A 64,527-nucleotide genomic window follows, 5' to 3' on the forward strand; every position below is an offset into this window, starting at 1 on the left:
TCTGATTTTTGTTGAAATTGTGACCCCGGGGCTTAGGGATTTTTTCAAAAAACAAATTTCCACTGGTTAGTTTTCGAGGGCTGATTTCTTGTCCTGTGATCAAAAGCCTTCTGTTTCCATCGCCAAAGCTTTCAGGGGAGCATTTGCAAGCGTTTGGCAACATTTTTTAGTGAATTGCCAAAAGTCAGAATTTGCTGAAATTGTGACCCCCGGGGCTTAGGGATTTTTTCAAAAAAAATCTTTTTCCGCCGTTTAAGTTGCTAAGGGCTGATTTCTTGTCCTTTGATAAAAAACCTCCTGTTTCGACTGCCAAACCTTTCAGGGGAGCATTTGCATGCGTTTGGCACCATTTTTGAGTGAATTGCCAAAAGTCAGATTTATGCTGAAATTGTGACCCCGGGGATTAGGGATTTTTTCAAAAAAAAAAATTCCACCGGTTAAGTTGTCGAGGGCTGATTCCTTGTCCTGTGATAAAAAGCCTTCTGTTTCCATCGCCAAAGCTTTCAGGGGAGCATTTGCAAGTGTTTGGCACCATTTTTGAATGAATTGCCAAAAGTCTGATTTTTGTTGAAATTGTGACCCCGGGGCTTAGGGATTTTTTCAAAAAACAAATTTCCACTGGTTAGTTTTCGAGGGCTGATTTCTTGTCCTGTGATCAAAAGCCTTCTGTTTCCATCGCCAAAGCTTTCAGGGGAGCATTTGCAAGCGTTTGGCAACATTTTTTAGTGAATTGCCAAAAGTCAGAATTTGCTGAAATTGTGACCCCCGGGGCTTAGGGATTTTTTCAAAAAAAATCTTTTTCCGCCGTTTAAGTTGCTAAGGGCTGATTTCTTCTCCTGTGATAAAAAACCTTCTGTTTCGCCTGCCAAACCTTTCAGGGGAGCATTTGCAAGTGTTTGGCACCATTTTTGAGTGAATTGCCAAAAGTCAAAATTTTGCTGAAATTGTGCCCCCAAGGCTTAGGGATTTTTTCAAAAAAATCTTTTTCTGCAAGTTAAGTTGTCGATGGCTGATTTCTTGTACTGTGATAAAAAACCTTCTCTTTCGACTGCCAAACCTTTTAGGGGAGCATTTGCAAGTGTTCGGCACCATTTCTGAGTGAATTGCCAAAAGTCAGATTTTTGCTGAAATTGTGACAACGGGGCTTAGGGATTTTTTCAAAAAAACCTTTTTCCGCCGGTTAAGTTGTCGAGGGCTGATTTCTTGTCCTGTTAAAAAAAGCCTTCTGTTTCCATCGCCAAAGCTTTCAGGGGAGCGTTTGCAAGCGTTTGGCACCATTTTTGAGTGAATTGCCAAAAGTCAGATTTTTGCTGAAATTGTGACCCTGGGGCTTAGGGATTTTTTCAGAAAAATCTTTTTCCGCCGGTTAAGTTGTCGAGGGCTGATTTCTTGTCCTGTGATAAAAAGCCTTCTGTTTCCATCGCAAAAGCTTTCAGGGAAGCATTTGCAAGCGTTTGGCACCAATTTTGAGTGAATTGCCAAAAGTGAGATTTTTGCTGAAATTGTGACCCTGGGGCTTAGGGATTTTTTCCCCCAAAAAATGTCCGCCGGTTAAGTTGCTGAGGGCTGATTTCTTGTCCTGTGATAAAAAGCCTTCTGTTTTGACTGCCAAACCTTTCAGGGGAGCATTTGCAAGCGTTTGGCACCATTTTTGAGAGAATATCCAAAAGTCAGATTTTTTCTGAAATTGTGACCCTGGGGCTTAGGGATTTTTTCAAAAAAATCTTTTTCCGCCGGTTAAGTTGTCGAGGGCTGATTTCTTGTCCTGTGATAAAAAGCCTTCTGTTTCCATCGCAAAAGCTTTCAGGGGAGCATTTGCAAGCGTTTGGCACCATTTTTGAGTGAATTTCCAAAAGTGAGATTTTTGCTGAAATTGTGACCCCGGGGCTTAGGGATTTTTTCCCCAAAAAAATGTCCGCCGGTTAAGTTGCTGAGGGCTGATTTCTTGTCCTGTGATAAAAAGCCTTCTGTTTCCATCGCAAAAGCTTTCAGGGGAGCATTTGCAAGCGTTTGGCACCAATTTTGAGAGAATTGCCAAAAGTGAGACTTTTGCTGAAATTGTGACCCCGGGGCTTAGGGATTTTTTCAAAAAAATCTTTTCCGCCGGTTAAGTTATCGAGGGCTGATTTCTTGTCCTGTGATAAAAAGCCTTCTGTTTCCGTCGCAAAAGCTTTCAGGGGAGCATTTGCAAGCGTTTGGCACCATTTTTGAGTGAATTGCCAAAAGTGAGATTTTTGCTGAAATTGTGACCCTGGGGCTTAGGGATTTTTCCCCCCAAAAAATGTCCGCCGGTTAAGTTGCTGAGGGCTGATTTCTTGTCCTGTGATAAAAAGCCTTCTGTTTTGACTGCCAAACCTCTCAGGGGAGCATTTGCAAGCGTTTGGCACCATTTTTGAGAGAATATCCAAAAGTCAGATTTTTGCTGAAATTGTGACCCTGGGGCTTAGGGATTTTTTCAAAAAAATCTTTTTCCGCCGGTTAAGTTGTTGAGGGCTGATTTCTTGTCCTGTGATAAAAAGCCTTCTGTTTCCATCGCCAAAGCTTTCAGGGGAGTATTTGCAAGCCGTTGTCACCATTTTTGAGTGAATTGCCAAAAGTGAGATTTTTGCTGAAATTGTGACCCCGGGGCTTAGGGATTTTTTCAAAAAAATCTTCTTCCGCTGGTTAAGTTGTCGAGGACTGATTTCTTGTCTTGTGATAAAAAGCCTTCTCTTTCCATTGCCAACGCTTTCAGGGGAGCATTTGCAAGCAGTTGGCACCATTATTCAGTGAATTTCCAAAAGTCAGATTTTTGCTGAAATTGTGACCCCGGGGCATAGCGATTTTTTCAAAAAAATCTTTTTCTGCCGGTTAAGTTGTCGAGGGCTGATTTCTTGTCCTGTGATAAAAAGCCTTCGGTTTCCATCGCCAAAGCTTTCAGGGGAGCATTTGCAAGCAGTTGGCACCATTTTTCAGTGAATTGCCAAAAGTCATATTTTTTCTGAAATTGTGACCCCGGGGCTTAGAGACTTTTTCAAAAAACAAATTTTCGCCGGTTAAGTTGTCGAGGGCTGATTTCTTGTCCTGTGTTAAAAAGCCTTCTGTTTCCACCGCAAAGCTTTCAGGGGAGCATTTGCAAGCGGTTGCCACCATTTTTGAGTGAATTGCCAAAAGTCACAATTTTGCTGAAATTGTGACCCCGGGGCTTAGAGATTTTTCCAAAAAAAATCTTTTTCCGCCGGTTAAGTTGCTGAGGGCTGATTTCTTGTCCTCTGATAAAAAAGCTTCTTTTTCGACTGCCAAACCTTTCAGGGGAGGATTTGCAACCGGTTGGCACCATTTTTGAGTGAATTGTCAAAAGTCAGATTTTTGCTGAAATTGTGACCCCGGGGCCTAGGGCTTTTTCCAAAAAAGAAAATTCCGCCGGTTAAGTTGCTGAGGGCTGATTTCTTGTCCTTTGATAAAAAACCTCCTGTTTCGACTGCCAAACCTTTCAGGGGAGCATTTGCATGCGTTTGGCACCATTTTTGAGTGAATTGCCAAAAGTCAGATTTATGCTGAAATTGTGACCCCGGGGATTAGGGATTTTTTTAAAAAAAAAAATTCCACCGGTTAAGTTGTCGAGGGCTGATTCCTTGTCCTGTGATAAAAAGCCTTCTGTTTCCATCGCCAAAGCTTTCAGGGGAGCATTTGCAAGTGTTTGGCACCATTTTTGAATGAATTGCCAAAAGTCTGATTTTTGTTGAAATTGTGACCCCGGGGCTTAGGGATTTTTTCAAAAAACAAATTTCCACTGGTTAGTTTTCGAGGGCTGATTTCTTGTCCTGTGATCAAAAGCCTTCTGTTTCCATCGCCAAAGCTTTCAGGGGAGCATTTGCAAGCGCTTGGCAACATTTTTTAGTGAATTGCCAAAAGTCAGAATTTGCTGAAATTGTGACCCCCGGGGCTTAGGGATTTTTTCAAAAAAAATCTTTTTCCGCCGTTTAAGTTGCTAAGGGCTGATTTCTTCTCCTGTGATAAAAAACCTTCTGTTTCGCCTGCCAAACCTTTCAGGGGAGCATTTGCAAGTGTTTGGCACCATTTTTGAGTGAATTGCCAAAAGTCAAAATTTTGCTGAAATTGTGCCCCCAAGGCTTAGGGATTTTTTCAAAAAAATCTTTTTCTGCCAGTTAAGTTGTCGAGGGCTGATTTCTTGTACTGTGATAAAAAACCTTCTCTTTCGACTGCCAAACCTTTTAGGGGAGCATTTGCAAGTGTTCGGCACCATTTCTGAGTGAATTGCCAAAAGTCAGATTTTTGCTGAAATTGTGACAACGGGGCTTAGGGATTTTTTCAAAAAAACCTTTTTCCGCCGGTTAAGTTGTCGAGGGCTGATTTCTTGTCCTGTTAAAAAAAGCCTTCTGTTTCCATCGCCAAAGCTTTCAGGGGAGCGTTTGCAAGCGTTTGGCACCATTTTTGAGTGAATTGCCAAAAGTCAAATTTTTGCTGAAATTGTGACCCTGGGGCTTAGGGATTTTTTCAGAAAAATCTTTTTCCGCCGGTTAAGTTGTCGAGGGCTGATTTCTTGTCCTGTGATAAAAAGCCTTCTGTTTCCATCGCAAAAGCTTTCAGGGAAGCATTTGCAAGCGTTTGGCACCAATTTTGAGTGAATTGCCAAAAGTGAGATTTTTGCTGAAATTGTGACCCTGGGGCTTAGGGATTTTTTCCCCAAAAAAATGTCCGCCGGTTAAGTTGCTGAGGGCTGATTTCTTGTCCTGTGATAAAAAGCCTTCTGTTTTGACTGCCAAACCTTTCAGGGGAGCATTTGCAAGCGTTTGGCACCATTTTTGAGAGAATATCCAAAAGTCAGATTTTTTCTGAAATTGTGACCCTGGGGCTTAGGGATTTTTTCAAAAAAATCTTTTTCCGCCGGTTAAGTTGTCGAGGGCTGATTTCTTGTCCTGTGATAAAAAGCCTTCTGTTTCCATCGCAAAAGCTTTCAGGGGAGCATTTGCAAGCGTTTGGCACCATTTTTGAGTGAATTTCCAAAAGTGAGATTTTTGCTGAAATTGTGACCCCGGGGCTTAGGGATTTTTTCCCCAAAAAAATGTCCGCCAGTTAAGTTGCTGAGGGCTGATTTCTTGTCCTGTGATAAAAAGCCTTCTGTTTCCATCGCAAAAGCTTTCAGGGGAGCATTTGCAAGCGTTTGGCACCAATTTTGAGAGAATTGCCAAAAGTGAGACTTTTGCTGAAATTGTGACCCCGGGGCTTAGGGATTTTTTCAAAAAAATCTTTTCCGCCGGTTAAGTTATCGAGGGCTGATTTCTTGTCCTGTGATAAAAAGCCTTCTGTTTCCGTCGCAAAAGCTTTCAGGGGAGCATTTGCAAGCGTTTGGCACCATTTTTGAGTGAATTGCCAAAAGTGAGATTTTTGCTGAAATTGTGACCCTGGGGCTTAGGGATTTTTTCCCCCAAAAAATGTCCGCCGGTTAAGTTGCTGAGGGCTGATTTCTTGTCCTGTGATAAAAAGCCTTCTGTTTTGACTGCCAAACCTTTCAGGGGAGCATTTGCAAGCGTTTGGCACCATTTTTGAGAGAATATCCAAAAGTCAGATTTTTGCTGAAATTGTGACCCTGGGGCTTAGGGATTTTTTCAAAAAAATCTTTTTCCGCCGGTTAAGTTGTTGAGGGCTGATTTCTTGTCCTGTGATAAAAAGCCTTCTGTTTCCATCGCCAAAGCTTTCAGGGGAGTATTTGCAAGCCGTTGTCACCATTTTTGAGTGAATTGCCAAAAGTGAGATTTTTGCTGAAATTGTGACCCCGGGGCTTAGGGATTTTTTCAAAAAAATATTTTTCCGCCGGTTAAGTTGTCGAGGGCTGATTTCTTGTCCTGTGATAAAAAGCCTTCTGTTTCCATCGCCAAAGCTTTCAGGGGAGCATTTGCAAGCGGTTGGCGCCATTTTTGAGTGAATTGCCAAATGTCAGATTTTTGCTGAAATTGTGACCCCGGGGCTTAGGGATTTTTTTCAAAAAAATATTTTTCCGCCGGTTAAGTTGTCGAGGGCTGATTTCTTGTTTTGTGATAAAAAGCCTTCTGTTTCCATCGCCAAAGCTTTCAGGGGAGCATTTGCAAACGTTTGGCACCATTTTTGAGTGAATTACCAAAAGTCAGAATTTTTTTGAAATTGTGACCCCGGGGCTTAGGGATTTTTTCAAAAAAATCTTCTTCCGCTGGTTAAGTTGTCGAGGACTGATTTCTTGTCTTGTGATAAAAAGCCTTCTGTTTCCATTGCCAAAGCTTTCAGGGGAGCATTTGCAAGCAGTTGGCACCATTATTCAGTGAATTTCCAAAAGTCAGATTTTTGCTGAAATTGTGACCCCGGGGCATAGCGATTTTTTCAAAAAAATCTTTTTCTGCCGGTTAAGTTGTCGAGGGCTGATTTCTTGTCCTGTGATAAAAAGCCTTCGGTTTCCATCGCCAAAGCTTTCAGGGGAGCATTTGCAAGCGGTTGGCACCATTTTTGAGTGAATTGCCAAAAGTCAGATTTTTGCTGAAATTGTGACCCCGGGGCTTAGAGATTTTTTCAAAAAACAAATTTACGCCGGTTAAGTTGTCGAGGGCTGATTTCTTGTCCTGTGATAAAAAGCCTTCTGTTTCCATCGCCAAAGCTTTCAGGGGAGCATTTGCAAGCAGTTGGCACCATTTTTCAGTGAATTGCCAAAAGTCATATTTTTTCTGAAATTGTGACCCCGGGGCTTAGAGACTTTTTCAAAAAACAAATTTTCGCCGGTTAAGTTGTCGAGGGCTGATTTCTTGTCCTGTGTTAAAAAGCCTTCTGTTTCCACCGCAAAGCTTTCAGGGGAGCATTTGCAAGCGGTTGCCACCATTTTTGAGTGAATTGCCAAAAGTCACAATTTTGCTGAAATTGTGACCCCGGGGCTTAGAGATTTTTTCAAAAAAAATCTTTTTCCGCCGGTTAAGTTGCTGAGGGCTGATTTCTTGTCCTCTGATAAAAAAGCTTCTTTTTCGACTGCCAAACCTTTCAGGGGAGGATTTGCAACCGGTTGGCACCATTTTTGAGTGAATTGTCAAAAGTCAGATTTTTGCTGAAATTGTGACCCCGGGGCCTAGGGCTTTTTCCAAAAAAGAAAATTCCGCCGGTTAAGTTGCTGAGGGCTGATTTCTTGTCCTTTAATAAAAAACCTCCTGTTTCGACTGCCAAACCTTTCAGGGGAGCATTTGCATGCGTTTGGCACCATTTTTGAGTGAATTGCCAAAAGTCAGATTTATGCTGAAATTGTGACCCCGGGGATTAGGGATTTTTTCAAAAAAAAAAATTCCACCGGTTAAGTTGTCGAGGGCTGATTCCTTGTCCTGTGATAAAAAGCCTTCTGTTTCCATCGCCAAAGCTTTCAGGGGAGCATTTGCAAGTGTTTGGCACCATTTTTGAATGAATTGCCAAAAGTCTGATTTTTGTTGAAATTGTGACCCCGGGGCTTAGGGATTTTTTCAAAAAACAAATTTCCACTGGTTAGTTTTCGAGGGCTGATTTCTTGTCCTGTGATCAAAAGCCTTCTGTTTCCATCGCCAAAGCTTTCAGGGGAGCATTTGCAAGCGTTTGGCAACATTTTTTAGTGAATTGCCAAAAGTCAGAATTTGCTGAAATTGTGACCCCCGGGGCTTAGGGATTTTTTCAAAAAAAATCTTTTTCCGCCGTTTAAGTTGCTAAGGGCTGATTTCTTCTCCTGTGATAAAAAACCTTCTGTTTTGACTGCCAAACCTTTCAGGGGAGCATTTGCAAGCGTTTGGCACCATTTTTGAGAGAATATCCAAAAGTCAGATTTTTTCTGAAATTGTGACAACGGGGCTTAGGGATTTTTTCAAAAAAATCTTTTTCCGCCGGTTAAGTTGTCGAGGGCTGATTTCTTGTCCTGTGATAAAAAGCCTTCTGTTTTGACTGCCAAACCTTTCAGGGGAGCATTTGCAAGCGTTTGGCACCATTTTTGAGAGAATATCCAAAAGTCAGATTTTTTCTGAAATTGTGACCCTGGGGCTTAGGGATTTTTTCAAAAAAATCTTTTTCCGCCGGTTAAGTTGTCGATGGCTGATTTCTTGTCCTGTGATAAAAAGCCTTCTGTTTCCATCGCAAAAGCTTTCAGGGGAGCATTTGCAAGCGTTTGGCACCATTTTTGAGTGAATTTCCAAAAGTGAGATTTTTGCTGAAATTGTGACCCCGGGGCTTAGGGATTTTTTCCCCAAAAAAATGTCCGCCGGTTAAGTTGCTGAGGGCTGATTTCTTGTCCTGTGATAAAAAGCCTTCTGTTTCCATCGCAAAAGCTTTCAGGGGAGCATTTGCAAGCGTTTGGCACCAATTTTGAGAGAATTGCCAAAAGTGAGACTTTTGCTGAAATTGTGACCCCGGGGCTTAGGGATTTTTTCAAAAAAAAAATTTCCGCCGGTTAAGTTATCGAGGGCTGATTTCTTGTCCTGTGATAAAAAGCCTTCTGTTTCCATCGCCAAAGCTTTCAGGGGAGCATTTGCAAGCGGTTGGCGCCATTTTTGAGTGAATTGCCAAATGTCAGATTTTTGCTGAAATTGTGACCCCGGGGCTTAGGGATTTTTTTCAAAAAAATATTTTTCCGCCGGTTAAGTTGTCGAGGGCTGATTTCTTGTCCTGTGATAAAAAGCCTTCTGTTTCCATTGTCAAACCTTTCAGGGGAGCATTTGCAAGCGGTTGGCACCATTTTTGAGTGAATTGCCAAAAGTCAGATTTTTGTTGAAATTCTGACCCCGGGGCTTAGGGATTTTTTCAAAAAACAAATTTCTACCGGTTAAGTTGTCGAGGGCTGATTTCTTGTTTTGTGATAAAAAGCCTTCTGTTTCCATCGCCAAAGCTTTCAGGGGAGCATTTGCAAACGTTTGGCACCATTTTTGAGTGAATTACCAAAAGTCAGAATTTTTTTGAAATTGTGACCCCGGGGCTTAGGGATTTTTTCAAAAAAATCTTCTTCCGCTGTTTAAGTTGTCGAGGACTGATTTCTTGTCTTGTGATAAAAAGCCTTCTGTTTCCATTGCCAAAGCTTTCAGGGGAGCATTTGCAAGCAGTTGGCACCATTATTCAGTGAATTTCCAAAAGTCAGATTTTTGCTGAAATTGTGACCCCGGGGCTTAGAGATTTTTTCAAAAAAATCTTTTTCTGCCGGTTAAGTTGTCGAGGGCTGATTTCTTGTCCTGTGATAAAAAGCCTTCGGTTTCCATCGCCAAAGCTTTCAGGGGAGCATTTGCAAGCGGTTGGCACCATTTTTGAGTGAATTGCCAAAAGTCAGATTTTTGCTGAAATTGTGACCCCGGGGCTTAGAGATTTTTTCAAAAAACAAATTTACGCCGGTTAAGTTGTCGAGGGCTGATTTCTTGTCCTGTGATAAAAAGCCTTCTGTTTCCATCGCCAAAGCTTTCAGGGGAGCATTTGCAAGCAGTTGGCACCATTTTTCAGTGAATTGCCAAAAGTCATATTTTTTCTGAAATTGTGACCCCGGGGCTTAGAGATTTTTTCAAAAAACAAATTTTCGCCGGTTAAGTTGTCGAGGGCTGATTTCTTGTCCTGTGTTAAAAAGCCTTCTGTTTCCACCGCAAAGCTTTCAGGGGAGCATTTGCAAGCGGTTGCCACCATTTTTGAGTGAATTGCCAAAAGTCACAATTTTGCTGAAATTGTGACCCCGGGGCTTAGAGATTTTTTCAAAAAAAATCTTTTTCCACCGGTTAAGTTGCTGAGGGCTGATTTCTTGTCCTCTGATAAAAAAGCTTCTTTTTCGACTGCCAAACCTTTCAGGGGAGGATTTGCAACCGGTTGGCACCATTTTTGAGTGAATTGTCAAAAGTCAGATTTTTGCTGAAATTGTGACCCCGGGGCCTAGGGCTTTTTCCAAAAAAGAAAATTCCGCCGGTTAAGTTGCTGAGGGCTGATTTCTTGTCCTTTGATAAAAAACCTCCTGTTTCGACTGCCAAACCTTTCAGGGGAGCATTTGCATGCGTTTGGCACCATTTTTGAGTGAATTGCCAAAAGTCAGATTTATGCTGAAATTGTGACCCCGGGGATTAGGGATTTTTTCAAAAAAAAAAAATTCCGCCGGTTAAGTTGTCGAGGGCTGATTCCTTGTCCTGTGATAAAAAGCCTTCTGTTTCCATCGCCAAAGCTTTCAGGGGAGCATTTGCAAGTGTTTGGCACCATTTTTGAATGAATTGCCAAAAGTCTGATTTTTGTTGAAATTGTGACCCCGGGGCTTAGGGATTTTTTCAAAAAACAAATTTCCACTGGTTAGTTTTCGAGGGCTGATTTCTTGTCCTGTGATCAAAAGCCTTCTGTTTCCATCGCCAAAGCTTTCAGGGGAGCATTTGCAAGCGTTTGGCAACATTTTTTAGTGAATTGCCAAAAGTCAGAATTTGCTGAAATTGTGACCCCCGGGGCTTAGGGATTTTTTCAAAAAAAATCTTTTTCCGCCGTTTAAGTTGCTAAGGGCTGATTTCTTCTCCTGTGATAAAAAACCTTCTGTTTCGCCTGCCAAACCTTTCAGGGGAGCATTTGCAAGTGTTTGGCACCATTTTTGAGTGAATTGCCAAAAGTCAAAATTTTGCTGAAATTGTGCCCCCAAGGCTTAGGGATTTTTTCAAAAAAATCTTTTTCTGCCAGTTAAGTTGTCGAGGGCTGATTTCTTGTACTGTGATAAAAAACCTTCTCTTTCGACTGCCAAACCTTTTAGGGGAGCATTTGCAAGTGTTCGGCACCATTTCTGAGTGAATTGCCAAAAGTCAGATTTTTGCTGAAATTGTGACAACGGGGCTTAGGGATTTTTTCAAAAAAACCTTTTTCCGCCGGTTAAGTTGTCGAGGGCTGATTTCTTGTCCTGTTAAAAAAAGCCTTCTGTTTCCATCGCCAAAGCTTTCAGGGGAGCGTTTGCAAGCGTTTGGCACCATTTTTGAGTGAATTGCCAAAAGTCAGATTTTTGCTGAAATTGTGACCCTGGGGCTTAGGGATTTTTTCAGAAAAATCTTTTTCCGCCGGTTAAGTTGTCGAGGGCTGATTTCTTCTCCTGTGATAAAAAGCCTTCTGTTTCCATCGCAAAAGCTTTCAGGGAAGCATTTGCAAGCGTTTGGCACCAATTTTGAGTGAATTGCCAAAAGTGAGATTTTTGCTGAAATTGTGACCCTGGGGCTTAGGGATTTTTTCCCCCAAAAAATGTCCGCCGGTTAAGTTGCTGAGGGCTGATTTCTTGTCCTGTGATAAAAAGCCTTCTGTTTCCATCGCAAAAGCTTTCAGGGGAGCATTTGCAAGCGTTTGGCACCAATTTTGAGAGAATTGCCAAAAGTGAGACTTTTGCTGAAATTGTGACCCCGGGGCTTAGGGATTTTTTCAAAAAAATCTTTTCCGCCGGTTAAGTTATCGAGGGCTGATTTCTTGTCCTGTGATAAAAAGCCTTCTGTTTCCGTCGCAAAAGCTTTCAGGGGAGCATTTGCAAGCGTTTGGCACCATTTTTGAGTGAATTGCCAAAAGTGAGATTTTTGCTGAAATTGTGACCCTGGGGCTTAGGGATTTTTTCCCCAAAAAAATGTCCGCCGGTTAAGTTGCTGAGGGCTGATTTCTTGTCCTGTGATAAAAAGCCTTCTGTTTTGACTGCCAAACCTTTCAGGGGAGCATTTGCAAGCGTTTGGCACCATTTTCGAGAGAATATCCAAAAGTCAGATTTTTTCTGAAATTGTGACCCTGGGGCTAAGGGATTTTTTCAAAAAAATCTTTTTCCGCCGGTTAAGTTGTCGAGGGCTGATTTCTTGTCCTGTGATAAAAAGCCTTCTGTTTCCATCACCAAAGCTTTTAGGGGAGCATTTTTAACCGGTTGGCACCATTTTTGTGTGAATTGTCAAAAGTCGGATATTTCCTGAAATTATGACCCCGAGGCCTTAGGGATTATTTCAAAAAAAACTTTTGCCACCGGTTAAGTTGTCGAGGGCTGATTTCTTGTCCTGTGATAAAAAGCCTTCTGATTCGACGGAAAAACTTTTCAGGGGAGCATTTGCAACCTTTCGCCCCCATTTTTGAGTGAATTCTCAAAAGTCAGATTTTTGCTGAAATTGTGACCAGGGGCCTTAGGGATTTTTTCCAAAAAAAAATTTCCACCGGTTAAGTTGCTGAGGGCTGATTTCTTGTCCTGTGATAAAAAGCCTTCTGTTTCCATCGCCAAAGCATTCAGGGGAGCATTTGCAAGCGGTTGGCACCGTGTTTGAGAGAATATCCAAAAGTCAGATTTTTTCTGAAATTGTGACCCCGGGGCTTAGGGATTTTTTCAAAAAAATCTTTTTCCGCCGGTTAAGTTGTCGAGGGCTGATTTCTTGTCCTGTGATAAAAAGCCTTCTGTTTTGACTGCCAAACCTTTCAGGGGAGCATTTGCAAGCGTTTGGCACCATTTTTGAGAGAATATCCAAAAGTCAGATTTTTTCTGAAATTGTGACCCTGGGGCTTAGGGATTTTTTCAAAAAAATCTTTTTCCGCCGATTAAGTTGTCGAGGGCTGATTTCTTGTCCTGTGATAAAGAGCCTTCTGTTTCCATCACAAAAGCTTTCAGGGGAGCATTTGCAAGCGTTTGGCACCATTTTTGAGTGAATTTCCAAAAGTGAGATTTTTGCTGAAATTGTGACCCCGGGGATTAGGGATTTTTTCCCCAAAGAAATGTCCGCCGGTTAAGTTGCTGAGGGCTGATTTCTTGTCCTGTGATAAAAAGCCTTCTGTTTCCATCGCAAAAGCTTTCAGGGGAGCATTTGCAAGCGTTTGGCACCAATTTTGAGAGAATTGCCAAAAGTGAGACTTTTGCTGTAATTGTGACCCCGGGGCTTAGGGATTTTTTCAAAAAAATCTTTTTCCGCCGGTTAAGTTATCGAGGGCTGATTTCTTGTCCTGTGATAAAAAGCCTTCTGTTTCCATCGCCAAAGCTTTCAGGGGAGCATTTGCAAGTGTTTGGCACGATTTTTGAGAGAATATCCAAAAGTCAGATTTTTTCTGAAATTGTGACCCTGGGGATTAGGGATTTTTTCAAAAAAATCTTTTTCCGCCGGTTAAGTTGTCGAGGGCTGATTTCTTGTCCTGTGATAAAAAGCCTTCTGTTTCCATCGCAAAAGCTTTCAGGGGAGCATTTGCAAGCGTTTGGCACCATTTTTGAGAGAATATCCAAAAGTCAGATTTTTGCTGAAATTGTGACCCCGGGGCTTAGGGATTTTTTTCCGCCGGTTAAGTTGTCGAGGGCTGATTTCTCGTCCTGTGATAAAAAGCCTTCTGTTTCCATCGCAAAAGCTTTCAGGGGAGCATTTGCAAGCGTTTGGCACCATTTTTGAGAGAATATCCAAAAGTCAGATTTTTTCTGAAATTGTGACCCTGGGGCTAAGGGATTTTTTCAAAAAAATCTTTATCCGCCGGTTAAGTTGTCGAGGGCTGATTTCTTCTCCTGTGATAAAAAGCCTTCTGTTTCCATCGCAAAAGCTTTCAGGGGAGCATTTGCAAGCGTTTGGCACCATTTTTGAGTGAATTGCCAAAAGTGAGATTTTTGCTGAAATTGTGACCCCGGGGCTAAGGGATTTTTCCCCCAAAAAAATGTCCGCCGGTTAAGCTGTCGAGGGCTGATTTCTTGTCCTGTGATAAAAAGCCTTCTGTTTTGACTGCCAAACCTTTCAGGGGAGCATTTGCAAGCGTTTGGCACCATTTTTGAGAGAATATCCAAAAGTCAGATTTTTGCTGAAATTGTGACCCCGGGGCTTAGGGATTTTTTTAAAAAAATCTTTCCCGCCGGTTAAGTTGTCGAGGGCTGATTTCTTGTCCTGTGATAAAAAGCCTTCTGTTTCCATCACCAAAGCTTTTAGGGGAGCATTTTTAACCGGTTGGCACCATTTTTGTGTGAATTGTCAAAAGTCGGATATTTCCTGAAATTATGACCCCGAGGCCTTAGGGATTATTTCAAAAAAAACTTTTGCCACCGGTTAAGTTGTCGAGGGCTGATTTCTTGTCCTGTGATAAAAAGCCTTCTGATTCGACGGAAAAACTTTTCAGGGGAGCATTTGCAACCTTTCGCCCCCATTTTTGAGTGAATTACCAAAAGTCAGATATTTGCTGAAATTGTGACCAGGGGCCTTAGGGATTTTTTCCAAAAAAAAATTTCCACCGGTTAAGTTGCTGAGGGCTGATTTCTTGTCCTGTGATAAAAAGCCTTCTGTTTCCATCGCCAAAGCATTCAGGGGAGCATTTGCAAGCGGTTGGCACCGTGTTTGAGCGAATTACCAAAAGTCAGATTTTTGCTGAAATGGTGACCCCGGGGCTTAGGGATTTTTTCAAAAAAATCTTTTTCCGCCGGTTAAGTTGTCGAGGGCTGATTTCTTGTCCTGTGATAAAAAGCCTTCTGTTTCCATCACCAAAGCTTTTAGGGGAGCATTTTTAACCGGTTGGCACCATTTTTGTGTGAATTGTCAAAAGTCGGATATTTCCTGAAATTATGACCCCGAGGCCTTAGGGATTATTTCAAAAAAAACTTTTGCCACCGGTTAAGTTGTCGAGGGCTGATTTCTTGTCCTGTGATAAAAAGCCTTCTGTTTCCATCGCCAAAGCTTTCACGGGAGCATTTGCAACCTTTGGCACCATTTTTGAGTGAATTACCAAAAGACAGATATTTGCTGAAATTGTGACCAGGGGCCTTAGGGATTTTTTCAAAAACATCTTTTTCCACCGGTTAAGTTGTCAACCGGGCTGATTTCTTGTCCTGTGATAAAAAGCCTTCTGATTCGACGGAAAAACTTTTCAGGGGAGCATTTGCAACCGGTTGGCACCATTTTTGAGTGAATGGTCAAAAGTCAGATTTTTGCTGAAATTTTGACCCCGGGGCTTAGGGATTTTTTAAAAAAAAAAATCCGCCGGTTAAGTTGTCGAGGGCTGATTTTTTGTCCTGTGATAAAAAGCCTTCTGTTTGGACTGCCTTACCTTTCAGGGGAGCATTTGCAAGCGCTTGGCACCATTTTTGAGTGAATGGCTGAATGTCAGTTTTTTTCTGAAATTGTGACCCCGGAGCCTGCACACCTATTCTCGGGTTTTGGGTTGTTGTTTTGTTAATTCGTTTGCCACTCTTTCCATCTTTCACTCTCTTCCAGATTGTGCAAAGTGGGCTTGGGCAGGCCTGGTCGTCCAGTTTTATACCTGCTGGTGGGATTGACAAAGCTGCCTCTGATTGGTTGACAAGGCATTCTGGGATTGACAAGGCATCTGACCCTCCCCTTCATTTCATAGCTCACCGATTAAGCAATTAACCAACTCTAGGCCAAACCCATCAGGAATGAGAACAGAAATCATGCTCCGGTGGTGCGGCGGCAGCAGGAGGCCCCATTAGCTAAAGTGGTGCTTCAGCTTAAGAACAGTTTCAGGTTAAGAATGGACTTCCAGAACGAATTAAGTACGTAACCAGAGGTACCACTGTAGAGGCATGGAAAGGCCATATGGTTCAACCTTATAAGCAACCAGATATTCACAACAGAAAATATAATCTGGGGACCACAGCTGAGGATCTGCCAAGCTTTCAACATCTGTGGACAAGTCAATCCAGGGAGCCAAGCCACATGCACCAGTGACAATAATAATAATAATAATAATAATAATAATAATAATAATAATTCTATGCCACTCATCTCCTCTGGGCCTCGGATCTCCTCCTACCTTCAGAGTTCCTTCTCATGGTCACTGATGGGCACACTTGATCCTACTACTAGACTTCTGATGCTGAAGAGCTGCCCAGCCCAGCTTCAGGTCCCCCACCAAGTGCCCCCCCTTCTAGAACCCTCCACTCTCAACCGACTCTAAACAGCCTCCCCCCAACATTCATTCTCCCTTTCTAAGCCTCCTCCAACCTTCCGTCTCCGCCAGAATTCCACTCTCTCTCTTCCCCCTCCCTCCTTGCTTGATATACACTTGGGAATTCTAATAGAATCACCTTAATTACCCTATTGTGAAAACAGAGGAAGAGGTTACAGATGGGAAATGTCCAGGGATCCCAAAATCTAAACTTACAGACCCTGACGTATGTCTCGCAGGAGGACTCAGGATTCACCTTCGACCTCCACCTTTCCCTGTTCCCACCGTGTGTCAAATTTAAGATTGTAAGCCCCTTGGGGCAGGAACCTCTTTCTCAAGGGTCACACGCAGCAGTGGTGCAAACAAATAACACAAAATAAATCTCGCTACGCTCCTGCCCCGTGCAAGATGAAGCCCGCTAGACGCCTTTCCCTTAAAACCAAAGGATCCATTGGGGGCCCCTGCAGCATGAAAAGGGGCTAAGTCCACAGAACTGCATCGCTGAGAGGCAGGGACCTGGCAAGCTATCTACAGCTGTCGACAAGTCAAGCCAGGGAGCCAAGCCACATGCATCAGTGATGGGTGATGCTAATAATGATAATGATGATGAGGATAATAATAATAATAATAATTCTATGCCACTCCTCTCCTCTGGACCTCGTGCTCCTCCTACCTTCACAGTTCCTATTCATGATCAGTGATGGCCAAGTATCTTGCCAAGTCTCTCACCATCATCTGACAGGCATCCCTCTTGCAGGACCATATAAGGCTTGCTTGCAATACAGCTCTTTGTGACATCAGCTGGCACACAGGGGCCAGGCAGATGGGTTGCCAGGCAGCTGAATTAATACAAATAAAATCAGGGGGGTCAAAGTGTGCTGGGATGAGGCCACCGTGGGTCTGGCCAGAGTGTGCTGTTGGGGTGTGACTCCCCTTGTTCTGCATCTTGCTCCCCTGCCCCTTCCTTTAGCTGCTCGATAGAATCATAGCATGGCAGAGTTGGAAGGTATCCCAAGGGTCATCTAGTCCAACCCCTGGCAATGCCAGGATCCTGCCCACAGCCAGCCCTGACCGGGCTCCAAACTCCGACCTTCTTCTTCCCAGCCAGATGCACTGACCCCTTGCAATTCTGCCAATACTTTTTATTGCTTTTTTGTAACAACAACAAATAAAACAAATACTCTTACATTCAAAAATTTGTGTGTCTTCTTATTTACCCTGCGCCTTATTGCACCCAGACTTCCTTCCATCCCTTCAACAGTTTTCATGTCTCAAGTCTTTTCTTGCAGTTTCTTATTTACTGTACACTCCACCCACATCACAGATTTACATTAATCCTGCTACAGTTTTTAAATTCTTACAATTACTCCGTATATATTCAACAAATTTACTCCAATCCTTTTCGAACTTTGCATTTTGATTCCGAATCTTATAAGTCAATTTCGCCAATTCTGTGTATTCAAACATTTTTGTCTGCCACTCCATTAAAGTTGGGATTGCAATTCTGCATGGGGTGGAGAAAGGGGAGAGAGAAAGGTTTTGCTCTCTCTCTCAGGACATGGATATGAGAGCCACACCATGCAGCCCTGTCAATATCTCAAGGGCCGTCACCAGGAGGAGGGAAGAAGCTTGTTTTCTCCTGCTCCAGAGGCCCTCAGGACCTGAAGCCGTGGCTTCAAGTTACAGGAAAGGAGATTCCGACTCAACTTCAGGAAGAACTTTCTGACAGGAAGAACTACTTGAGAATGGGAAGGAATCCCTCAGAAGGTGGTAGATTCTCGTTTCTGGGAGGTTTTTGAGCAGAGGTTGGATGGCCATCTGCCATGGATGCTTTAGCTGAGATTCCTGCATTGCAGAAATGTCCCCACTGTGGAAGGACGTGTGTTTATGGAAGAATAATCTTACTCGGCTATGAGTGATCACCAAAGAAGAAGAAGATTTTATTCAAGTCGGCACCCCTGCAATGGGGTAAATTGGAATTTGGACTGCAGCCGAAGGTCTGCATCTTCCTGGCATAATTTAAATCCCTCTGGTCTCTGAATTTAACCTCTGGAGCAAATAAATACAGTATGAATTTGTTGTTTAGTCGTTTAGTCGTGTCCGACTCTTCATGACTCCATGCTTGGCAGGGGGTTGGACTCGATGGCCCTTGTGGTCTCTTCCAACTCTATGATTCTATGACCGGAGCACACCAGGCACTTCTGTCTCCCACTGTCTCCAGCAGTTTGGTCAAACTCACACTGGTAGCTTCGAGAACACTATCCAACCATCTCGTCCTCTGTCATCCCCTTCTCCTTGTGCCCTCCATTTTTCCCAACATCGGGGTCTTTTCCAGGGAGTCTTCTCTTCTCATGAAGTATTGGAGCCTCAGCTTCATGATCTGTCCTTCCAGTGAACACTCAGGGCTGATTTCCTTAAGAATGGAGAGGTTTGATCTTCTTGCAGTCCATGGGACTCTCAAGAGTCTCCTCCAGCACCATAATTCAAAAGCATCCATTCTTCGGCGATCAGCCTTCTTTATGGTCCAGCTCTCACTTCCATACATCACTACTGGGAAAACCATGGCTTTAACTATACGAACCTTTGTTGACAAGGTGATGTCTCTGCTTTTTAAGATGCTGTCTAGCACCCTCGCAATGGGGTAAATTGGAATTTGGACTAAAGCCTAAGGCTATCGGTCTGCATCTTCCTGGCACAATTTAAATCCCTCTGGTCTCAGAATTTAAACTCTGGAGCAAATAAATACGTACAGTATGAATAATTGCACGGATAAAGGAATCAGCTTGCTATCTTCTCTTCCGCCCGACGATGGCGATATTAGACAATGAATATCGCATGAATATTTGCTAGCCAAGGCCGTTTCCTTCTCCTGCGGGCGGCGCTGGCGTACAAACAGGAGAGGCTTTTCTACATCACAGCAAAAACACGAGCACAGTATTTCTCAAGCTGCAAGGCGGGGGGCGGCGGATGGCTGGGCTGCTGCCTATTGGCCGAGGCGCGAAGCGTGGAACGCGATGCAGCGCGGTGGTTGGCTGAGACGCGCTTCACCCTGAACCGGGCAGCCGTGGGCTGGCTTTAGGAGGTCAAAAGTAACAAGCAGCCAAAAAACACAAGCCAGGCGCCGGGAAAGCGCAGTGCCCGGGCAAAGAGCGAAGTTGAGCGGAGCAAGGTGAGTCTGGAAGCGGACTCTTGTGGAAAGGGCGTGGGATCACGGGTGCTGGGGGGTGGGCACTGGGGGCAAATGGTCGGATAGGCCTGGGATAGCTCAGTCGCTGGAGCGTGAGACAGTTAATCTCAGGGTCGTGGGTTCGAGTTCTGCGGAGAGGCAGAAGATTCCTGCATTAGGGGGTTGGACTAGATGAGCCTCAGGGTCGTTTCCAACTCTGCAGTTTGATGGTTCTGTGATTCCCCAAAGGGGCACAAGGTGCTGGGTTGGGTTTGGGATCAAAAGTAGGAAGTTGGCAGTCGGGAGACAGGGCAGGGAAAGGTAAGGGGCAGCCACGTTATCGTACAAGAGGTGGAAGGAGGAGGTGTCAGAAAGCAAAAGCAGAGCGGCACCAGGGAACAAGGGGCTGTGGGCAAGGTGGTGGTGGACTGCGATTGGCACTGGGGTGAGTGGGCTCCAAGCCACAAGGACAAGCAAAAGGATTGCAGTGTGGGAGCAATTTGTCGTCCGGCTGGCAGAAGATGGGCTGCACGGGGAGAATGACAGAATTGTAGGGTTGGAAAGGGACCCAACCCCAAGCAACAAAGGAGTCTTTTGCCCAGGGTGGGGCTCAAACCCACCACCTTGAGATTAAGAGCCCCGTGCTCTACTGACTGAGCTATGCAGGAGAGGAGAGTCAATGCTTCGTGCATTGTGGCAGCAAAAAGCAGGACACATGAGAGCCACACTTGTGTACTTAGCCTGTGTACACATCATATATATTTAAAGCGCGTTTCCTCCTCCCCAAGTATCCTGACAAGTGTAGTTTTTTGAGTGTGCTAGTTGTATATCTGTGATGAGTAAACTACAGTTTTCTTGGGGGGGGGGGCAAGACATGTTTTGAATATGCTTTAGATGTATAGGGTGTTCAATTCAAAGGACTCAGTTACTTAGAGCAGGGGTAGGCAACCTAAGACCCGGGGGCCGGATGTGGCCCAATCGCCTTCTCAATCCGGCCCCCGGACGGTCCGGGAATCAGCGTGTTTTTACATGAGTAGAATGTGTCCTTTTATTTAAAATGCATCGCTGGGTGATCTGTGTGGTCTGCCTGGTGTTTTTACATAAGGAGAATGTGTGCTTTTATTTAAAATGCATCTCTGGGTTATCTGTGGGGCATAGGAGTTCGTTCATATTTTTTTTCAAAATATAGTCCGGCCCACCACATGGTCTGAGGGACGGTGGACCGGCCCACAGCTGAAAAAGGCTGCTGACCCCTGGCTTAGAGCGTGGTGCTGATAACACTGAGGCTGCAAGTTTGATCCCCGTATGGGACAGCTGCATATTCCTTCATTACAGAGGTTGGACTTAGATGATCCTTCCAACTCTACAATTCTATGGTTCTATGATTCAATGAATTGGTCAAGGTAGGAAAGCAAGGTGCCCATTAGACACTGAGGTAGATTGATGGAAATCATGGACATTGGACCAGAAGAATGGGAGTTTCTTATCAGAAGAAGGCAGCAAAGTGTATTAGATACAGAGCGCCAGAGTGCCCTTTGCATGGGTAAGGCAAGCAGGCGGCATCAGTGTGGCATTGGCAACAGAAACCAGGTTTTCAGGATGTGATGTGTAGTTTGAAAAGTGCCAGTAAGGTAAGGAGGTGTAGCAGTTGCACGAGAGAGCTATACTCCAGGCAGCAGGCTGCCCAGAAGTGGGCCAATGCCACATTGAAGAGAAGACACTACAGGATCCAGTCAAACCTCAGTTGTCAAACATAATCCTGTTTGGCTTCCGAAATTTTTGACAACCAAGGCGCAGCTTCCGATTGGTTGCAAGAACTTCCTGCACACAAGCCAGACGTTCAGCTTCCAGAAAAACCAGAGCATTTACTTCCGGGTTTTCAGCATTCAGGAGCCGAAACGTTCCAAAACGGAGGCGTTCGGTAGTCGAGGTTTGAATGTATGAGGTAAAAAAAGTTGAAGGACCCCTGGACAGTTAAGTCCAGTCAAAGGCGACTATGGGGTTGCAGCACTCATCTCACTTTCAGGCCGAGGGAGCCGGCGTTTGTCAGCAGACAGCTTTGCGGGTAATGTGGCCAGCATGACTAAACCGCTTTTGGTGCAATGGAACACTGTGATGGAAACCAGAGCGCACGGAAACGCCATTTACCTTCCCGCTGCAGCGGCACCTATTTATCTGCTTGCACTGGCGTGCTTTCGAACTGCTAGGTTGGCAGGAGCTGGGACTGAGCAACAGGAGCTCACTCTGTTGTGGGGATTTGAACTGCCGACCTTCTGATCGGCAAGGCCAAGAGGCTCGGTGGTTTAGACCACAGCGCCACCCGGTCCCCTATATAATACCAAAGGGTATTAGCCCTTTGGAGTCTCCCCTTCTGGGATGCCCCTGGGAACAAGGACCACTTGCATATGAGAGAGGCAGAGGGATGGCAGAAGTATCTTGACTGAGAGACAGGAAAGTGAAATTCTCCCAGAGTTCTCCAAACTGGAAGAGCAAAGGAAAACTCCCAGTGAGAGCTGGGAGAGTCTGTAATTCTCTGTGGAGGCGGGGATTAAGAAGATTGTACTTGGGCACTGTTTTTGTACTTTAGATAGGGGCTGGCGGGGGAGTTGGTAGGCTTTGAAAGAACTACAGTGGTACCTCAGGTTAAGAACTTAATTCATTCCGGAGGTCCGTTCTTAACCTGAAACTGTTCTTAGCCTGAGGTACCACTTTAGCTAATGGGGCCTCCCACTGCCGCTGTGCTGCCGCCGCACGATTTCTGTTCTCATCCTGAGGTAAAGTTCTTAACCCGAGGTACTATTTCTGGGTTAGCGGAGTCTGTAACCTGAAGTGTATGTAACCTGAAGCGTTTGTAACCTGAGGTACCACTGTATTTGGATTTCATCCGGAATGTTTAGGATATATATCTATATATCTATAATCTATAGATATAGATATATACACACACACACAAGATTACAAAGCTGAAAGCTCCAGCTAAAATCAGGCTCGTGTCACAGCACCACAGAGAAAAAAAAGTTGCTGTGTGCCAGCCTGTCAAAAGGTGCAGACATTGGGCGTCATCCTGGCTCCCCGGTATCTTCACTTGGTTGCAAGTGGCGGATTGCCAGGTGCCAACCTGGCGAATTTCAAATGCTGGTTTCATCACTCTTGCGCTGTCCCTCTGAGAAGCTGCAGCAAACGAATCTCTTTACCTTTCTCCCTCCAGAGCCTTTGGTTTTCCTTAGCACCTCTGCTTTTCTTCCAAGATTGGCAGCGGCGGAGACAATGGGGATGAAGGAAGAAGAACCCGATTACCAAAAGCAGTTTGACACTGCTGTCCGTGTCATTCAAGGCTTGCCCAAAAATGGTGAGAGCCCATTTGGGGATGCTCTATGGTTACTTGCTGTACGTGCTCCACAGGCCTCTAACATCAAGTTCTCCAAGCTTGTCTGTACCGCCATAAGGAGACAACAACAACAAACAACAACAACAACAACAACTTTTGAAAACCCCAAAAAAGAATCTGGGATTCTCAAGAGCTGGAACTTAGATTCTTAGTTTGAAGCTTGCATAGTACCCTTACTGGTGTGTTATACTCCCTGATTCCCTATCATCACCAGGATGGGTTATATTCCAATTTACTGTGTATGAAATGTTAATGTTCTGGAAGCTGCCCAAAGAGTGGCTGGGGGAACCCAGTTATATGAGTGGCATATAAATTGTTGTTGTTGTTGTCAGATGGGTGGCATATAAATTGTTGTTGTTTGGCAGCATATAAATTATTATTATTATTATTTGGCATATAAATAAATTACTACTACTTACTACCACTGCTACATGCTGCTTACATGCCAGAACAGCTTCTAAGCAAGTTACAAGTATAAAATCAATTATAGAATCCATACACACAAACTATAACGATTCCATCAAAACGTTTTTGAAAGCCGTATTTAAAATGCACACTACTACCAAGCCCATTAAAAACATACCGTATTTTTCGCCCTATAGGACGCACTTTTTCCCCTCCAAAAATGAAGGGGAAATGTGTGTGCGTCCTATGGGGCAAATGCAAGCTTTCGCTGAAGCCTGGAGAGCGAGAGGGGTCGGTGCACACCGACCCCTCTCGCTCTCCAGGCTTCAGGAGAGCCCCAGCGCCAGCCCCACAAGGTCGGGGGACAGAGGGAGGCGGAACGCCACCATCCTGCTGTCTCCCGAAGTGGTTTGGAGGCTGGCGGCGGGGAGACCCCGCCGCCAGCCCCGCAAGCTCCGGGGACAGTGGGGAGGCGCAGCGCATCTTCCTGCTGTCCCCGGACCTGATCTGAAGGTGGGCGGCAGGGAGAAGAGCGCTTCTCCCCGCTGCCTGCCCCGCAAGCTCCGGGGACAGTGGGGAGGCGCAGCGCATCTTCCCGCTTTCCCCGGACCTGATCTGAAGGCGGGCGGCAGGGAGAAGAGCGCTTCTCCCCGCTGCCTGCCCCGCAAGCTCCGGGGACAGCTGGGAGGCGCAGCGCGTCTTCCCGCTGTCCCCGGACCTGATCTGAAGGCGGGCGGCGGGGAGAAGAGCGCTCCTCCCCGCTGCCTGCCCCGCAAGCGCCTGGGGGGGAAATAAAATTTTTTTTCTTTATTCCCCCCCCCCAAAAAAAACTTGGTGCGTCCTATGGGGCGGTGCGTCCCATAGGGCGAAAAATACGGTAATTAATTGAGAAATTAAAACAGATCAGGAAGTTCAAGCTCAGTCTTTTAATTAATAATTAATAAATAATAATACAGCCCGCTCTGCCCCGACTCCATTCCTTTTCATGACATTTTGGGGCTACTATCGGGTTTGGCGCTGTGCACGATGATGCGTCATTCGGACGCGCCTAAATTGGGAGTTGCATGTACTGAATTTGAACTTCCTGATCAATCTGTTTTAAATTAATTTAATTGTTTTGACTGTTTTGGTTTTTAACGGGCATGATTGATTGCGTGTTTTAAATGTGGGGTTTTGAATGTTTTGATGGAACTGTTTTAGTGAGCAGAGATTTTATAATTATAAAATTATAGTTGTAAGTGTAGGCCACTTAGAAGCTATTCTGGCATGTAAGCATCTTATAAAGAAGAATGTTGTGAGTTTTATTTTAGGGCGAGGGGGTTAGGTTCATCTTCTAATTCCTGGATCCAGCACAGGTTCAATTACTGGAATCGGTAGGTGAGCCTGGGCAATGGGTTATTAAGAGAAACAAAGGCAGTGGCTCTGTGCCAGAGGACAAATGGGTGGGCCTCCCCCCCCAAAAAAAAACACCCTGTCTGTTAGTTAGAAAGACAAAAGCCAGATTTTAGGTCTGTGTGAAAGAGACCTGGGTAGAAGCAGGCTGCAGGCAGAAGCCATAGAGCAGTAATGTCCAAACTTGGCCCTCCAGCTGTTTTTGGACTACAACTCCCATCATCCCTAGCTAACAGGACCAGTGGTCAGGGATGATGGGAAATGTAGTCCCAAAACAGCTGGAGGGCCAAGTTTGGCCATCACTGCCATAGAGGGAGAGACATCATCATCATCATCATCATCATCATCATCATCATTATTATTGAATTTATATACCGCCCTATACCCAGCAATCTCAGGGCAGTTCACAGACTAAAATCAAGATATAAACCCACAAAATACATAATAAAAATACAAACAACAACCCAATAGCTCCCCCCCCAAAAAAAACACATTTTAAAAGGGCATAGGATGTAAATTGGCTCAGCCAAAGGCCTGGTTAAAAAGGAATGTTTTTGCCTGGTGCCTAAAGGTGTATAATGAAGGCACCAGGCAAACTTCCCTGGGGAGAGCATTGCACAGATGGGGAGCCACCGCAGAGAAGGCCCCGTTCTCATGTTGCCACCTTCCGCATGTGACTTCCCCACTTTTCTCAGGTTCCTACAGACCATCCTACGAAGAAATGCTGCGCTTCTACAGCTACTACAAGCAAGCCACGGTGGGTCGGTGCCAGATCCCCAGGCCAGGGTTTTGGGACCCTATTGGCAGATATAAATGGTAAGAAAGGCAAGGGCCAATATCTCCTTTCAGAACTTGGTGAGGCAATGGCTTTGTTTGAACTTAGCCCCTGATCCTGTTTTCAACAAATGGACCCAGCCTTGCAATGCTAGTGCAAAGTACTGCTGCTTATCTGATGGGCATGGGGATAAGCTAGTATTGCTCCAATTGTATGGGCAACTGTTGCAATTGTGGCTTAATTTTAGATGCTGGTTTTGATCCATAAAGGCTTACGTCTCCCTGTATTTGGCCTGTGTCAAGTTGCAGTCGGGTGATCAAGTACTGCCTTTCAAAGAAAAACAAAACAAAAACGCCCTTATTGCAAGAGATTAAAACTCCAAGAATGAGAAGCAGGGCTTTCATTGCAGTGGCCCCCTACTTTTGGAATGCCCTGTCTTTTGTTCTGAGCAGGAGCTAATACCGAGCCCTTACCCTTAAGAACTGCATTGGTAGCCTCTGTTCTTACAATGGCCACCTGCCAGTTGTTATTTATTAATAAAATAACCATGCCGTTTTTAAATACAGTGGTACCTCAGGTTAAGTACTTAATTCGTTTCGGAGGTCCGTTCTTAACCTGAAACTGTTCTTAACCTGAAGCACCACTTTAACTAATGGGGCCTCCTGCTGCCGCCGCGCCGCCGGAGCCCGATTTCTGTTCTTATCCTGAAGCAAAGTTCTTAACCTGAAGCACTATTTCTGGGTTAGCGGAGTGTGTAACCTGAAGCGTATGTAACCTGAAGCGTATGTAACCCGAGGTACCATTGTAGTGCAAATCATAGAATGGCATTGAATTTTACTCAGTATTGATCAAGAGTAGATTCCAATGTATAGTTAGCAGAGTCAAAACTTAAAACACGTTGCAGGATTCCCAAAAAATAGACCAGAGGCAATTGTATTTCATCCAGCAGAGCTTTACTGCAACGGAAGGCAAATGAGCATAATGGTCACAAATCCAATACGTTCAGGATTGGCACTGTCCATAGGAAATCCAGTTGCAGCAGATTTAACTTAAACTTACAATAACTTAAGTCTAAATAAGTCTAAACAATAAGTCTAAACCTTAACACTAAGCTTACAGTCATACCTCGGGTTGCGAATGCTGTGGGTTGTGCATTTTCGGGTTACGGACGCACCAAACCCGGAAGTACTGAAAAGGGTTACTTCCGGGTTTTGGCGCATGCGCAGAAGCACTAAATCACGCTTTGCGCATGCGCAGAAGTGCCGAATCGCGTCACGCACGTGCACAGACTTAGCGCTGCGGGTTGCAAACGCTGTGGGTTGTGAATGTGCCTCCTGTACTATGTTCCACTGTACTATGTAGAGAACACCACACCAGAAGGAAAAGACATAGAAAGAGAAAGTGAAACTCAGGCTCCTTCTGGACTTACTTTTATAGTCAGCATGACCTTGACAGAAAGAGATAAGAGAACCAGTTTAAATCAGCTGTACTCAGCTTCTCTGAAGGAATAACCCAAACATCATGAACCTTCTGCTTGCTTCTTTCACACAGAGAAGCTTCCAGAACCCTCTTGAATTAATTAGAATAGGGAAGATCTCTACACATCAGATCAATACTTTTTGCACTAAAAAATGCAAACTGACATAGAATTCTTAGAATCACAGAGCTAGAGAGTACCCTGGGGGTAATCTAGTCTAACCCACTCCAACGCAGGAATCTTTCACTCAACATGGGGCTTTGAACCCACAACCCTGAGATTAAGAGCCTCATGCTCTATCATGAGCTATCATGCCTAGTTTGTGTGTGTGTGCTGTTTGGGACATACAGTGGTACTTTGGGTTACATATCCTTCAGGTTACAGACGCTTCAGGTTACAGACTCTGCTAACCCAGAAATAGTACCTCGGGTTAAGAACTTTGCTTCAGGGTGAGAACAGAAATCGTGTGGTGGAGGCGCGGCAGCAGCTGGAGGCCCCATTAGCTAAAGTGGTACCTCAGGTTAAGAACAGTTTCAAGTTAAGAACGGATCTCCAGAACGAATTAAGTTCTTAACCCGAGGTACCACTGTATGGGAAAGTGAATGTTTAAAATTAATCAAAACGAGAAGTAAAAATACTCTTGAGTTATGCATAGACTTTCTGAATAATCGCAAGAATAATAGAGGGCTGCTAATTCAGAGGACAGGGACGCGGGTGGCGCTGTGGGTAAAAGCCTCAGCGCCTAGGGCTTGCCGATCGAAAGGTCGGCGGTTCGAATCCCCGCGGCTGGGTGTGCTCCTGCTGCTCGGTCCCAGCGCCTGCCAACCTAGCAGTTCGAAAGCACCCCCGGGTGCAAGTAGATAAATAGGGACAGCTTATCAGCGGGAAGGTAAACGGCGTTCCGTGTGCTGCGCTGGCTTGCCAGATGCAGCTTGTCACGCTGGCCACGTGACCCGGAAGTGTCTCCGGACAGCGCTGGCCCCCGGCCTCTTGAGTGAGATGGGCGCACAACCCTAGAGTCTGTCAAGACTGGCCCATACGGGCAGGGGTACCTTTACCTTTAATTCAGAGGACCCGACTTTCAGGCAGGTGTGAACTCTTGACATCTTTCTTTCCCAAAATTAAGCACCTGTCCCCCAGGTAAGAAGTTATGTTTGGCTTTTTGGCAGGGATGCATGGAACAGCCTGGGGAAGATGACCAAAATGGAAGCCATGGCAGCTTATATCGCCGAGATGAAGAAGGCTGCTCAGAAGGTAGGAAATGGGGAACACCCTCCTCATTCAGGCCTGGTCTGCCTGGTTGGGTCGCCATGGAAACTCCTTACAATGAGATATGAGTAGGCTGCGTCTCAAGCCTAACAGCGATTCAACGGCAGAAATGGCAAGGAAGGCACCTCAGGGTTTGGGCTTGAACAAATCTCTGTGGGTAGGGGATTTCGGAGAGCCTTTGGCTCTGAAATGAAGGAGTTCAGCATGAATGAACCCAGCGGGTTTTTGAACAAAACCGAAGTTTTGTGCCGTTTTAAAACGTGTCAAATGTTTGTGAGATTCAAAGTGAAAGTACAGCTGAGATCCCTGAGAGATGTTTTAAAATGCACAAACCACCAGGCCTGATGTTTAGACTTCCTGATAAGACACTGGCTGAGTTCTCTTTCGAATCCTCTAAATGCAGCAGTATACTCCACTGGCAATGATGTAAAATAAATCCAAGTGAGAAGGGGTTAGATTTACACTTCTGCAAGAAAATTTGCTTGAGAGTCCCTTGTGTGGACTCTCGGTGGTCCACGATCCGGGGGGAAAGTTAGGTCCAGATTTCAACATTGCTGCAGTGTTAGGTTCACCCAGACCGGTTGCTGGATCCCAGGGAATGTTTTCGTACCACCCGGGATCCTCTCTAGGACTTTTTGGCAGGTCATCAACAGCGTGCCGTTGGATGAGTCGTCGGAGGACATGTTTGCATACTTCGAACCCCTCTATGAAGTGATACACGATATGCCCAGGCCGCCCGACTCCTTCTTCAAGAAGAAAGCAGGTACGTCCGTTAGCAGTGACAGAGGGGTGCGTGGGTTCTCCAGCTATTATGGTGTGTGCTTCAAGACCACAGTTTTTTTTAATAAGAATGTAGAAGTCACCATCCCAGCTCCTCTTGGACACAGCCAATGCGAGCTTTGCAGGTGCTTCCATCTAATCTGGCCTCCGTAAAGTAGAAAGCTTGTTCAGCATGTTTGAGAGTGGAGCCTCGCAGCGAGGGAGACTTGGCTGAATGACCTGCTTTCAGGTCATCCCCCAGCCGTGCAGCTGTAGGAAAAGGAATCTCTAATCTCAGCTGATCCTTGTCCCTCCCTGAAATTTCTCAGGTGCCAATTTGCATTCATCAGCTGGGAGTGAAGCAGTCCAACCTGCTTGGACCTGCTTAGGGTTTGGGCAGCATAGACAGCCCCCACCCCCAACTTTGCTGCAGGATTTTTGCTGGCAGGGAGAGGGGAAAAAGAAGACTTGTGATTCAGCGCATGATGGGTTTCCTTCTCTGAATAACTTCCCTCCCGGCCTTGTTTTTTCCTCTCAAAGATGGTGAAATATACTCGGAGTTGAGAGTGGATTTCATGCTCTTTATTCAGCTCGTAGTGGTGAGGAGGAATGGATGTTCCCCCAAAATATCTGCTTTATATACATTATTTACACAATGGGCTGCACGTGATTGGCTAATTCCGGGATTCTCCTGTAGGCCAATCAGGTTGTGGATTCACTTCCACCTGGAGCTGGATTGGGTGGCTCCTGCGGACCAATCATTCTGCTGCATTGTTCTAGGACCAATCAGCCTGCTGCATTTTGGATCCTATTGTTCTAGGACCAATCAGACTGCTGCATTTTGGGTCCTATTCAACTCAGTACATAGCAGATGGGAAGGGCAAAGCAGGGAAACTTGGGACAGTGGAAGGGGTTTGGATTTTAGTCTATATTGTACGAGATGCATATCAGGAGCTTCCCCTCCCCTTGCCCATTTCATTCTAAAATCTTGGCATGCGCAACTCTTCTGTAGAGCACTTTTGACTTCTCCACCCCCATCGAAAAGATCTGGCCCACCTCCCAGCTGTTATCACTCTTCTTACAGTGTAAACAGAAGCCCTGTTGCTGCCTGGGTCATCGGTGGAGATAACAGCGCTGCCAACAGGGTTAGCTTCACGGTCAAAAAGTGCCCATCGGCGCTCCCTCTACTATGTTGGTGGACCCTTGGCTGTGGGCTTGCATGGAGCAGCAGACTGTTCAAAGCCGCGGTTTTAAATTTCCCACAATACCCCAGAGTGGCACTTTACAGCAGGAGCATTGTGGGAAATTTAAATGGCGGCTTACAAACCCACCGGGTACAGGGAGCTTGAGACAGCCATCAGCGCCCTCATCTCTGGGACCACTGCAGCTGCCCAGGGATTCTGGTATCTGATGCTGGAACGGACGCCCATTTGTTTCAGCAAAGCTTGTGCAAGAGAACTTCCTAATGGACTGTGCCGTAAACATCAGCACCGTCTACCTATTCACGGCACCCCAGACAGGCCATCTGAGCTAACAGTTTCATCTAGCTCTAGGTTTCCCAAATTTGGGTCTCCAGCTGTTTTTGGACTACAACTCCCATCATCAGGACCAGTGGTCAGGGATGATGGGAATTGTAGTCCAAAAGCAGTTGGAGGCCCAAGTTTGGGAAACCCTGATCTAGCCTCACAGAAAAACCAGTTTGCTCTTCCTGGGCCTTTTATATGGAGCCTGTCATTTGGTGGTGCCGTTATTTGCGTTGTAGCCAGCGAAATTTAAGGTGCTGATGCTCTCGTGTTTAAATGAAAAGATGGCATCAAAATTCTTGAAAAAGCCGCAGAGGTTTGTAGGAGATAATCTAGACCTTATGGGCGGATTTGATGGACATTCCCTTCTCTTGGTAGTAAAAACAGACTCAGAGTCTGCCCCGCTCCACAACGGCTCTTTAAGGGGACCGGCTGAGAGCATCCCACCAGAACACGGAGAGTGCAATCAAACAGGCAAGATTTACAGATATTCTAGCCAAATGCCTATCATGATGACAGGTGGGATGTGTGCAGAGAAAGGGTTTTAATCCTGCAGCAATTCCTGCAAGATACCATGCATCTTTATGAACTCTGAGCAGACTGCATCATCCCTGTAAGTGATGGCCAAGCTGTGCAGCATCAGAGCCAGCAGACAGGGTTTGCAGGAACCTCAGGTGTCCCAAAGCAGCCCCACTTTGTAATCCACTCTTCTAGGGAAAAGTTATCCGTGGATATGGAAGCTAATAAAAGATGCACTCAGGCACACCATTGGAGGTGAGAGCTAACCTGCTTCCTGCTATTCATGGTACCAGCCATTAAGAATTAAGCCTGCTCTTTTTGGTTCAATGGTATCGTGTTCCCTGGTCACATTAGAGTGGGACAGAAACGTTGGGAACTAATTTAATTAGGAAGGAGAGGTTCTCTTTTTTATTATTATTGTGGGTGTATTTCGACATAACCTGCAGTGGCGGTGAGGATCTCGATGTGCAAATTTGTAGCTCTGCTTTAAGAAAACAAACCCAGGTGTCTAGAGAAGCAATGTCGGTTAAACCAGTTTTAAAATCAGTTTAGGGTTCAAGTTTGGACAGAGCCCAAGCTGGTTCATATTCCCACTTTGAGCAACAAGTGGTTCATTTGGGAGTGGGAGCCTTCCATCCCTCCTCCCACAACGTGATATGCCAAAACCCAGCATCTCAGTCAGGGTTTCTCCCAGTCACCAACATCCTTGACCTTCTAGCTAGGGATGATGGTGACTGGGAGTGGCCGCGGAGACTACAGAACACCGGTCCTGAAAGACCTTCATTGGCTCCCAGTAGGTTTCCGAGCACAAAGTGTTGGTGCTGAGCTTTAAAGCCCTAAATGGCCTCGGCCCAGTATACCTGAAGGGGTGTCTCCACCTCCATCATTCAGCCCAGACACTGAGGTCCACCTTCGAGGGCCTTCTGGCGGTTCCCTTGCTGCGAGAAGTGAGGTTATAGGGAACCAGGCAGAGGGCCTTCTCAGTAGTGCCACCCGCCCTGTGGAATGCCCTCCCATCAGATGTCAAGGAAATAAACAACTACAGTGGTACCTCGGGTTAAGTACTTAATTCATTCCAGAGGTCCGTACTTAACCTGAAACTGTTCTTAACCTGAAGCACCACTTTAGCTAATGGGGCCTTCTGCTGCTGCCACACTGCCGGAGCCTGATTTCTGTTCTTATCCTGAAGCAAAGTTCTTAACCTGAAGCACTATTTCTAGGTTAGCGGAGTGTGTAACCTGAAGCATATGTAACCCAAGGTACCACTGTATCTGACTTTTAGAAGACATCTGAAGGCAGCCCTCTTTAGGGAGGTTTTTAATGTTTGATGTTTTATCATGTTTTTAATATTCTGTTGGGAGCAGCCCAGAGTGGCTGGGGAAACCCAGCCAGATGGGCAGGGAATAAATAATAAATTATCATCATCATAGTCCAAAAACAGCTAGAGGCCCAAGCTTGGGAAACCCAGATCTAAGTTTTGGTGCCATTTCCTTGAGCCTTCATGAGCTGCGCATAGCCTAAGCAGTGGAATCAAAGCTAAGCTCTTTGTCCTTCTCTTTTGCAAATCAGATGAAATGTTGAATACGAGTTGCTACGCAGCCCAGATCCAAAACCTTTTGCGACAGTGTTACAGAAGATACCCAGTTCATTTTGTGTGTTTGTGTGTGTGTGTGTGTGTGTGTGTGTGTGCGTGTGTGAAACCCACTATAGCATGAAAGAAATACGAAGCACCTAGTTTTTGGATTTAGCACACATTTGAGGATGTGATCAGAATATGCACACCTGGTTTTCTTGGCCTTTTATCTATCATGGGTCAGATATTGAGAACAAAGGATGGAGGCTCCCGAGCCACACTCTTTTCACATCTGGACATTGACCGGGAAGATTAGACACCAAGAGGACAATAAATGTAAAAAAGAATGGATTAACTTTATAGTAAACACTTAAAAACGTAAACACTTAAAAATGTTAGCAGGATTGGATTATCACTTGCAATATAATTTGATAAAGGATATTAAAAAAGAGATTTAATAGATTGTATAAAAGTATTTAGACACAGAAAAGAGAAGAGATAATTATTGAAAACCAGGGAGAGGAGTGGGTAGAAGTCCGGGGGTCAGAAGAACCCCTATAAAGATACTGAATTTGTTTATAGATTAATGCTAATAATAATAATAATAGTGTGTGTGTGTGTGTGTGTGTGTGTAACATCTGGACATTCGGATACAGTCATACCTCAGGATAAATACGCTTCAGGTTGAGCGCATTCGGGTTGCGCTCCGCGGTGACCCGGAAGTAACGGAGCGTGTTACTTCCAGGTTTCGCCGCTCGCACATGTGCAGACGGTCAAAATGACGCCACGCGCATTCGCGGAAGTGGCGAAACGCGATGCACTGTTGCATCTTATGTTACGTTCAGGATGCGAACTGGGCTCCGGAACGGATCCCGTTCGCATCCCGAGGTACCACTGTACTTCAATATATGACGGCTTGCACAAACTCCTATCTGTACTTCCGTTTCTGAGCCATAACTCTTTATCTTGCTGGCTAGGCTATGCAGACAAAGAAAGCAAGAGCATCCATGTGCCCAGCGATTTGGAGAGCGAGGTCTTCTTTGACAGCCTGGAACCAGGGGAACCCGATGAGGTGATGATGACTAATGGGGTGGGAGGTAATTGTGAAGTTAACTATGAGCCTTCTCCTTACTTTTTGATAGATCTGATCTAGATTTTCTTTTGCTATGAACATGCTCTTGTTAATTAATTGATTACATTAATTTGATAAAAATTATACACTGCACGGTTGTAAAAAAAAACACCACAACCCAGCCTCGAAGCAGTTTACCAAAGTTAAAACAGTAAAATCAAGAAGAATTTACAACTCTATTTTGAAACATACAACTTAAAATACTAAAACAGAAAATGAGTTTAGTCTCCTCATTGAGATAGGTTTTAAGATGAGCTTTGAATGTACTGAGCTGCTAAATCGAACCAGAGCCGCTTTGAAGGAAGTAGCTAATTTTTATTGTTTTTTAAATTATGGTAAGATTTGCCCGCCCCCAAAAAAACTTTTATAAAATATACTGATTTATGTGTATTGAGGCAAAGTTTGCAGACTTGGGAATATTGATAAAACTCAAACGAAACTCCAGCAGCAACAACAATTTTATTATATATAACTGTCCCATCTGGCTTTGTGTAAATAGCTTGGTGGGTTAACTCACACACATATACATTAATTCACCTAAGGAAGGTCAAATCTTTAAAGTTGTTATTAGAAATGACACAGAACAGGAAACAACGCAGTACTTTCCATTAGTCTTAAAATAATGGAACACCATCTTAATGTCTGACATTTGGTATACTTTCCTAGCGAAGAATGAAATGGCTTTCATTTGCCAACCTTGTTAGGAAACAGGAACAGCCCTGCCCATTGAGCCTTCTTCAAGTCACAACAGCTCTAAAACTCTATTATGACATCCAGCTCAGAGCTAGAAACGGTCCCTTGAGGCACAAGCCTTCCATCTCCCCAGGGAACCCTGGGAATTGTAGTTCTGCGGAAGGCAGGCTTGATCATTCTGTTACAGTGAACAACCAGCACCTCCACTGTCCCACGATCTGTTGGAGGAAGTCATGACGGTTAATGGAACAGAGCCAGGAAAGAAAAAAAGTAGTCTAGGCATGCCCATACGATTTCAATCCCTCTCTTGTTTCCCCCACAGGATAGGAGGCTATCAGCCATGCCAAACCTCCCCCTGAACAATATTCAGAGTGGAGAGAAGACTGGATATAAGACTTCAGCATCTTCAACCAGGGAAGGTATAGACGCAAGACTAACGTTTTGACTTAAAAACACACAGGGGGAGACAGGTCCAGTGCAGGTCCTTGACTAATACAGCTTTCTTCTTCTTCTTTGGCGATCGCTCGTAGCCGAGTAAGATTGTCTTCCATAAACACGGTTTTAACAGTGAGTGCATAAGTGACTGTGGAGGCCAATTCTGGATCCACATTCCTTTCCACAGTGGGGACACAGGTTTCCAGGCAGGAGTTGATCACAATGAGGGTTTGCCAAGCGTGCCTTCCTCTTAGCGCGGTTCTCCCTTTTGACCTGAGTTCAAGCGTCTTCAAAGCCCACGACACCTTTGGTAAAGGCTGATCTCCAACTGGAGCACTTGCAGGCCAGTGTTTCCCAGTTGTCGGTGTTTATACTACATTTTTTTATATTTTACTTGAGTCTTTGAATCTCTATCGTCGTGGGTAGGCAAACTGAGACCCGGGGGCCAGATCCGGCCCAATCGCCTTCTAAATCTGGCCCGCGGACGGTCCGGGAATCAGCGTGTTTTTACATGAGTAGAATGTGTGGTTTTATTTAAAATGCATCTCTGGGTTATTTGTGGGGCCTGCCTGGTGTTTTTACATGAGCAGAATGTGTCCTTTTATTTAAAATGCATCTCTGGGTTATTTGTGGGGCACAGGAATTTGTTCTCCCCCCAAAAAAATATAGTCTGGCCCTCCACAAGGTCTGAGGGACAGTGGACTAGCCCCCTGCTGAATAAGTTTGCTGACCCCTGCTCTATTGTTGACCACCGGCATTACACTTTCCATTTTTAAGTTCAGAATAGAGTAGTTGCTTTGGAAGACGATAATCAGGCATCCACACAACATGACCAGTCCAACGAAGTTGATGTTGAAGAGTCATTGCAGCTTGCACTGTTGGCAAGGAAAGGCCATTTTCTGATCTGCGAGTGCAAACAAGCCCCAGTGTAATTAATTCAGTTTGATCCTGTGATAAGTCTGTGAGGCAATGCCCCGGATCTGGTAGAAAGCAGGAGTTTTTGCTATGAAGAAACGGCAGATGTGCCAGGAGAGTCGGGGCTGTACAATTGCCACCATAACAGAAACAAACCTTTTGAGAGAAAGGCAAGCAGTGGGAGCAGAAGGCAGGAAAAGGGCATCTCGTTCTCTGACCAGGAGGGCATTATAGGGTTCTGTAAAACCGTTTTAACTAACTTTAATCAACTTGTCTCCTACCATGATACAAAGCCTGGTCACACGCATCTTGGGTCTTCTATTGGCCCAGGAAGGAAGCCTCCATTTTGCGGGGGGGGGGGCATAGAGGAGAGACTTGATCTGGATTATGACAAAGGGTTAAAGCCACCTCACCCAGTGTTGTGCTTCCAATGGAGGCCAGCCCCATGGCAATTTTGTTAAAAAGAGTTTTATTGAGATTCCAAAAACATAACCACGATAACAAACACAACTGAAAATGGCAGTCATTCAGCAGGTTACGGAGTTGGGTGTACGTGGAGTCTACTTAATAGCAAACAAAACGTTATGGACACTCCCAGGTCACTTAAGATGCAATTGAATATATATCCACACCAATGGAGGCCTAGCCATAGTCTACCGTAAGGTAAAAGGTAAAGGGACCCCTGACCATTAGGTCCAGTCGTGACCGACTCTGGGGTGGCGGCGCTCATCTCGCTTTATTGGCCGAGGGAGCCGGCGTACAGCTTCCGGGTCATGTGGCCAGCATGACTAAGCTGCTTCTGGTGAACCAGAGCAGCGCACGGAAACACCGTTTACCTTCCCATCAGAGTGATACCTATTTATCTACTTGCACTTTGACGTGTTTTCGAACTGCTAGGTTGGCAGGAGCAGGGACCGAGCAACAGGAGCTCACCCTATTGTGGGGATTCGAACCGCTGACCTTCTGATCGGCAAGCCCTAGGCTCTATGGTTTAACCCACAGCGCCACCCGCGTCCCTTTCTCATTACTGTAGGTCTAGCTAATAAAAGGGAACTAGAGTCGCATCAAATTTGCCATGTTTTGATACGCTTCCCGTGTTGCATTATGGCTGTTTCTTGGTAAAGGAAAACAAACCCGCAAGGGCCACTCACACGATTAATGCCATATAAAGTGACAATTTATCTGGCCTTTTAAAACAGAAAATAAAAAACGCCTGTAGTGACAAAAGGAACTGTCTCCAAAATAGTGACAGGCATACACATGGTACGGAGGGATCAAAGAGCTGTTCTATGCCATTTACTACCTTGTGACAACGTGGTACAGTCAAACCTCGGTTGTTGAACGTAATCAGTTCCGGGAGCCCGTTTGGCTTCCAAAACGTTCGACAACCGAGGCACGGCTTCCAATGGGTTGCAGGAGCTTCCTGCACTCAAGCGGAAGCCATGTCGAATGTTCAGCTTCCGAAAAACATTTGAAAACCGGAGCATTTACTTCCAGGTTTTCTGTGTTCAGGAGCCGAAACATTCCAAAATGGAGCCGTTCAGGAACTGAGGTTTGACTGTACCACCCTAAAAAAAAATAACCGCTGAAGGAAATCTGCTTGGAGTGTTTGTATGCCTCTCTAAATGGCCCATCTTGAGGGTGCTTCTCCACGTTGCAAATGGCCGGATCTAGAAAGGTTGATGCCCAGGAGCCAAGATTTGCTGCCCATGATAAAATTACTTAAGACAGGCAGCATGGATTCTAGCCTCGCCTCATGATCTTTTTTTCTGAGAGCGCTGAAATATCCTGTGTGCTTTCCCACCCACCCCCTCCATAGCAACTCTACTATCTCGGAATATTCTTCTCATCTGCTCAGAGGTTAATTAGTAACATACCTGTGAAGATAAGGCTGCATAGCATGGATGGGTCATACGCCCTCGTCTCCTTCTGTGTTCCTCACTGAAGTTTGGCCTAACTTTTCCAGTGGGATTTTGTGCTGCCTGGCATGGGCCCTTTTTGCCCAGCCTTTGCATATGCTCAGAATAGATGTTGTCTTGTTTACAGAAACAAGAATTAGGGGAGAGCGGCAAGCGGTGCCAGCCTGACACCATTCACCGTTGTGTCTCTGATGAGACAATCCTTGATGCCCCTGGTGAAAAATGAAGAAACGCTCCAGGAGATCTGGGGCAATGGAGAAAACCTCCTGACCTTGATGAGTGGTCTCTGAGGAAGTGAATATGAAACTAAGCACACACTGAGTCACACTGATTCCTGCACTAACTGGTAGTGACTCTTCAGGGATGCTCTTATTCTTTTAACTAGAGGCGGCAGCACCAAACCTGAAATCTTCTGCATGCAACTGTTTCCATGCACAATTCAAAGTGTTGGTGCTGACCTTTAAAGCCCTAAACCAAGCATAGGCAAACTCGACCCTCCAGATGTTTTGAGGCTACAGTTCCCATCATCCCTGACCACTGGTCCTGTTAGCTAGGGATGATGAGAGTTGTAATCCCAAAACATCTGGAGGGCTGAGTTTGCCTATGCCTGCCCTAAATGGCCTTGGCCCAGTATACCTGAAGGAGCATCTCCACCCCCATCATTCACTGAGGTCCAGCTCCAAAGGCGTTCTGGAGGTTCCCTCCCTGTGAGAAGCGAGGTTATAGGGAACCAGGCAGAGGGCCTTCTCAGTGGTGGCGCCTGCCCCGTGGAACGCCTTCCCATCAGATGTCAAGGAAACAAACAACTATCTGACTTTTAGAAGACATCTGAAGGCAGCCCTGTTTAGGGAAGGTTTTAATGCTTGATGTTTTATCCTGGTTTTAATATTCTGTTGGGGAAACCCAGCCAGATGGGCGGGGTATAAATAATAAATTATTATTATTATTACTTGGTTTATCCCAAACATTTGGGACTGTGGGCAAGGGTCTTTTAAAACACAAGGAGCCATTTCCAGGTTGGCTTGAGCTCTACCACGTCATATTTTAGAAACTATGACTTGCTTGTCATCAGTTCTGATGCAATGGAAAGCCCTGGTGGCTTTCAGAGGAGGGGAGTGACTCTGATAAAAGAAAAAGGCTACAATCAAGTGAATGCTCCCCCAGTTATCTCATGTTCCTTCCTCTAATCTAGACACCACAACCATTAAGACAGGGGTAGTCAACCTAAGGCCCAGGGGCCAGATGTGGCCCAATCGCCTTCTAAATCCGGCCCGCGAATCAGCATGTTTTTACATGAGAAGAATGTGTCCTTTTATTTAAAATGCATCTCTGGGTTATTTGTGGGGCCTGCCTGGTGTTTTTACATGCGTAGAATGTGTGCTTTTATTTAAAATGCATCTCTGGGTGATTTGTGGGGCATAGGAATTCGTTTTTATTTCTTTCAAAATATAGTCCGGTCCACCACATAGCCTGAGGGACGGTGGACCGGCCCACAGCTGAAAAAGGTTGCTGACCCCTGATTAAGAACATAATAAGGAGAGCCTGCCGATCAGGCCAGTGGCCCATCTTACAAGTGGCCTTCCAGAAGCTCATGGGAAACCTGCAAGCAGGAGCAGAGCGCTTAAGCAATTCCTGATCCACAAGAGGATTTAATCCTTTCCCCGACCACCACCACCCACTCACAGGTGTAGATCTGGAATGGGTGTGACTTCTGAGGCCTGGGAGCTCTCGCTTTAGAAATCAACTCCCGCTTCTGGGATTATATTTGAGCGCCGCTGCCTTTTAAGGTTCCACCCCTTTAAGTCAGGGACGCGGGTGGCGCTGTGGGTTAAACCACAGAGCCTAGGACTTGCCGATCAGAAGGTCGGCGGTTTGAATCCCCGCGATGGGGTGGGCTCCCGTTACTCGGTCCCTGCTCCTGCCAACCTAGCAGTTCGAAAGCACGTCTAAGTGCAAGTAGATAAATAAGTACCACTCCGGTGGGAAGGTAAACGCCGTTTCTGTGCGCTGCTCTGGTTCGCCAGAAGCGGCTTAGTCATGCTGGCCACATGACCCGGAAGCTGTACGCCGGCTCCCTTGGCCACTAAAGCGAGATGAGCGCCGCAACCCCAGAGTCGGCCACGACTGGACCTAATGGTCAGAGGTCCCTTTAGCTTTACCTTACCCTTTAAGTCATATCTCTTCTGATCTCTTTCTCCCTGTCCCATGTTACAGAGAGGGGTCTCGGCGTGATCCAGCAAGACGTTGACCTGCACATGATGAGCGCCATTCAAGCTTTGCAGGAGGACATGAAGAAAGTGATGGAGAGACTCGGCTACCTGGAATCCCAGGCAGCTTTCCAGGCACGTTGGGAGACACATTCATTTCTTTTATAAATGAATGCATTAATTTTTCAGCACAGCTGGGGGGAAAACTTTCTGAGATATTGCAAAGCATTGTGGATGCATTGTATAAAAACTTACAGTCCCTAGCTCTCATCAGGCAGTGCATCTTCCTACACATCTGGGAACAAGGAACTTCCTAAAACCAAAATCACTTTTGCCAATACAAGGGTGTCTGTGCATTATTATCTTTAGGAGAAATTCTCCTCTGTGCTGCGCTGGCATCCGAGGTGCATCTGTCAAGGACACAAGACAGGGCCTGCTCAGTGGCCAGAGAGCCAGTGTGGTGTAGTGGTTAAGAGCGGTAGTCTCGTAATCTGGGGAACCGGGTTCGCGTCTCCGCTCCTCCACATGCAGCTGCTGGGTGACCTTGGGCCAGTCACACTTCTCTGAAGTCTCTCAGCCCCACTCACCTCACAGAGTGTTTGTTGTGGGGGAGGAAGGGAAAGGAGAATGTGAGCCGCTTTGGGACTCCTTAAAGGTAGTGAAAGGCGGGATATCAAATCCTAACTCTTCTCTTCTTCTTCTTCTGCAGCTAGACTCTGAAACAGGGGTAGGCAAACTAAGGTACAGGGGCCGGATCAGGCCCAATCGCCTTCTAAATCTGGCCCACAGATGGTCCGGGAATCAGTGTGTTTTTTACATGAGTAGAATGTGTCCTTTTATTTCAAATGCATCTCTGGGTTATTTGTGAGGCATAGGAATTTGTTCATTTCTCCCCCAATAGATAGATAGATAGATAGATAGATAGATAGATAGATAGAGAGAGAGAGAGAGAGAGACAGACAGACAGATAGACAGACAGACAGTCCGGCCCACTACATGGTCTGAGGGATGAGCCGGCCCACGGCTGAAAAAGTTTGCTGACCCCTGCTCTGCAACCTCCTGCCTTTGTCCCCTTGCTGATGATCTTTGGCCGATAGGATCAATAACTGCTAATGATTCTCTCTTATTTGCAGCCGACTGCCCAGTTTTAGAAACTTCAAACAGCCCCCCTAGTGGAGAAGATCTGGGTTCTTTTATTAATGGAGAAACTTTCCCACCAATTAAAAGTTTCAGAATCTTTAGGCAAAGGTTTTCTGGCTATAAGGTTCCATGTTATGGCGATAGTAACTCAGACAAGCGGTTATTTAACCCTGAGCAACACATTACTACCCATATAGGTTTTGTGCTATAGCAGTTGTACTCAGAACCAGTAAGAAGAGTTAAATATTTCAGTGGCAGGAAACAAGACTTGTATTTATCCATTCTGGATTTTATGGTTTGTGGCCTGTATCTGTTTAACTTCATTGTGCAGCTGTTTCGTGAAGATGGCCTTAACTGTGTTCCACACAAATTCTTTGGGACAGTGTTAGCTGTGACACAGTCCAGAGGGGTTCAGCTGTGGGGTTGTTTTTTGATGAATCTATTCCGAGTCTATTCATTATACCCAGATTACCTTGCATTTTTGCTTGTCTCTTTTCATGGGGGGGGGCACAGTATAATCTTGTTGCTTTGCTGTTATCATTCTTGTAATGATCCTTTCCAGTGCTTTTTTTCTTAAAAAAAATATGTTTAGGGGTACTCTCATTTTCCTACTCATATTGAAATACTGCCCCTCAATGCGGCCAAACTTAGATTCACAAAATGTTTAGGGGTATGCGTCCCCCTAGAAAAAAAGCACTGATCCTGTCAAACTTTTGTACAGCCATGTATGTGTCCCCCCTTCAGCCCTGCTGAAATACGAGACAACATAGTATAAGGAGGAGGAAACATTAGAAAAATATTTCCATAAGAAGCTGAAAAGACTAGTGGAAAATTAGAAAACAGTTCAGAACCCCCCCCCCCACAAAAGCTCACAATGCAATGTATCCATTCACAACTTTTTTTATTTTGGTAAAATAAAAATGGACAATAATCCTGAGAAAGAACGGAGAGATTAATGGTAGGCACCATGAGTTATGAAACTTTGTGCAAAACTGCCAAGGATCCTTTTATTTTTCATGTTAAAAATATTTACATAATACTCTTTTTGGCCTTGGAAAACCCCTTTAAAAGATCATAGATTGGAAAAGTGCATAGGCTTCTAGATACTCATCGCGATTTTTCTGCCATTCAGGGTCACACGTCGATGCTGAATCCTTGTCGGCCAACCTCCTTGCACAACGGAAAGGTATGTGGCAAGTATTCTTAAGTGCGGTCCCTGTCTTTTATCACTTTGATGCAACCAGGCATCTAAGTGGGTTGGCTTAATTAAAGAAAACCAAACCAGAAACACAGGAAGCAATCGCAAAGAAGAGTGTGCCTCTGGGCATGTGTAAAATGCTTTTTCTGACCACCCTAAATAGCAGCCCACCTGCCTGGATCCGCTTGCCATCAACCTGTTAATCAGCAAGGAAATGCTGATCGATGAACAAAGCTTCGGTCGATTTCTCCCATTTATTAACCAACTCAAACTTGCATTCTCGCCTGACTGGTTAATTGGAATAATGTAAGCCAGAAAGCAGGACTCCTTATTGCGTCCTGGGAAGCAGCAGCAGCAGCAGGTGCCATTCCGCCCACAGTGCTTTCCCTTCAATCCAGTCCAGGATTTTACCCCCACCCTCTTCTCTCGTTCCCCAGGAACCGCCAGGTTGGCCCGCACAGCTGTCTCCTCGCACCTGGTTTTTCCTGCTGGCTTGGCCTTTCATCATCCAATGGCTGCATTGGTATTTTCAGAGGAAGAAGAGGTGAATTGCGCAAAGACAACAAACCCCCTTGGAAAAAGCAAAAGAAGCCCTGGCACTTTTGAACTCTGAACATTCGACGCTTGCCAACTTTTCCAACCTAGCAGGGATGGGCACGCCTTGGGTTTTTGCCTAACCCCAATGCTGCAATCTTGGGGTGCGGGGTGGGTGGTCAGTGGATGGGGGAAGATATTTAATCAAATTTGGGTGGTGCTAACCAGTATGCTTTGGGGGGGGGGGACGCGGGTGGTGCTGTGGGTTAAACCACAGAGCCTAGGACTTGCCGATCAGGTCGGTGTTTCGAATCCCCGCGACGGGGTGAGCTCCCGTTGCTCGGTCCCTGCTCCTGCCAACCTAGCAGTTCGAAAGCACACCAGTGCAAGTAGATAAATAGGTACCGCTCCGGCAGGAAGGTAAACGGCGTTTCCGTGCGCTGCTCTGGTTCGTCAGAAGCGGCTTAGTCCTGCTGGCCACATGACCCGGAAGCTGTCTGCGGACAAACGCTGGCTCCCTTGGCCAATAGAGATGAGCGCCGCAACCCCAGAGTCGATCATGACTGGACCTAACGCTCAGGGGTCACCTTCACCTTTACCTCTAAATAAAGGAAGGCGGGGGGTCATCTGTGCAAAAAGAAACCGAGGGTCCCAGGGCTTGTTTAGTTGCACGCAAGGAGAAACCGAGGCTGGCACTGACAATTCGAGCAGGCGACACGCAATCATTCAAGACTTCGCAAGGCTCTGAACTGTGGGGTTTGTGGCAGGGGATAGGCAGGGCTTGTGTTAACTAATCCAAGGGGTGGGCCTTTTTTGCCGCAATTCCCCTACCTGGAGAGGAGGGGGGCGGATTTTTTTTAACTCAGGGTACCTAAAGTATTCCCAGCTGCGGGAAATAGTCGGATGCTAATAAAAGATACTGCAGTCCTCTTCTCCTTTTTCTCAGCTCAAAAGGCGTGGGGGCTCCTATGCAAACTAAAGATTCCCCCCCCAAAAAAAATTGCTTTTGTGCCCCGTGCTCCGCTTGCCCGCCCTTCCATTCTCAACCAAGTGAGATCAGAAAAAGGAACACTCCGGTCAGGGCCATGCAGTGTCTGTTCTGCCACCTGGAAATAAAATTTAAGGCTACCGCTGCCAGGCTCCCACACTCTGTTCCAGAAACTGGAATCTGGCCTTTGACCATGAGGAATCAACCCATATCATACATTTATCTGCAGAGATAGTCAGAATATGGCGGAAGGTAGAGGCCGGGTTGGGCAATAACTGGCCTCACTTTCTGACGGTATCCCTCCTATCAAAAGAGCCGGATTCTTTGCCACAACGTTTTTTCCTGTGGCAGGGAGTTCCACAGCTCAGCTTTCCTCAAGTTAAGCACAGGCATTTGCTCTGGGGGCATTGTGACTCAGCAGAATTTGCTGAGCCAGAGGCTCTAAATGGAGGAGACCTTTTCTAATTTTCTCCTCCCAAGCTTCTTCTATGCCTCTCAAAGTTGATTTTTTCCCCCTCATCTCCCGTGATTTCTTCTCCCATTCTCCTTTCATCCTCTACCTTATTATGCCCCCCCCCCAAAATGCCTACGTTTCTTTCCTCCCTCGTCCTTTTATGTTCACTTCTTCCTCCTATAACAGCTTTCGCCTCGTCCTCTTCGCTTCTATTCCTGGTTTGTTTTAAGTAACGATTAATTTGTATCTATTCTTATTATATATTAACTTTCCGTCTCTTTCTAATTCCCTTCAACACCTCCTCCAGACCTTTCCCTTCAGAGGAAGGAAGCCTTCCTTCTGGCCTCTTCAGCGAACATCTCCATCTCCCGGCCACCTCTAACCAGTATACAAGGAAATTTTGGTGCTGGCGTTGAACCAAGCAAGAGGCTAGCGAGCAGGGCAGACAAGCGAGGGGGCAACAGGCACTGAGACCCACCTGAAAGTGGCCCAAGGCCCACTGGTGAGTCCTGATCACCACGCTGATAATCCCCACCCACTAGTGTGCTTTTGGAGCGATAGGTGTGGTCTGCATAAAAATATAAAGAGCCGGCTTGCTGGAGCACATCAAAGGCCCAAGGAAGTTAAGTTAAGTTAGTTAAGTTAATATTTATTTACGGCTATTAGCCCATAAAATATGTACAAACATAAAAACACAGAGACATAAAAACCGATATATCCGACAACAGAAGGTGAACACCACAATGCAAGGGTGGGTCATTGAGCAGAGCCAAATGACAGATTGGGGCCAGGAGAGCTCCAAGGGACGGATCACAGAAAAAGGAAAACTGAAGACGAAATCCGACATGCACTCTCATCATAACAGTCCGATTAGTTTTGATGTTGTTGTTGTTTTTTGGTGGTTTTTGAGTGTGAGATAACCGCATTCAGAAATCTCGCCACCCGCAGAGTTACAGAAGGATCTGTATCCTGCAAAAGCAGAAGGCCCAAGGAACCCAGTGTGCTGCCTCCAAGAATGGGCAGCGAAAAACTCACAGGCCTGGCACGGGTGGAGGAAAAACTGCACAATACCACACTAATATATAGACATACAATGGTACCTCGAGTTAAGTACTTAATTCGTTCTGGAGGTCCGTTCTTAACCTGAAACTGTTCTTAACCTGAAGCACCACTTTAGCTAATGGGGCCTCCTGCTGCTGCTGCGGCACCGCTGGAGCACAATTTCTGCTCTCATCCGGAAGCAAAGTTCTTAACCTGAAGCACTATTTCTGGGTTAGCGGAGTCTGTAACCTGAAGCATCTGTAACCTGAAGCGTATGTAACCTGAGTTACCACAGTATACACACACACACACACCTGCCACTTTGAGGACAGTTGTTCAAAAACTGGGATATAAATGGGAAAGTAACTTTAAAAGTAAATAAGTGAGATATCGAAAGAAATTGGAGAAAACCAGTGCTATTTTTCCAGGGGTTAAAAGGTGCTGGAGCTTATCATGACAAGGAAGTCCTTAATCCTCAGCAGTCATGATTATAATTGGCCCCAACAAACCTATTAAATAGGTGGCATGATCTGAGTTCAATAGCATATTCAAGGCAGGCAAAAAGAGTCAGGGTGCATAGCTGGGCCTGTGAGAGCTACAGCCTGGGAACAATTCTGAGGGGCAGACCTCCAACATTTCCCCAATGAAAATAGGGATGTCCCTATTTATTTAATAATAATATTGGGATGTCCCAATGAAAATAGGGGTGTCCCTATTTATTTAATAATAATATTGGGATGTCCCAATGAAAATAGGGGTGTCCCTATTTATTTAATAATAATATTGGGATGTCCCAATGAAAATAGGGGTGTCCCTATTTATTTAATAATAATATTGGGATGTCCCAATGAAAATAGGGATGTCCCTATTTATTTAATAATAATATTGGGATGTCCCAATGAAAATAGGGGTGTCCCTATTTATTTAATAATAGTAATAATAATAATGATGATGATGATGATGTAATATGTTTGTACCCCATCTATCTGGCTAGGTTCCCCCAGCCACTCTGGGCGGCTTCCAACATATATAAAAACAAAACATTAAAACATTTTTTAAAAAAAACTTCCTATACCGGGCTGGCTTCAGATGTCTTCTAAAGGTTGTAGATTTACTTATCTTACTGGGCTCAGGAACTGCATAACTCCATACCCTCCAACATTTCTCCAATGAAAATAGGGATGTCCTAAGGAAAAGCGGGATATTCCGGGATCAAATCAGGACGGCATCCATAAGTCTGGGACTGTCCCTGGATGATAGGGACACTTGGAGGGGCTAAGAGAGGCCTGGAGAGCCACATTTCAGAGATTTCAGGAAAAGATGAAACACACGGCAAACATTAAGGAAGAATAATATCTATTATTCCCATTTTACCATTCCATGTGAGACCTCACTTCAAGGAACTATGAGCACAGCAGAAGGCTCCAGGTATCCAAAACCTGCGTGCCATAAAGGGATCTGGAATTTTTCACCCTCTCCCCTAATGCACCAGGTCCATAGGCTGAATCCCATTTCTGCACATGGGTTGCTGTCACTGGACATGCATGCATAAACCTAACAGATCAAGGTTGTCAGCTTTCAAAACAACCTCCGTGGTTGCGCTTTTAACAGCAGCTCCGTTGCTCACACAATAAGGAGTCTAAGAACGACTGGGGGGGTGGAGCTTGCATACTTTGTGCCAATCAAATTGGCCGTGTTGCCTGGGGACTCGCCTTTGCTCAGCGCTTCCCAGCAGAGAGGTGACGGTGGTTTTCCTTGCTGCATCCCCTTTGCTGGGTTGCTACGCTGTGGGAACCACCACTTGAGGCTTCGTTTGGCTGCTGGTTGACTAAAATCCCTTATTTTGGCTGCCGATCCCTTATTTTCAAGGCTGCTGGTCCCTTATTTTCAAATCTGTAAGTTGACAGCTATGACCTAGACTGAGCTCCTGTATACCAAGTTGGCTTTACTCTTGCTACGAACCAAGAAATCCTTGGCAAAGGATGGGCACAGGGGATGCCAAACTAGTAGTGCCCTGGGAAAACCCAAAGAGAGGCTCTTTGGGAGGAACAGCAAGGCGGAGACCCCATGTTCCCTTTCAGGAACAAAAGACCTGAAAGCAAGCGGCAGGAGGGAGGGGAATGGTTCTCTAGAAGAGTTCAGCCGTCTGCTTGGCTTTCCTTCCCCCTGCAAAGAGGGAACAGCCTGTCCAAGCAGGAGCCAGGCCAAATTTCAGGGAGCCAAAAAGTAGCGGCCTATCAGGAAAAGACTTTCTGTTCTGCTGTCAGATATACCGATAGAACAGGCCCTCTGGAAAGCAAGTTTTGAAAAGCAGGAACTGTCTCTGAAAAAAAACCTGGGCTGATTTTGCTTTGTAATTTATTTGGAACAATCGGAGGGGGGCAGTGCGGTGGATTTTAATAGCCTTCAACTGAAAAATGTTTCCAGGGCAGTAACATTTTTATTGCATCTCATGGCCCGCAGGAGGCTGGTCACTGTTATTCCCATTTTACAGAAAGATAACCAAGGCTGCACAGTACAGTGGTACCTCGGGTTACATATGCTTCAGGTTACAGACTCCGCTAACCCAGAAATAGTGCTTCAGGTTAAGAACTTTGGTTCAGGATAAGAACAGAAATCGTGCTCTGGCAGCACGGCAGCAGCAGGAGGCCCCATTAGCTAAAGTGGTGCTTCAGGTTAAGAACAGTTTCAGGTTAAGAACGGACCTCCAGAACGAATTAAGTACTTAACCTGAGGTACCACTGTAATCCCACTGCAGAGCAGAGGGAAGACTTTTCCCAGATCTAAATCCCAACTATTGAGCTCCAGAAGGACCACTCTGTCTCTGTGCAGGATATGTCCTGGGCCAGCAAGGGTTGCCACAGCCACACAGAATAACTGTCAAAGGCCATTGGCGGGTTTGACAATGTTTTAGGCTGCAGTTCTGAACGTGCTGACAAGCCGCTAAGTCCCACTGAACTAGCTGAGACTTATTTCTGAGTAAGCATAGTTAGGACTGCACTACTTCCTTTAAAGTTACTCCAAGGCTGGTGGCTGACTGGACCTGGTGTGGGAAAACGCATGTGGTTCAATAACAAGAGAGCTGAAATCTGACCTGGACTGAAGCATTGCTTCTGCCGTGGCGCCATTGCCTCGGGCAAGCTGCAATTATCCAACCTCAGTTTCTCCGTCTGTAACATAGGCGTTTAGGAAGCTTGACTTTCACAGGCTGATCAGCTGGTTTGGAATTTTATTTCCTGCCTACACCTTTGTCCTGGCGTTCTTCAGTAAGGTTGCACAAGGTATGTTTTGGGCAATCAGCAGAAGCTTGTGCAAGAGCAGTATTAGCTGCATTCAGAGTACTTTGCATGCTCTCAGCTTTCCTGCAAATTAATTAAAACATGCCTTCTAAAAAAGCCTAGGTTTTTAAGCTGAAGAGGAGAAGCAAGCCTTCGGTTTTTAAAAGATCAAATATGCCGAAACTAACCTCCTACTCAGTTTATTCCTATTGTCTGATGCAAGTTCCTGTGGTGGAAAACCCAGCAGCAGATATTCTGTTGCATGGCCTCTCAAATTGGGTTTGATTATAACATCCCAGGCTCGCAGGACTGTTCTGCGATGATGGGGGAAAGTAAAGAACGCTCAGCGTGTTAAAACTGCATTTAAAATAACATTAAATCAAAAGGGGACTTTGGTTTTATCAAGGTTTTGTTTCCTATGCACTCACATACCATTTTTGCCTGAGCAGCCGAGGTGCATAAAGGAAGGCCTCTACCCATAACATCCTTTCTTGAAGAACCCTCAGCCCAGATCTCACAGGAAGCTGTTTTATTCTGAGTCAGGCCATGGGTCCATCTACCTTAGTGATGTCTACTCGAGCTGGCAGCAGCACTCCAGGGTTCCAGCCTTTCCTAGCCCTACCTGAAAAATGCCTACGATTGGAAAAAAAACAAAACAACCCCAGGCCTTTTTGCATGCAAAGCAGGTACTTTGCTATCACAATCGTGCCTTGTGTGGAAGCAAGGGCTGGGCGGAGCCAGGGCTGCTGGCTTTCCAAGGTTTAGCTCAGTTGCAAATGCTGCCCCTGCCCCCTGTTGCTTAAATCCGAAGGCCCGCAGGATTTGGAAATGCACAAAGCAACGCGGAAGGTGCCTCTGACCATGTGCAGAGTGCAGCTGCCTCTTCCACCACCATCCCGACTTTCCCATGCTCCTAAACATCTGGGACATTAGGGGCGTGCTTCCACGTCATGCAATAAGGCTTGAAGGTCTGAACCTCCCTGGATTAACCCCTCCCCACCTCCCCTTGCATCTCAGCTGTCAGAAACAGGAGGATCTGGCTAATAAATACCCTCTACTTTAATCTGCTGCAACTCACATAGATCTTCTACAGAGGAAGCAGCAGCAACAACAACAACATGAAGAAGAGCCCAGGCTGCCAAGTCTTTAACCACTAGTCCACACAGCCTTCCCAGGCCTCCTATTACATCATTTGATCTAACGGGAGAGCTGGCGTTGTCCCTTTAAGACGGAACTCGCTTCCGACTTCGGTTTGTTTACAACTCCCTCCACACGGCTCAGTCACCGTCATAGGTTAACGCAGCGTGTGTTTCTTTAAACAATGAAGTGTCCTTCCGCCAGAAGGAGCTTCCTACCAACCTCTCTCATCCAGATCTTTTTCGTCACCCGATGACATCTCTTCTCTTTCCAAATACTCGACCTGTTACTGAAATTCCGCTGTCTTAAATCGCTGAGCTGTTACGGAATCCTCTTAATCTTCAAAAATAGCTTCGAACTACTTTTTGGGCCGTACCATTTTTTTTCCTGCGGGGAGAATCACCAATCTTTTTTCCACCATCCCCATTACGAAAAATAAATATTATAGGGTGATATTCCTCTTAGTATGTGCTCCGTGAGGACCATATGAAGCTGTTCGGCCCCCGGGGGAGATTTCAACCCCCGCGTAAACTGATGGTATATTCCATTTCCCACCGCCTCCACCGCCTCCTACTATCCACCTCTAATTGGCTAAGCCACGAATGAAAGGCGTCCAGTATAGCCATTCATGCCTTACTTGTTTAGCAGTCCTATCAGAGAGCGTCTCGTTCTTCGTCCAACCCTACCCAATGGTTGATTGGCTGACGAACGCCGTCACGCCGCGGTTCTGGGAATCGTAGTCGTTGTGGCTAGAGCGAACTGTGCAATCGATCGGAAAGGGAAACCACAAATCCCGAGATACCTTGGGACAAGGGATCTGAGAGGCGGCTGCGCACTCCGACGTGGGGGCTGGCTCGTTTATATAAGGCGAGGCGGCGAGCGGGGAGTAGCAGTTGAGAGCAGAAGGCGCTCGAGTAAGGGAGGAAAGAGGCCTGGGGAGGGGCGGGGCCAGCTGCGAGGGGGTGGGTGTTCGAACGTTGGGTGTGCGTGGAGAAGTTAACCCCTTCCCGGCTGACTTCGCAATTTGCTGTCTAAGGTGGAGCTCTCTTTTAACCCTTTCGATGCTGTACTGGGATAGTTTTTTTAATTGTTGAAAGCTTGGGCCGGATTTTCTTCTCCCCCAGCTGATTATTTGGATCTGAACTGGTGAGAGGAAGGAATAACATTTGGCATCGGGACAGCTCTTGACTCCTGCGGTGCTGGAACTGGATCCCCTTTAACCCGTAAGTGCCTGGATTGAGACAGTTTAACTCTTCGTTGCCTGCAGCTTAACCCCTCTGTTGCCTTTTTCATCTCTAGGATTTTGTCCCCCCCCCAACTTATTATTATCGTTTGCAAGTTGCTTTCAAGGGGGCATAGTTATTCTTGTTGCCTTGGGTCCTGTGCTAGCTCATATATCTCTCCAACTTTTGTGTTTCCAGATGTGCAGAGTTGCCATGCAGCTGTTGATGTGAAGAGACAGGGTGCTAGCTGGTGGGGAGAACTGGTTCTTCAGCCCCTGGCCGACACTGCGAGGGTAATGCAGGCCTAAAGGCCTTCGGACGACAAGACTGCTGCTGATCTCCTTCTGCAAGGGTTAACAGTGGCAACTTGTGAGATCCCGATCTGAAGTGGCCCTAGAGGACTGCAAAGGTTTATAAATGAAGGCCAGCGCGTGAAGGGTTAAGGGCCATTGTTTCCTGCGAACTTTAAAAGCTGGCCGCCACAACAGCAGGACCTAAAGAGTTAAAGACAGTTGCAGGTTTGAAGGAGGAAGAGGAGGGAACCAGCCCCTTTGGACTGAGAACAACAGCACCCGAAATCCAAATCTTGGCTTGCCAACAATGGCTGACGCTGCCCTCTCTGCCAGCCAGCAGCAGCAACAACCCAATGGCAAAACTTCTCCCTTCTCCCCCTGCAGGGATGCCAGTAGTGGAGAGGGGCCCTTTTTGGTGTCTCCACCCACCAGCCGAGAAGTGCTCCAAGGAGAAGCAATGGACGGTAGGTGGCAGCCGAGAGAGACCAAGCAGCAGGATGGCAGCCCGATGAGCGGAGGCGAAGAAGGTGATGCAGAACATGCGGTTCCTCCGGTTGGGAGAAGTTTGGGTGCCCCAGAGGGAGCCGTCGGCGGTGAGGTTGAGGACCAGAACTGTGGCGCACCTGCGGAGGTCCAAAAGCCATGTGATGGAGAGCAGCTCAGCTTGCAGTGCCAAGGCTATTCCGGGCCTGTTGGCCAGAGTTTCAGGCCCCAAGCTGAAGGCGAGGAGGAAGGGAAGCTGGTCAAGAAGAAGCACAGGAGACGTCCTTCAAAGAAGAAGAGGCACTGGAAACCTTACTACAAGCTCAGCTGGGAGGAGAAGAAGAAGTTTGATGAGAAGCAAAGCCAAAGGGCCTCCAGGCTGCGGGCAGAGATGTTCGCCAAGGGCCAGCCCGTCGCCCCGTACAACACCACGCAGTTCTTGATGGAGGACCACGACCAGGAAGAACCAGACTTGAAGACCGGCCTGTTCCCCAAGAAGACTGCCGCCAAGTCGGAGGACACCAGCGAGGAAGACTTCTTCGTGGAGGAGGAAGGCGGCGGCAGCGACGGGATGGGAGGCGACGGCAGCGAGTTTCTCCAGAAGGACTTCTCAGAGACCTACGAGAAGTACCACGTCGAAAGCCTCCAGAACATGAGCAAGCAGGAGTTGATCACAGAGTACCTGGAGCTGGAGAAGTGTCTCTCCAAGATGGAGGAAGAGAACAACCGCCTGCGGATGGAGAACAAGAAATTCTTGGGGGACTCGATGGAAGACCCCCGGGTAAGTCAGCTAGAGGAGGAACTGGGCAGGTTGAGAGCTGAGAACCAAAAACTCTTGAAAGAGAACGAACTCAGCAGACAACAAGAGAAAGCTTTTCCCAAATTGGGAGAGTGATGGAACAGGGGAGATTTTTTTTCCCTAAGGACTTGTGGAATGGGACAGAAACCCCCAACCCCCCCCCCCCGAAATTAGAATGCAAGAAGTTATTTCCATTTTGTGGGTGCGTGTGTGTGTGTATGTATATACATATATATATAGATTATGAATGAATATATATATATATATATATATATATATATGACAATGGACCTTTTCTTTTTTCGGTGATTTAATCAGAATAAATTCAAAACCTCATACTGTTTTTGAAGATAGCTCTAATGTAGTGTGTGCTCTTTCTTTAAATTATGTGTAATCAAAGGGGTCTCTGAGTGGGGTTCTTTTTTTAAAAAAAACCAGAACAATATCCAGCATTCACGGGAGAACTTTTTTTTTGCAAAACTGCATCTGACTTGTTAAAACTATTATTTTGAGTGTCTTCTAAAGGGAAGACTAGTTGTGGGTGGAGGGAGAAGTGGCGAGGAGTTGTAAAAGGAAAACACAGTCACATTGTGACAAAAAGATATGCAGATTCATGCTAAGAGTTCTAATAAACTGAAGGACATGTCAGCGTAATGATTCTGGTGTGGTTTCTAGAAAAATAATTCAAGATATTCTCCCTAGGTGGAGAATATTGTGAATCATTTTTCCAGGTGACATTTGGATGCCATTATTTAAAGTTTTAATGGGAAATTAATTGGGACAGGCCGCTTTAAGCCATTGTTTTGACTTCCAGATATAGAAAGCACATTAGTTGTTAGATCACCCTTAACTTGTCCATAGTACCTTACAATTGTTTCCTTTACCATATGTGCTGTCAAAGCAAACTGTTTCTCGCCTGTTTGGTTGGGTTACTGTTGTTCAAATTTTTACAGTTGGAGAACAGAGGTTTGGGGTAAGGGGAGGTGTGATTTGTCCAAGGCAATATAGAAGAAGTCCAGGATAGGAGGTGGACCTCAGATCTGGCTGCCTGAACCAAATATTGAATCAAATGTTGGAAGTGTTTATTATGAATATTGTTTATGGAGATACAGCCAACATCCTGCCATTTTAACAGTAGTCATGGCATTATGAGCTGGAAGGAATGACATGTCGCCTTTTTAAAAAGGTTAAATAGCCCATTCTGGGCTAAATCAAAAGCAGAAGATCACGCCTGTTTCTGGGGCCCAAGAGAGCATAGGAGAATTTGGGTGTGGTCAGAGACGTTTCATTACAGAAGTGTTTTGGTTTGCTTTTCATGCTCAGCCGCAAAAGGATTTTCCCCTCGAGCCAGGATTTGTGTGCATGCTCAGTTGTTTGCTCGCACTTGCTCATGTAAGTTGGCTCACTTGCTTGAGACAGCTGCACAGTGCAGTTAAGCCTATGGACAGTAACTTGATTGCCGGGTGTCCTGTTTGTTCCTCTCTCGCCCATAGAGGTTTGCATGCGGCCGATGTGATTGTACGCACACTTGCTTGGGGAGTGCGAGTTGGGTGGAATTCAATAAACAGAGGGAGGGTGCAAAGTCCCTTCTGTGGTTGTGACTATGTCAAGAAGTGGTGTTCAGGATTACAGTGGTACCTCGGGTTACATACGCTTCAGGTTACAGACGCTTCAGGTTACAGACTCCACTAACCCAGAAATAGTACCTCGGGTTAAGAACTTTGCTTCAGGATGAGAACAGAAATTGTGCGGCAGTGGCAGCAGGAGGCCCCATTAGCTAAAGTGGTGCTTCAGGTTAAGAACAGTTTCAGGTTAAGAACGGATCTCCAGAATGAATTAAGTACTTAACCCGAGGTACCACTGTATTTAGTTCTCCCATTTTATGCCAACACTGCTTTTCCGAAATGGGATTATTTCAATATAAAATGCATTTTGTTTTTGCAAGACTGTTCCGTTCTACTCCAATGCCAGTGGACTCCAGCTCCCATTTGCTTCATCGAGACAGCTTGGCAAATGGTTGATGATGATGAGGATTTAACCATCAAAACCTGGGAGGGCAACAGGTTCTGCTTCGTTCTGGCCCTTGGCATGGCAGACATAAACCTGGCACGGACAAAACCCTGTTGAGTTTCCAAACCACAGTTGGGCTGCTCTTCAGAATTGTGGCCCTTCCTGTATGTGAATTTTCACTCCCCTTGATTCTGGAAAGATAACTATACTTCTGGATTGCATCTGCGCCTGTTTGTTGACTCCAGATATCTGTTTGCAAAAACAAACACTGGGAAGGGCACTGGTGAGATCAGAATCAAGGCTTTTAGGAACCTGGGAAAGCCTAGGCAGTGTGTATGGGAATCCTGGGCTGCCCAGATGACAAAACCCCCTTCTTACCCTTGCTGATGGGGGTCCAAAGGAAAACAGAGCAATAGGTTTGACACCAGCTTGGCTGCAGGAGACGCCGGAAGGAGACATACAAGGCGCCATCCAATCGCTTTAGGGACTCCACTCTGGATCTGTGTAGGGTTTGCTCCTGAGCCTTTTTCTTCTCCCAAAAGTGTCCCTCAAGGCAGCAGTTAAGAATCAGTTCTCCTAGGTGAGCTACCTTCCTAGGGTGTTAAGCCCCATCTGCCCCTCACTGCCCTCTGTGGTGTGTAAAGGTAAAGGGACCCCTGACCATTAGGTCCAGTCGATGCCGTCTCTGGGGTTGCGGCGCTCATCTCGCTTTATTGGCCAAGGGAGTCGGCGTACAGTTTCTGGGTCATGTGGCCAGCATGACTAAGCCGCTTCCGGCGAACCAGAGCAGCGCATGGAAACGCCATTTACCTTCCCGCCGGAGCAGTACCTATTTATCTACTTGCACTTTGACGTGCTTTTGAACTGCTAGGTTGGCAGGAGCAGGGACCGAGCAATCGGAGCTCACCCCGTCGCGGGGATTCGAACCGCCAACCTTCTGATCAGCAAGTCCTAGGCTCTGTGGTTTAACCCACAGTGCCACCCGCGTCCCTTTTCTGTGGTGTGTAAAGGTAAAGGGACCCCTGACCATTAGGTCCAGTCGTGACCGACTCTAGGGTTGTGGCACTCATCTCGCTTTATTGGCTGAGGGAGCCAGCGTACAGCTTCCGGGTCATGTGGCCAGCATGACTAAGCCACTTCTGGCGAACCAGAGCAGCATACGGAAACGCCATTTACCTTCCCGCCGGAGGGGTACCTATTTATCTACTTGCACTTTGACGTGCTTTTGAACTGCTAGGTTGGCAGGAGCAGGGACCGAGCAACAGGAGCTCACCCTGTCGCGGGGATTTGAACCGCCGGCCTGATCGGCAAGTCCTAGGCTCTGTGGTTTAACCCACAGCGCCACCCGCGTCCCTAACTATTGCCTAATTAAAGAGTTGAGCAGAAGACTTGAGAGGTTAACACTTTAACCTCTTTTGACAAGGAGCTGGGTAGATCTAGGGCAGGAGTGAGAAGCAATTGGCCCTCTAGATAGAGTTCAACTCTCAATTTCCATTTGCCCTGGCTAGCATGGTCAACGGACACAGGAGGATCAGGTCCAACATTGGAGTTGCCAAACTTTGGTCCATGGACCATCAGTGCTCTGCAAGTGTCTTTCAGGTGTTCTGTGGCAGGTCCACATGGAATATTCATATTGATTTTAAAATTGCATTTTCAGCCTTTCTTTTATTTATTCCTTTGCCATGCAATCACGAGTTCCGTAGAACTTAATTTTCAGTCCGAGAAAATGCAGTGTAAGAAATACAAGAAGCAATAAGAATACGATTAAAATCATACGGAGCCTTGCACAGTGCATTGCAGTTGCCATGACAGACAGAAAAATCATTTAAGTGGTCCAGCAAGACCTTCGGCAATTTTCAGGTGGTCAGTAGTGGGGAATAGTTTGGGGTCATGGATAGAAAAGTATACAACACATGCTAATCTCCAAATGGCACATTAAACCTGGGTTACAATTACCACAACAGTATGTCTAGGTGACATCCCCCACCCCCCCGTGGAGTTTTTTTTGTTATTTTAATTAATTATATTTCTATGTTGCTTCATTTTAAAGAGGAAAACATCTCAAAGCAGTTTACAACATGTTAAAACAGCAGATAAAACAACCCAGACTAAAATTCAAGCTTCGAGGAAAATATTTAAGATATTTCTCTAAGTGAACTTTGGCCTTCCCCATATTTATTTACCAACTTAATTTATATAGCTGTCTCATAGCAGAAGGGCTCTAAGAAGGCAATATGGTGTAGTGGTTAGAGCAGGGGTCAGCAACCTTTTTCAGCCGTGGGCCGGTCCGCAGTCCCTTAGACCATGCGGTGGGCAGGACTATATTTTGAAGGAACAAAACGAATTCCTACGCCCCACAAATAACCCAGAGATGCATTTTAAATAAAAGGACACATTCTACTCATGTAAAAACACACTGATTCCCGGACCATCCGCGGGCCAGATTGAGAAGGCGATTGGGCCGCATCTGGCCCCCGGGCCTTAGTTTGCCTACTCCTGGGTTAGAGTGTCAGACCAGGATCTGGGAGATCAGGGTTCAAATCGCCACTCAGCCATGAAGCGGACTGGGGGACCTTGGAGTCAGTCACAGCCTCTTCGCCTACCTCACAGGATCGTCGTAGGGAAGAACTAAGGAGGGGGGCTGAACCCAAACACTCCTTGGAGAAAAAGGTGGGGATATAAAGGCAATAAATAAGATCTTCTGCTTGGCTGCTTAAGAAAGCCGGAGTGGCCAGCCTGATGGAGATGTCAGTCGCCAAACCTGGCATCCCAAGATCTCCGCGTGGTCGCAATTGGACCCACACCTAATGCAAAATGCGCCAAGCTAATTTCTAGCACTGGGAACAGCTGACCTAACATCTGTAGGACCATCCCTGCTATAAATGGAGCAGTCTCTCCTCTAATACAGTGGTACCTTAGGTTACATACACTTCAGGTTACATACGCTTCAGGTTATAGACTCCGCTAACCCAGAAATAGTACCTCGGGTTAAGAACTTTGCTTCAGGATGAGAACAGAAATCGTGCTCCGGTGGCGCCACAGCAGCAGAAGGCCCCATTAGCTAAAGTGGTGCTTCAGGTTAAGAACAGTTTCAGGTTAAGTACAGACCTCCAGAACGAATTAAGTACTTAACCCGAGGTACCACTGTATTTAGTTCTCCCATTTTATGCCATCACTGCCTTTCCAAAATGGGAATATTTCGTAGTAATTATTTCAATATAAAATGCATCTTGTTTTTGCAAGATTGTTCCATTCTACTCCAATGCCAGTGGACTCCAGCTCCCATTTGCTTCATCGAGACAGCTTGGCAAATGGTTGAGGCTGATGAGGATTTAACCATCAAAACCTGGGAGGGCTACAAGTTCTCCATCTACTTAACCTGAGGTACCACTGTACTTCGGTGTGTATAGTAGCAGCTGCAGTAATTATTGTTATTATTATTACGCCACCCATCTGGGTTGCTTCAACAAGTTTTTAAATAACCCCGTCAGGCCCGTCCATCTTAATTTCTTGCTGGTTGAAGCAAATGGGAAACTGGAGACCCCAGTAATAATAATCTGGAGGGTTGCGGGTTCTTCACCCCTGTTCTACTGCCTGCCAAAGGATGGGAAGATTCCAGGTTGGAGAAGAGGCTGTCATGATGGGAAGAGGAAAGTGTTTCTCTAAGCAGAAGCTGGTCACAATTCCCGGGCTGCAAAACTCCCCGCTTAACTAGGAGGGAGCCTCATGAAGCTTCGTGGAACTGTGGGAATGCTGTGGATAGTGGGAGAGGATATATTGACTCAATATTATCCTTCCTCACGCTAGTGAGTCAGTAGCAGAGTACATTCCCTAGTATATAACAGGAAGCTAGTTGGTAGATTCATTTGAATCTCTTTACTTAAGCAATCCAATCTGGTTGGGTTTTGTTCCTGGTAAACTCCCCTTTTATCCCTCCTAAAAAAGAATAAAGACACAACAGTCTTCCTTAAAAGCAGTTAGACGTTTACTCACATTCAGTTCACTGTAGGTTCCCTGAAGGCAGGCTTTAGCTTGGAGTTACAGAATACGAGTTTGAGTTCATCCCATTTGGGGATTGGGCTCCTGTGCTGCTGACCAAGAGCCAGCAGACAGCAAAATACATCAAGATGTAATAAAACAAAGAATAAAGGAAGCTGGCTGCATGACCAGCCCTTTTATGGGGTCTCACAGGCCATGCGTGCCCATCTACCTGGTCACACGCAGGGGGAGAAGTGTTGTACTTTACTGCTTATGTTACATCTCACAGGAACAATCTCTGAGTAGATAGGTATTAGGAGTGCAGCGTCAGTATGTTAAGAAGCAGGCAAAATTATTATTTGGAGTGGGGTGGAATAGAAGTTGGCAGAGGCCTTCGTGTGTGTGTGTGTGTGTGTGTGTGAGAGAGAGAGAGAGAGAGAGAGAGAGAGAGAGAGAGAGAGAGAGAAATCACCACAGGCTAAAGAGGGTGGTGCTGCAGCTGCGACTGCCATAGAAAGAGGTTCATTAAACTACCACTTGTGTGCATCGTAAAAATGCATCTGGAAAGAGATGACAAGAGTACCTCTGTGCTTCTAGAGCAATAGAATATGGGGCTCATCGGTAAGGAAAGCCTTGTGCAGTCGGTGTTTTATCTCAACGGATAAGTGCCTAGCAAACCTGTCAACTTTTCCCTTTTTTTAAGGGAAATCCCCTTATTCTGAATAGGATTCCTTGCAAGAAAAGGGAAAAGTTGACAGCTATGGTGCCTAGGCAAAACTGATAAACAGGGCCTTGCAGAGGCCCGGGCCAAGTAGATAATGTGCCCCCCCTTTTTTTTACCCTGAAGTCTTATAAACAAATAAGTATATAAATAATTTTCACAAAAGTTATGCTGACAAATAATTTTATTTCAAGGCTTGAACCGTATATGCATATAAAGACAAAATGGAAAATATAGAGATACAATAGTGCTTTTGGCAAGGCCCCCTTTGGAATCGGAAACCCAGGCCAAGTGGCCCATATGCCCCCCCCCCGGTCTGGGCCTGCTGATAAAATAAACCCCCAGCAGCAGCTGTTGGGTTGTCCAAATCCCAAATTAATTCCTTCTTGTGTACACCTGTGGATATCAGGAGTCGCATAAACTAAAGCAATGATATTCCATTCTTACGCTCCCCATCTTTTTCTGATGGAGGCTGTGTGAGCCTGTTTTTGAGCTGCAGCTATAGAAGAGTTCTGTGTCACCCAAAATACTGTTTCCAAGCCAGCAGAAAATTGGGTTCACTTTCTAAGACTTTGACTGCAGCTCTCTGTGTGTCTGGTTCTTGAGTCTGCCTTGATCTGTTTTCTCTGACTTTTAGCCGGGGAAGGTTTTTTAAAATAAACAAAAACAAAAACAGACAAAGCATTGTCCTCTTCTGCAGTGGGGAGGGAGCGAATGTTTCAGAGCCGGCAGCGAGGGAAAACAACAGCAGTGAAGAGAGTCGCAAGGTTTTGAGCTACACAGAACGCTTTCACGTTTCTAACTTGTAGGTTAATTCGCATCTACTTTTCTCTCAGGTGGGGAGGAGACAGGAGAAAGAGGAGAGTTGGGCATGTTAAACACTGGTGAGATAACCTCCTCATGCCTTTCTGGGTTGGGGAAATGAAACAAGTTGCACCTATTTCCCCCCACAACCATATGTTCTTGCTTTTTATTCTTCACCCCAAGGAAATGGGTTCCTTGCTTCCTTCGTAAATGCAGGCCTTTCTCCCTTCAAAGTGCTGCTGTTTATGGGGTAGAACCCATTCTAGGTAAAGGTAAAGGCCGACTCTGGGGTTGTGGCGCTCATCTCGCTTTAGTGGCCAAGGGAGCCGGCGTACAGCTTCCGGGTCATGCGGCCAGCATGACTAAGCCGCTTCTGGCAAACCAGAGCAGCGCACGGAAACGCCATTTACCTTCCTGCCAGAGCGGTACCTATTTATCTACTTGCACTTTGACGTGCTTTCAAACTGCTAGGTTGGCAGGAGCAGGGACCGAGCAATGGGAGCTCACCCTGTCGCGGGGATTCGAACCGCCGACTTTCTGATCGGCAAGTCCTAGGCTCTGTGGTTTAACCCACAGCGCCACCCGCGTCCCTAGAACCCATTCTACCTGTGCCCCAACATTTCCTCCAGTCTCCTCAAGTGATAGCATCTGCCATCCCCTTCACCGTATATGTATACCTTTGAAGCACAGATTGAAACATACACCCGCTTCTAAAAATGTAGCAAATAGTACAGTTGTTAATATTTACCCTGGTATTGGCTTCCTCGTCTGCCCCTGAAATAGCTCACAGTAAAATGAAGACGGGTGATGGAATAGATCTTGAGCTGCTCTAGCTAAGGACTCGGCCTTGTCGCTCTCTCACATCCCTCATGCTGCCATTGTGGCATAATTGGTACAATTGACCTATAAAGCCTTAAAATGACTCAGGACCGCAATACCTCAAGGACCGCCTCTCCCCATATGAACTGACCCAGACGCTGCGATCATCATCTGAGGCCCTTCCTTATGTGCCTCCTCCATGAGAGGTCCGGAGGGTGGCAACACGAGAGCGGGGCCTTTTCGGTGGTGGCTCCACATTTCCAGAGTGCTCTCTGCAGCGAGGCTCGCCTGGCGTCTTTGTTACATACCTTTAGGCGCCAGGCAAAAGCATTCCTCCTCTCCCAGGTCTTTGACTATGTCAACAAACGATGGCCCTTTAAACTGGGGGCAAAGTTGTTGTTTTTGGTGGTTACTATGTTACGCATTTTGGCGCTTTTATATTGCAAACAGCCCTGTGATCCCCGGATGAAGGGTGGTATAGAAAGTAAGTAAATAAAGCGTGAGACTCTTAAGCTCAGGGTCGTGCATTTGACTGGGCTGGGGAAAATCCGATCACTGCCTGCAACGAAGCCTTTAGATGAAAACAGAGCTGATTATAAACAGGATGGATTTGATTTAAATCAAATCGATTTAAATCACGATTTAAATCACTAGTCAGTAAGACTTGATTTAAATCTCTTTTTTTTACAGAAAGACTCATTCTTGCTAGTATAATCTTAATATTTACAACCAGATGAAGGTTTCATTTTTAGAATAATAAATTTTCAGAGTATTTTTTACAGTTATATCAAAAATTACTGATTTGGTTATACTATTAGAAATACATAGACCGATAATTATGAAATTACTGTGAGGTTTAATAAGTTAACTGTTTATGTTTGGACAACTTTTCTGCTGTACTTTATTGGAAGGAGAAAAATAATCATTCCTTAATAACTAAACAATTTACTTAACTGAAACAATGACATTATAGCATATGCATCCATGTTTGTTAACTGATGTGGTTAAACGATTAAAAAAAAAACTTAGACTGCGTTTTAGCACACATGAAAAACTTAAAACAAATCCTTATTTCCCAGTGAATAGCCTTTGGACTGTAATGTAACTTAAATAGAAAACTATCTTTAGAAATATTTTTCCTCCAAAAGCATTTTATTTTAAAAATCCAATTTAAATTTACAAAAAATCCAATTTAAACAAAAAATATCCGATTAAATAATCTGGTTTTTTTTAAAAAACACCATTGATTTTTATCCACCCTGATTATAAATGTAAAAACTTAACTGTGGGAAATGGCCGCAGCAGCCCGCAGCCAGCTCTAACATCCAGAGAGCAGTAAAAATAAACTTGATATTTGCCTGTGTCACCTGAAAGCGTGGAGCTTGATGGGGTCTCCCTGGGGGAGAGAGGAATTTTGTAAGGAAGTGCCATGGAAGAAGCAGAGCTCATTGGATCCGGGCCTATTTTGGAAAGGATCCCAGATTACAGAGAGCCTTCTCGGGATTCAGTTTACCACCTCTCTCTTAAAATTGCAATAAACTTTGAGAAGGGGAAAGTTGCAGCTCTGCAAAAGTCTTTGAAAATGTGAACTCAAGACAGTTCATGGGTTTTATGCATTTAAAAAAAATTATTATTCCTTAAAAAAAATTAATGTAACCAGCTAATCCTTTGCTGAAATGGGAAGAGGAAAGACATCCTTGAAACAAGGTTTCTCAAAGTGCACAATGTTTTATCTCTTAATAAGCGGGTGCATTTAGCGTGGGGGTACTTTATCTCCTAATCCCTTTTTCGGAGAAGCTTGGGAAGGAACAGGGTCAATGCCTCTAGAGATGTACGATGGAGCTGTTCTGCGCACAATGCAAAAGGAGGGGGTAGAATTCTGTATTGTGGTTGGAGGAGAGTCTTCTGCTGTGGCCTTGACTATGGATGGCAACGTGCAATCTGTCACAAACAGGTGTCTTTGTACAAACGCTGGGGTGCCAGCTGTGTCCTTCGGGGGAAAAGAAAACACTTGCCACAGTTGTCCACACACTGGCAATGGCTAGATATATCTTGGCCTTCCTCATAAGATCTAAGCTTTGATCATGGGTAGGCAAACTAAGGCCTGGGGGCCGGATCCGGCCCAATTGCCTTCTAAATCTGGCCCATGGACGGTCCGGGAATCAGTGTGTTTTTACATGAGTAGAAGGTGTCCTTTTATTTAAAATGCATTTCTGGGTTATTTGTGGGGCCTGCCTGGTGTTTTCACATGAGTAGAATGTGTGCTTTTATTTAAAATGCATCTCTGGGTGATTTGTGGGGCATAGGAATTCGTTATTTTTTCTTTCTTTTTTTCTAAAATATAGTCCGGCCCCCCACAAGGTCTGAGGGACAGTGGACCGGCCCCCTGCTGAAAAAGTTTGCCGACCCTTTTGATTAATGACTTCGTCATCTTAAGTTATCAGAGTTGCTGAGAGTTTGGTTTTTTGTTTTGTTTTTAATTATCAGTTGGCGATAAGCTCTTCCTTATAAGTTGTCTAGAATGTATTCTGCAGAAAGGCGAATTAAAAAGTATTTCCGAAAGCTCCAGTATGTTTTAGAAAAATCCACATGCACAACTCTCTGCATGTAGTAAACTAGCTCTTAAGGAAGGAAACATCTTTCTGATCTGGTTTAGTAAATATAGGCAATATATATATTTTTTCCATGCAGGGGGTGCAATTCTGGTTCTAAATGCAGAATAAGGGGTCTCTATAGTATAGTGTATTTTAAAATGGGGTTTCAGAGTTTTTAGGGTTTTTTGAATGTTTTATGTAGTTTTATGTAGTTTTTATGTACCGGTAGTTTTATGTAGTTTTTCAATTTCATTGTTCTGCATGGGACAATGTCAATAAAGGTATCGTATATATCGTATATAAAAAATAAGGTTACCGCTCCTTACCAGAAGTTTGAAGTGGTGCAGTGCAGAGTAGCTCTTACAACAATTCTGAAGTTGGCAACAGGTCAATAATGGCAGAAGCTAGCACAAACAAATATTGTGCAAACCGATCCGTGGTTTTGCAGTACCTGGGCGAGCTAGATTCTTCAGGCAACAGCGCTTCTATAAACCTGGCAGAAATCCTTTCAAAGTAACATATATTTTTAAATGTTGGGCAAGCTAAGACAATAAAAGATGACATCATGACACAAGCAACAGAAAGCGTACATTCTGGTTTTGTTGTATTAGGGTGCCGATAAATGGACAACTAAGAGCTAGAATTCACAGGGTAGGGGGGGGGGTTTTGGGGGGGGGAATCCAGGCACTCCAGGGATTTAAAACTCTTCTCTCCCTTTTATGAAAATCACATCAAAACGTTTCATGATGGTGTAAATCTGGCAGCTGCTTCGGTGAAGCAGTCAAATGTCCCTACAGTCCAGTACAGTGGTACCTCAGGTTAAGTACTTAATTCGTTCCGGAGGTCCCTTCTTAACCTGAAACTGGTCTTAACCTGAAGCACCACTTTAGCTAATGGGGCCTCCTGCCCCTGCCGCGCTGCCGGAGCTCGATTTCTGTTCTTATCCTGAAGCAAAGTTCTTAACCTGAAGCACTATTTCTGGGTTAGCGGAGTCTGTAACCTGAAGCATATGTAACCCGAGGTACCACTGTATTTCCCTCCTGAGAATCTTACAAGGAAGGCATGAAAATGATAGTCATTCCTGCTTATCATAGTATAGTCGACTTGGAAGGGACGCCAAGAGTCATCTACCCTTACAATGCAGGAATCTTAACGAAATTATCAATGACAGAGGGCCATCCAACCAATGCGGAAAAGAACCACCTAAGAAGGAGAATCCACCGCCTTCAGAGGGAGTGTTTTCCATTGTCAAACAGCTCTTATTGTCAAAAAAGGTCTTCCTGATATGTTGTCAGAACCTCCTGTCGTGTAACTTGAGCCGTTGGGTCGGGTCCTACCCTCCGACGCAGGAGAAAACGAGCTTGCTCCATGTGACAGCCCTTTAGATACAGTCGTACCTTGCAAGTCGAATGGAATCCGTTCCAGAAGTCCGTTCGACTTCCAAAACATTCAGAAACCAAATTGCAGTTTCTGATTGGCTATAGGAAGCTCCTGCAAGCCAATCAGAAGCTGCAGAAGCCCCGCCGGACGTTCGGGTTCCAAAAGAACGTTCACAAACCGGAACAATCACTTCCTGGTTTGCGGCGTTTGGGAGTCCAAGTTCCAGGGCGTTTGGGATCCAAGCTACGACTATATTTGAAGATGGCTATCATATCTCCTCT

The 64,527-nt window shown here is 45.6% G+C and overlaps 2 protein-coding genes across 3 annotated transcripts; both read left to right on the forward strand.

Annotated features, from left to right (window-relative positions):
• The first annotated feature begins 22,204 nt into the window (after positions 1–22,204).
• Positions 22,205–42,679, forward strand: ACBD4 (acyl-CoA binding domain containing 4). Its single transcript, XM_053361573.1, is given in 11 exon segments — positions 22,205–22,340; positions 24,872–24,992; positions 27,598–27,682; positions 28,340–28,460; positions 30,358–30,453; positions 33,049–33,143; positions 34,219–34,334; positions 35,893–35,916; positions 39,384–39,507; positions 41,645–41,698; positions 42,148–42,679. Coding segments are annotated over 11 exon segments (1,029 nt in total). The 5' UTR covers positions 22,205–22,258; the 3' UTR covers positions 42,259–42,679.
• A 7,363-nt stretch (positions 42,680–50,042) lies between these two features.
• On the forward strand, positions 50,043–52,588 carry HEXIM1 (HEXIM P-TEFb complex subunit 1). 2 transcript variants are annotated; one of them, XM_053361743.1, is made up of 2 exons: positions 50,043–50,365; positions 50,564–52,588. In XM_053361743.1, the coding sequence occupies exon 2, from the start codon at positions 50,966–50,968 to the stop codon at positions 52,034–52,036; it is 1,071 nt and encodes a 356-aa protein (XP_053217718.1). In that variant the 5' UTR covers positions 50,043–50,365; positions 50,564–50,965; the 3' UTR covers positions 52,037–52,588. The 2 variants fall into 2 exon arrangements, with proteins under 2 accessions (XP_053217718.1, XP_053217719.1); XM_053361744.1 differs by having other exon boundaries at positions 51,043–52,588.
• The last annotated feature ends 11,939 nt before the right edge of the window (positions 52,589–64,527 follow it).

Source organism: Podarcis raffonei, chromosome 13 (assembly GCF_027172205.1).
Source record: "Podarcis raffonei isolate rPodRaf1 chromosome 13, rPodRaf1.pri, whole genome shotgun sequence".
Classification (NCBI taxonomy): Eukaryota; Metazoa; Chordata; class Lepidosauria; order Squamata; family Lacertidae; genus Podarcis; species Podarcis raffonei.

Bases quoted from the DNA above. Each gene is read 5' to 3' on its own strand.
- HEXIM1 (XM_053361743.1), top strand. From the start codon at position 50,966: ATGGCTGACGCTGCCCTCTCTGCCAGCCAGCAGCAGCAACAACCCAAT.